Source organism: Oncorhynchus mykiss, chromosome 13 (assembly GCF_057628025.1).
Source record: "Oncorhynchus mykiss isolate SJ-2025 chromosome 13, ASM5762802v1, whole genome shotgun sequence".
Classification (NCBI taxonomy): Eukaryota; Metazoa; Chordata; class Actinopteri; order Salmoniformes; family Salmonidae; genus Oncorhynchus; species Oncorhynchus mykiss.
This window is the reverse complement of record NC_143034.1, coordinates 61,344,334-61,416,422: the sequence shown is the minus strand read 5'-3', so window position 1 is coordinate 61,416,422 and position 72,089 is coordinate 61,344,334. Positions and strand designations below refer to the sequence as shown.

The 72,089-nt window shown below is 43.2% G+C and overlaps 3 protein-coding genes across 6 annotated transcripts in view; 1 reads left to right on the top strand and 2 right to left on the bottom strand.

Moving 5' to 3' along the window:
• Positions 1-226, top strand: part of LOC149978952 (general transcription factor IIF subunit 1-like) — a 14,514-nt gene extending 14,288 nt beyond the window's left edge. For all 4 annotated transcript variants that reach the window (XM_090194452.1, XM_090194451.1, XM_090194449.1 and 1 more), the window contains exon 14: positions 1-226. This exon is cut by the window's left edge and continues 555 nt beyond it. The gene's annotated coding sequence lies outside the window, so the exon portion shown is untranslated.
• Positions 227-972: 746 nt separating this feature from the next.
• LOC110485217 (GDP-L-fucose synthase-like) lies at positions 973-9,003 on the bottom strand. The gene is made up of 11 exons (XM_036941463.2): positions 8,877-9,003; positions 7,832-7,994; positions 7,233-7,347; positions 6,249-6,377; positions 5,875-5,948; positions 4,238-4,371; positions 3,372-3,436; positions 3,097-3,163; positions 2,922-3,001; positions 2,503-2,602; positions 973-2,287 (listed from the first exon to the last, which is right to left on the bottom strand). Exons 2-11 carry the CDS (start codon positions 7,984-7,986, stop codon positions 2,232-2,234), a joined length of 975 nt encoding a protein of 324 aa, XP_036797358.2. The 5' UTR covers positions 7,987-7,994; positions 8,877-9,003; the 3' UTR covers positions 973-2,231.
• A 20,690-nt stretch (positions 9,004-29,693) lies between these two features.
• Positions 29,694-44,126, bottom strand: LOC110486767 (RNA demethylase ALKBH7, mitochondrial). Its single transcript, XM_090197049.1, is given in 5 exon segments — positions 29,694-30,890; positions 40,688-40,729; positions 40,731-40,804; positions 41,058-41,231; positions 43,726-44,126. Coding segments are annotated over 5 exon segments (699 nt in total). The 5' UTR covers positions 44,014-44,126; the 3' UTR covers positions 29,694-30,769.
• Positions 44,127-72,089: the final 27,963 nt, after the last annotated feature.

The following is a 72,089-nucleotide window of genomic DNA, read 5'->3' as shown; positions in this document are numbered from 1 at the left end:
TACAATATATAGGTTTATCAATGAATTACGCAGATGTGACGGTATCAATGAAAACATTCCGTGTAGATCTTGCCTGCTGACTCATCTCCCACCACAACCCACTGGATTCAACAAGACAAGTGTGGGTTATTTTGTACGATTTGCCATATCTCCCCAGGCCTCTATTTCTCATTTTAGAATTGTCTTTTTTGTTTATTTTCATTTGTAATAAAAACCCTGCTGTTGCTGTGGCTGGTCTTGTCATGTTTCTGGTTGGTTTGCATAATTAGAAGCAGAACACTGGACAATGATGTCATACATCTTAAGGCTTTTCAATGAAGACACCCTAATATTCTTTGAGGTTCTGCCAGAGGTCTACTGTGCTATCCAGTTGATTAATTGGAAATCTACTTTGCAGCAACTGTTGTGTATGTACTTACTTGGATAAGAGTAGTGTGCACTTCAATGACAGTACTGTTGGCCTGTACTACTTCATGCCATGGAGAAGTGGTTGTGTAGTAGAGAAACCATGTCAAGCAGAAGTCATTCATCCTTATTCAGCATGACATGACAGGTGTAGGCATATTAATGTTACACCTTCCTCTCCTGAGGAAAATTACTTGATGTGCCAAGTAGAGTCAAATATACTGATGGCACATCTGACCGTTTATTAATGGAGCGATTACTGGCAGATCCCAAATGATCTTGGCTTCCTCTGTGTTATCGTCAATCTTTGTTGACATTTGAAACTCGTTTGACCCCTAAAAACCTGCTTCTTCCTGTCCTGTTTCTACAATGTATTGATTTAATTTTTTTACAGTGAGGTGGAGCGACAGTGATGTCCTAATTCTCAAGATTCTTCAGGAAGTTGACTTTATATTAGTTTCTGATATGTTCATCCCAGATAAATCACAATCTTTTAACACAAACCAGCATTATGATCTGCAGTGTGGCCCGAGGCCAGTGAATGATGAGAAACAGTTGGCTCCAATGTTTAGATCCAGGCTACTTTACTGTAGGCTTATACTTGTTGTTTTGTAGTGAGAAAACATGTCATTCAGCATCACTCTCAACGACTGACACCTCATTCTTACATCAAGAAAAAGTCCATATTTTTGTCAATATTCAATCACAAATAGATCATACACTTCAACTATATATGTTAGATATTAAAATGAAAATAATGTGATGTATTTGAGTGTAAACACATGACCCTGCAGTATTGCTGATAGTAACTGGTAGTCATACTGTAGGGGATCAGGTGGCTGGACCAGTTCAGACACCATCAGGGAAGGACATGTAATGGAGGACATGATCAGGGATTGACCTTAAGGGTTGCCCTATTGCTTGGAGCAAATGAACTGAGCAGTCGGGCAAGTTGAACCTGCTCTGGTTGCCCCATTAGGCAGGGGATTTTTCCAAACTGAATTTCAGTAGCCTAACATAGGGGCTACACTTACATTTTTTTGGTCCTGCTACACAGGAAGTATAACTATTGGTCAGGGTGAGCAGAGCGCCAGACAATACTATATCCTATGGCTCTCGATTGTGAGCTGTGCGTCTAAATCTGAGTCTTCCAGAGCCGGTATGTTTACAACCAGGTTGCAGAAGGGTCTCATTGCGCTGCAAAAGTTACGCATTCAAACTGATTTTTCTACTTCATAGCATGCTAGCAGATACCCATAGACTTCCAGTCATTGTGCTAACACTAGTTTGCATTGGCTCACAAAATGACCTCTAAGTTCCTTCATACTGGACAAAGAGACATAAAAATGGTATCCAGGAGTTCAACAGCCTCTGAGGAAGTAGATAATGGGCCTCATTGCCAAAATCTCAAAGTATCCCTGTGACCATTTTGCTTGTAAACAATTACTTTAAAATGTTCTGTCAAGTGACAGTAATCACCAGGCAACCAACAAACAAACTGCTGTCCAATGGGCAAGAGCCTTTCAAACCTTAATGTCAATCCCTGACATCAACGGTGCAAATAGAGGAGAAAGGATCCAAAATGGTTGCCAGACAGTTCTGGGGAGAACAACAAGGTGGGGTATTGTGAGTCCTGTGTGCCATTACTTCATGCCCACTGATCTGACAGAACTTAACCGGCCACATGGTGAAACCTATCCAGAACTTTCACTAATCAGTTGGCATGAAGACAAGGACACAAGACTTGGAAGGCACAGTAATAGTGTTGGGATGTAGCCCTGATCTTTTTCATTAAACAATATTCATGTCTCGCCCTTCATTGGTCTTCATGTTCGGGCTATGTCGTAATTGTTCACGAACCAATCACAGGTCTTCTTGATACCTGTTGGGGAGGAGAGACACAGTCAGTCATCTATGGATACTGTGCATTTTGGAAGAGTGGTTTAATCACTGTGAACGTTACTTTCATCATAATCATAAAACGACCAATAACCAGATAGGTATCAAATATCATGCTGTAATGGGTCTGTGTTATTTACAAGGCAACTAATTGTTTTCTGGACAGGAAATACAACCCTCAATATTTGGATCTCTGACCTTCAGAGAGCGGCGTGAAGGTGAAGTCAGGGAGGTAGCGTCGCAGCTTGGCGTTGCTGGCCGTCTTCTTCATCTGACCGTCTGACTTGCTGGTGTCGAACTGATGTCATAGGTCAAGGGCCACAGAAGGCAAAGCACAGGGAGATGACATAGTTACAGTGCAACGGATATGGGGGATAGCTAGTCCGAGTGGGCATTTAATGTACTTCATCTGTACGTCTTTCAGTCCAACAGGTGTAATGAACCTTTAGATATGGTTGCTGGTGTTGTACTAAGGATTCTACTAGATTGGTTCTAGACACTAATCTAAGGTCAAATTTGAATAATGGTTAAGGTAAGGAATTGGGGAAGATACGCTGATCCTAGATCTGTGCCTAGGAGCAACTCCTATCAGGCGTACACAGCCTGTGGAAGGATACAACTATTTGACCTTTGAAGTCCAGGGCATCCGCAATCATCTCTACGGCGTCCTTGATGGGGAGCTCCTCCTCCTCCCCCACTGTGAGAAACAAGTGACAAAGGAGCTTGGTTCAGTTACATATGGTACACACACACATTGACTGATCACACACACACACACCATGTTGGACTCACCAGAGAGAATGATGGGGTCAATCTCATCATACTCCCGCAGCACCCAGAGGAACAGACGTGCAACATCCTGAGAAAACACACACAGATTTACACACGCACATATCTGGCACACACACACACACACACACACACAACACAACACACACACACACACACACACACACACACACACACACACACACACACACACACACACACACACACACACACACACACACACACACACACACACACACACACACACACACACACACAGAGTAATTCACTAAACATACCAGAGAGTAGATGAATTGTCTCCTGGGTGTTCCGGAGCCCCACACCTGTAGTGGGGTTCCCTCCTCTGTTAGAAGGAGAGTAGAAAGGAGTATGTGTTTGTATCTGTCTGTCTGTGTGTGTGTACGTCAAATCAAATTGTGTTGGTCACATACACATGGTAAGCAGATGTTAATGCGAGTGTAGCGAAATGCTTGTGCTTCTAGTTCTGACAGAGCAGTAAGTTTTTAAATGTTTTATTTCACCTTTATTTAACCAGGAAGGCTAGTTGAGAACAAGTTCTCATTTGCATCTGCGACATAGCCAAGATAAAGCAAACAAATTCACAACAACTTCCTTATACACACAAATGTAAAGGGATGAATAAGAATATATACATATAAATATATGGATGAGCGATGGCAGTGCGGCATAGGCCAGATGCAGTAGATGGTATAGAAGACAGTATATACATATGAGATGAGCATTGTAGGATATTTAGACATTATTAAAGTGGTGTTATTTAAAGTGACTAGTGATACCTTGATCAAATCCATTTATTAAAGTGGCCAGTGATTTGAGTCTGTATGTAGGCAACAGCCTCTCTATGTTAGTGATGGCTGTTTAACAGTCTGATGGCCTTGAGATAGAAGCTGTTTTTCAGTCTCTCGGTCCCTGCTTTGATGCACCTGTACTGACCTCGCCTTCTGGATGATAGCGGGGTGAACAGGCAGTGGCTCGGGTGGTTGATGTCCTTGATGATCTTTTTGGTCTTCCTGTGACATCTGCTGCTGTACGTGTCCTCTGTGTGTGTGTGTGTGTGTGTGTGTGTGTGTGTGTGTGTGTGTGTGTGTGTGTGTGTGTGTGCAGTATTGTGAGTGTTACTTACTTTTAGCAGCATATGTCTTATGCATGAGCGCTGAGAGCACGTGACCATTTTCAAAGTTGAAGTTGTCATAGGGACCATACACGTTAGTCGGGATTACGGCGGTGTAGCGACGCCCATGCTGCTCAAAGTATCCCCTGTTGTCAATCAAGTCCACACACACACACACACACACACACACACACACACACACACACACACACACACACACACACACACACACACACACACGTTGTGGTTAGAACATTAATGACCAACTCCAGCTATTTTTTAAAACAATATTCTAAGTACACATACAATACAAGGTACAAACCCTTAAGGGTATTATTTTTATTTTTATTTTTTACAAATAGTGTTTTTTTTTTTGACACAATGGCAAAATTCAAGGAGTTGGCAATTCAAGGGGTTAGTCTGATGGATGCATACCGATGTCATCGGCCTTCCCTCTTGCTTCCCAGAACAATAGCAGAGCAATAGAGGTTCCTTGGAAGTTGTGGGAACATATGTTTTTGGTTTCCCATTGGTTCTGGGAACAAACGCCTAAGTTTCCTGACCGGTGAAACTGACTTTTTTTACGTTCTGAGAACATTCATTTTTTGGTTGCAGGGACGTTCTGAGAACGTTTTACAATGATTCCCTGAAAGTTTTCCTGGGAGGTTTTATTAATGTTCTGATAATGAAATTATAGGTTATTTGAATGTAATTAAATAATATTCTGAGAACATGTTTCAATAAGACTTTTAATAACACTGCTAGCTTAGGTTAACTGTTTTGAACACCAAGCACAGATGGGACACATGGCAATTAAATTGCTTATGCATTAATCATGCAAACACATCTCTTTTTTATTGTCACAAGGAGCCTATAAGACTTAAACCTATGATCTTATGTTTCCTATCCATGGACTCAGTCCACTGAGGTTGGCCAGGTTGGCGCTAGCATGCCATGTTTTGTAACTTATACAAAGCTGTGTATTTTAGTCTATTCAAACAGACCCCATTCATAAAGATCAGGTGTGGCCCATTAGTGGGTGCGGCCACTTCCTGAACTCACTTAACAAGATAGAGGATAGAGAGAGTTTTGTTGACACTAAGAACGGAATGTACATGTTCATAAGTAGTATTTTTAGAACGCTCTTGTGGTTTTAATGGAAAGTTGTCTTAATGTTCTGAGAATATTACTAAATAGAACCATGAGGAAATCTGTAGGAAACGTTATGCTGAAGTACTAAAATTCCCACATAAGAACGTTGTTCTTAATGTTCTCTGAACAATTTGGGAACATTACTTTAAATAAAAGCATGAAGAAACCTGTAGGAAACATTATGCTGAAATTCTGAAATTCCCACAGAAGAACGTTGTTTCTTAACTTTCTGAGAGCATAACTTTAAATAGAACCATGAGGAACCTGTAGGAAATGTTATGCTAAAGTACTGAAATTCCCACAGAAGAAACATATGGTTCTCAGAACATTATGTGCTAGCTGGGCTGTGCCATGTAATGAGGGACCTGCACCAGCTACTGAAATGCATCTTTTGTTAAGTTCATCAGGTAATAAATGAGGTGCAGGGGAGGCTGGAGTGGGTCTTTCAAATGTGTGCTAATGTACCTGCACAGGTAACAGATTAGTCACCAGCTCACCTGTTCTGAATATCAATCATTCTTTTGGCATGTGAGTAGCCAAAGTTTGAGTCATGTGGAGGCCCATTGTGGATCTGTGGGAAGGGGAAGAAAGCATGAGTGATCCTACACCATCTTTTATTAAAAATCCCAGTTTGGAGGGCCAGAGATCCCCCAGACATAGAGTAGTTCTACTGACACTGGGCACATACTCGGTCCCAAATGGCACCCTAAACTCTTGACTCCTACCTTTGACCAGGGTCATTAGGTCTCTGGTTAAAAAGAATGTACTATATAGGGAATTGGGTGCCATTTGATGCCACCATAGTATTTTAGTATTAAGGTTAAACACAACATAATCTCATTGATTTGGTCTTACTGGTTGTTCAACTCACCATGCTCTCATCAATAGGGTATGTGGTCTTGTCAGGAAAGATGCAGCTGGACAGACAGGACACCACCTTGGTGACGCCCCTTTCGTGAGACGTCTGCAGCACGTTGTCATTGATGCGAAGGTTGTCCCTCTGTGAAGGCAAGACACTGTGGTCTCAATTCAATAAAACCTGTATTGCGACTCTTACACAATTACTTGTTTTTACACAATAACTTGTTTTTACACAAATGAATTAAAAGAATGCATTTGGAGACAGTGATAAGAAGCTCTCCTGTGAACACTCCTCGCTAACACCCCGTCCGTGACGAGCACGCGCATCCGCTCAGCCTTCGTCTGAGAAACCATCTCTCACTCTCACTCACTCTCAAAGAATGCTAACTTCTATTTTTTCAGTTGTGATATTCACATACTGTTATTACGCTGTAGCCCATCATTGTAAATACACATTTGTTCTTAACTGACTTGCCTAGTTAAATAAAGGTTAAATAAAACATATAAAAATAAACAGATGGATTAATACCCTTTTGGAATTAAGATGAATACATTTGCCAACAAAGTCCCTGTGAAAGTTGTCTTTGACAAGTTGAATTTAATTTCAGCCTAAGTAGTCGCCCGGCCAGGCGAACATGGACATTTATATTCAGGTAATTCAGCAGAAGATCTTTTCCAGAGCTGCTTCCAGTCGGTGCATTCAACCAGTAGCTAGATAAGACAAACCATTTCACGGACTGGCCTTTAGGCAGTTCAGGCAAAATATCAGATGGGCTGGTTCCATCTTCAGCCCATCGGCCTGTCTAAACTGGGGGTTTTGTACACAAATATCATTATTTGGTTAACAATTGGGGTGCCAGGCAAAGAAATGGGCCAGTGAGTTAGAAATGCCCATTCCGATTTTCTGGACCCATCCCTGATTGAACAAATGTAGTTTGGGACATAAATGTATAGCCTAGGTATTAAAACAAACTGGGTAGTTAGGTAAGCTCACCAGAAAGTGTAGGTTCTCCTTCATGTGAAGATATAGTCCTCCCACCTTGGCAGCCAGGTGGATGACATGGGTGGGCCGATACTTCTCAAACACTGCTCTTGTCTGTTGTAGATCTCTGGCAGAACAATTGTCATCATCACCATCCCATTTAATGAAAACACATCAATCTCAAAAAAGTATGCATGCACGAATGTAATTATCTAAACATTTAATGTGGTTCCAACAGGAACTATATAGAAACTCTAAATATATACTGTTTCTATGCATCAATCTACATATCTATAGAATAGATTAGAAAATAATAGAATAGCAGAGAACAGAATATTTTTTCCACTGAGTGAACTTATTTTGTTCCTGTTGGAACCACAAAACCAGCCACAGATGTAAAAGGGTCATAACAGGATTTCTCACAGTGCAACATGACCTATAGCAACATGACCTATAGAAATATGTTATGTAGAACAGACATGCTGGTGTTTCTCGGGCATGTAGAATATGGGAACATGGCATCGGTATATAGGCAAGTCATTTTTATCTGCAACGAACAAAGCCTCAGACCAGCTCTGCTGAGAATATGAGGTTCATGTGACATAACTTACACGAGGTTGGCCTCTTTGGAGCAGAGGAAGGTCCACTGCTCGCCCTCGAGACAGCCGCCTTCTTGTTTCACCACGTGCTCGATGGCCTTCCCGACCAATCCGGATCCGCCCGTGACGAGCACGCGCATCGGCTCAGTCTTCGTCTGCGAATCCATCTCTCACTCTGATCAAAGAATGCGAACTTTAATTTTTCAGTTGTGATATTCACATACTGTTATTACGCTGAAGCCCTAAACAAAGTAGGCTGATATGAATGACAGTGTGATCATGGCCCTATTTTTAGTCTACTTTAGAACGTAATAATGATAATACAAAACTAAGAATAGTTATACATTTAGGCTAATAAGGAATAAATAACATGCTATACATCAAACGCAAGTTTAACTGTATTAACACACTTTTCGTTTCATTTACAATTTCGTTGTAGCCTATTTTGTTAATCATGGAGGCTACTTTCTTGTATTTATGTCCTATCTATATTTATGCACTTTTTTATTTTGAAATAAGATACATTTGCCATATTAAATATTAAGCTCAAGAGTGAATTGCATTGTGATCATGTTCATTTTAGCAAAAGGACAAATAGCTCATGCCAATACCGACAGATACCTTATTTCATTTTAAATTAACGATATGTGTTTATTCGAAATATCGGTTGGTCTCATTAGGCCTATATTACAAACAGTATATTACAACATCAGTTGATCATATAGTCTACACCACTGACATTATTTTAGCAACACAAACAAGAGTAGGCTAAAAGTAGCAAATTGTCGAAAGGAAATGTCTGAGCCTACTATTTTAAATAAAATGTAGCCTAGGCGACATTGTTGAAGTCAAAAGCACCCATTCATTCAACCAAAAGGCCTATAAATAGGACTTACAGGACAAACATTTATAAAGGCAAAACATTTCTAATACTAATCCTTATATAGTTTCTGTGAGCTAATTGAATTATAATCAGTCACATTATTCATTCGGCAAAACCATCGTGTTATTTAGTATGTATCTTATCAAAACACAGGGTAAATGTATGAATTCAAACCTGTAAAATGTTTTGTTAGAATTTTACTCCTCGAATAATGTCGGTATTAGATCCTATTTCTGAACGCTCAAGTACATCAATGAGGTACAGGCTATCTCTCTTGTCTTGCACACTAACCTGTCAATAGGGCAGGCGCAAGGCGGAGTCGCTCTAATAGGCTACCTCTGAGCTACACTCTTAGAGAAAAAGCAGAGAATATGCAGATTACAGAGCTATTTTCACACAGGATATACCATTATGGCTGAATGCTAGAACTGCTATAAAAAAAATCATGCAGCACTGAGTTCGTATTTCAGTGTCCAATGAAACAAAAAGCGCAAACCTAATCCTTCACTACAGGCCAGGGGTCACATGTTTTTGGCGGCTTAGAACTTCTGGAAATGAAGCTTCTCCTCCCAACCATTCTGCTCAAGAACTGACCACCAACTTTTCCCACTTCATGTAAACATCAAAAACTGCTATTGGATAAACTAGATCTACTTGAATATAAAGTTGAACCCACCCTTCCAAAATCAAATCAAATCGTATTTGTCACATGCGCCGAGGTGTAGTAGACATTACAGTAAAATGCTTATTTACAAGCCCTTAACCAACAACGCAGTTAAGAAAAATACCTAAACATTTTTTTTAAAAGTAACAAATAATTAAAGAGCAGTAGTAAAAAACAATAGCGAGGCTATATACAGGGGGTACAGGTACAGAGTCAATGTGTGGGGGCACATTCAAATGAATGCGTTAAAACGATTATTACAATTGTGCCAGCCTTATTCCAAACACGTTCGATAATAGCAACCGGTTGGCTGGTTAAACAAAGTCTAGCAATGCATTTTCAAAAATGTAATATCGAAGTCAAGAAAGTTTGCCAGCAGCCAGAGTCACTTGCAGCAACAAGTGCTTTTGTGTAATTATCTCTAATGAGTGTAATTTGCTCAATAATTGAGAAATAAAGTTGACTTCATTAGAAATAATATATCCCCCTCTTTTATACTACTGGTATGTAATAAAAACACACAAATATCATGATATTATCACAAGGTGCCAGATTACGTTTATACAAAGTTTTTTTCTGTATGTCTAAGCATACATCTTGAGCTGTCTGTATCCTCCTGACTGGTGGTTCTGTTTAATACTCTGTTGCTAGAATTACCATCACTGCCCAACACAATTTTTTTAAATGGAAACATAGGGTTAGGTTGTAAAAAAAACGTAAATATATGACGTTGTTGAAAAATATAAAATATATAACACCTAATATGTGTTTGTTTAATTATTTTTTTTGATTGTTTAAAAAAAGCAAATATATGTTTTTTTTAAACAATCTAACCCCTATTTTAAACAACTTAACCCTAAAAACAAATGGGGAAAAAATAGGTTTAGCTTTTCCATTTTAAAAAATAGTTGGGCAGTGATGGTGATCCCCATGGGATTCGAACCCACAACACAAGCAATGCAAACGCCATGCTCTTATCAACTGAGACACATAATCATATCACATCATTACAAACCACTTAATGCCGCAATGTACTCAATTGCTGTATTGTGCATTGTTTTCTTCATGTTGATGGAAAGCCTACAGGTACATATTGATGAACAGCCTATGTACAATACAGTGTGGTTTGTAATGATGGTCAATTAATACTGCACAAAAAGTGTTTGTGTTTTTATTATTTTTTATTTCACCTTTATTTAACCAGGTAGGCTAGTTGAGAACAAGTTCTCATTTACAACTGCGACCTGGCCAAGATAAAACATAGCAGTGTGAACAGACAACAACACAGAGTTACACATGGAGTAAACAATAAACAAGTCAATAACACAGTAGAAAAATAAAAAAAATAGTCTATATACATTGTGTGCAAAAGGCATGAGGAGGTAGGCGAATAATTACAATTTAGCAGATTAACACTGGAGTGATAAATGATCAGATGAACATGTGCAGGTAGAGATACTGGTGTGCAAAAGAGCAGAAAAGTAAATAAATATAAACAGTTTGGGGATGAGGTAGGTAAATTGGGTGGGCTATTTACCGATGGACTATGTACAGCTGCAGCAATCGGTTAGCTGCTCAGATAGCAGATGTTTGAAGTTGGTGAGGGAGATAAGTCTCCAACTTCAGCGATTTTTGCCATTCGTTCCAGTCACAGGCAGCAGAGAACTGGAAGGAAAGGCAGCCAAATGAGGTGTTGGCTTTAGGGATGATAAGTGAGATACACCTGCTGGAGCGCGTGCTACGGGTGGGTGTTGCCATCGTGACCAGTGAACTGAGATAAGGCGGAGCTTTACCTAGCATCGACTTGTAGATGACCTGGAGCCAGTGGGTCTGGTGACGAATATGTAGCGAGGGCCAGCCGACTAGAGCATACAGGTCGCAGTGGTGGGTGGTATAAGGTGCTTTAGTAACTAAACGGATGGCACTGTGATAAACTGCATCCAGTTTGCTGAGTAGAGTATTGGAAGCTATTTTGTAGATGACATCGCCGAAGTCGAGGATCGGTAGGATAGTCAGTTTTACTAGGGTAAGTTTGGCGGCGTGAGTGCGGAATAGAAAGCCAACTCTAGATTTGATTTTAGATTGGAGATGTTTGATATGAGTCTAGAAGGAGAGTTTACAGTCTAGCCAGACACCTAGGTACTTATAGATGCCCACATATTCTAGGTCAGAACCATCCAGGGTGGTGATGCTAGTCGGGCATGCGGGTGCAGGCAGCGAACTGTTGAAAAGCATGCATTTGGTTTTAATAGCGTTTATGAACAGTTAGAGGCCACGGAAGGAGTGTTGTATGGCATTGAAGCTCGTTTGGAGGTTAGATAGCACAGTGTCCAAGGAAGGGCCAGAAGTATACAGAATGGTGTCGTCTGCGTAGAGGTGGATCAGGGAATCGCCCGCAGCAAGAGCAACATCATTGATATATACAGAGAAAAGAGTCGGCCCGAGAATTGAACCCTGTGGCACCCCCATAGAGACTCCCAGAGGACCGGACAGCATGCCCTCCGATTTGACACACTGAACTCTGTCTGCAAAGTAGTTGGTGAACCAGGCAAGGCAGTCATTAGAAAAACCGAGGCTACTGAGTCTACCGATAAGAATATGGTGATTGACAGAGTCGAAAGCCTTGGCCAGGTCGATGAAGACGGCTGCACAGTACTGTCTTTTATCGATGGAGGTTATGATATCGTTTAGTACCTTGAGCGTGGCTGAGGTGCACCCGTGACTGGCTCGGAAACCAGATTGCACAGCGGAGAAGGTACGGTGGGATTCAAAATGGTCAGTGATCTGTTTGTTGACTTTAGATAGGCAGGGCAGGATGGATATAGGTCTGTAACAGTTTGGGTCCAGGGTGTCTCCCCCTTTGAAGAGGGGGATGACTGCGGCAGCTTTCCAATCCTTGGGGATCTCAGACGATATGAATGAGAGGTTGAACAGGCTGGTAATAGTGGTTGCGACAATGGCGGCGGATAGTTTCAGAAATAGAGGGTCCAGATTGTCAAGCCCAGCTGATTTGTACGGGTCCAGGCTTTTCAGCTCTTTCAGAACATCTGATATCTGGATTTGGGTGAAGGAGAAGCTGGGGAGGCTTGGGCGAGTAGCTGCGGGGGGGGGGGGGGGGGGGGGGCTACTCCGAGGCTGGAGTAGCCAGGAGGAAGGCATGGTCAGCCGTTGAGAAATGCTTGTTGAAGTTTTTGATAATCATGGATTTATCGGTGGTGACCGTGTTACCTAGCCTCAGTTCAGTGGGCAGCTAGGAGGAGGTGCTCTTGTTCTCCATGGACTTTACAGTGTCCCAGAACTTTTTGGAGTTAGAGCTACAGGATGCAAATTTCTGCTTGAAGAAGCTGGTCTTTGCTTTCCTGACTGACTGCGGAGACTATTCGATGCTATTGCACTCCGCCACAGGATGTTTTTGTGCTGGTCGAGGGCAGTCAGGTCTGGAGTGAACCAAGGGCTGTATCTGTTCTTAGTTCTGCATTTTTTGAACGGAGCATGCTTATTTAAGATGGTGAGGAAGTTACTTTTAAAGAATGACCAGGCATCCTCAACTGACGGGATGAGGTCAATATCCTTCCAGGATACCTGGGTCAGGTAGATTAGAAAGGCCTGCTCGCAGAAGTGTTTTAGGGAGCGTTTGGCTATAAATTATTGTTCAGTTTGGTCTCCTAAACGAAGTTCTTATCTCGTTCTTGGTACCACTTAGGACCAAAGCATTACCTCATCCAATGGCATATATCAATTGTCAATTCTAGATACTCCCATCTCAAATACACCCCCTCCTGGACAAGCTCACCGAGACAGTGAGCCTCTTAGGTCATATACTTGATCAAGATAAGGGCAACCTCAGAGGGGACATGTAATAGTTACAGACACATTCCCATATGAAGACAAGCCTGACCTCTCCCCTCTCTGGGGCCCAAGTAACTTTACCACATAAGCACACTTATGAACATTGATAAAACATCTTATTTATCAATGTTACCTAAAGAATTCTGATTCTGCCACAACATTCCCCTCTCAGGAACATTGACCCTTCTGGAGAACCAGAACATTAACTACATACTCAATATTTAAAATAAAATAAAAAAAATTGAATCCCTTCAATGTCAAATACCTTAGCTTGTATGTAAACTTTCTCCCTTCTGAAACTAAGTTTACAACCTTTATTCTACAAGACAAACTTGCACATGTTTAATAACACAGAATAATCCATTTGAGTAAAATAAAAACATAACATAGAAATGCTCCCCTAAGTTACATGAGAACCCGTATCTAAACACAGGCCTCATCACAACATATAGGACAGTCATCCCTCTAAGTCCTCATGCTCAGAGAAGTAGTCAGGAATAGATAATAGGTCAGGGAAATCATTCATATTCCAAATCATAATTAACAACCCAACTATTTATCCAACCAAAATTTAGAATGACATTCCTCAGTGATTCAAATTGGTCTTATCACTCAAAGTAAAAAAAATCAATTTAACACCCATCAATATTGGCAGAATTTACATTCATATTAACATTCAGTATAATTATCCCATAATTCTACTATTAACTTTTAAAATCACGATTATAATACAGATCAGTATCTCAATGCATTCTTACTCTAAATTACTATAATTTTACATGGTGTAGACCTCTACAATCAACCTGATACCACAGAAGTCTAAAACAATTTTATTGGCACAGTTGACCAACCCCCTCTCTCAGGCACTGATTCTTCTGGCGTCCTTTTCGTTCTTCTTCAGATAGCTTTACAGTTCAAAGTGGATGGCCCATTATAATGTCCCAATTTCAATGTCTCATCTTTACCACTCATTATGTCTTGTCCATTCGTCAACCAATATACCAGCAACATAAGAAAAGGTTAGAACAGATCTCCCTCCATGCTCACTCCACGTGGACTCTCACACTCCTGAGAGAAACAGAAAAGAAAAGCAGTTGATAGCTTAGATCTGATACTGTACACCGATTTCTGGCTTGGTTCCTTTCTCCCGGTAGAAGTGGTTCGGAAGGGCCTTATTCAACGCCTTTGTCAGTCTTCTTCCGCCAGTTAGAGGGGGTTTTGAGGTACACACACTATTCGGTCCAATTATCTCTTCCATGCATTTAGATACCGTCTGATGTCACTTTTCATGATACCCTCGAAAGAACAGATCAGAACAACAGTTTAGTTCAGTTCATTAACTACATGATAAATTATAACTTTTACCAATTATTCTTAATATTCATATCTAAACATATTTCAAAGAGAATAACAACACATTCTATTGAAACTATTCTTTCAAATTGGCTTATACTCCCCATCACACTGTCAACTCCATCGTAGAGCCAAGGATCAAGAAGTTAGACCTTTGTCCCCTCGGGTATAGAACAAAACAAACACAATACAATACACTCAACAATACAATACACTCCTTCACATATCACTCAAGGTGTATAAACTTCAATCCAAAACCTCCAAAAAAACAGAATCCTCCCCCATTTTTTACACATATCTCTCCATGAGAGTAATGTAAAAAACAAAACTACTACTAAAAGATAAAACAACATTTCAAATAACCTAATCAAATAAAAAACACTAAACTGAAACAATGCCGCAAAGAAAAATTATTTAACCCATATGGTCATAGGAAAATAGACTTAAAAAGCAGCATACCCTTAGTTAAAAGCAATGCCTTCTCCTTCTTCACATTGGTCCAAATTATAAATATGGCTAAGAACTATAAACTCAATCATATTTATCAATTACACAAATGATCTTGAAATCAAATCAAATCAAATGTATTTATATAGCCCTTCGTACATCAGCTGATATCTCAAAGTGCGAAACAGAAACCCAGCCTAAAACCCCAAACAGCAAGCAATGCAGGTGTAGAAGCACGGTGGCTAGGAAAAAATCCCTAGAAAGGCCAAAACCTAGGAAGAAACCTAGAGAGGAACCAGGCTATGTGGGGTGGCCAGTCCTCTTCTGGCTGTGCCGGGTGGAGATTATAACAGAACATGGCCAAGATGTTCAAATGTTCATAAATGACCAGCATGGTCGAATAATAATAAGGCAGAACAGTTTAAACTGGAGCAGCAGCACGGTCAGGTGGACTGGGGACAGCAAGGAGTCATCATGTCAGGTATTCCTGGGGCATGGTCCTAGGGCTCAGGTCCTCCGAGAGAGAGAAAGAAAGAGAGAATTAGAGAGAGCATATGTGGGATGGCCAGTCCTCATCTGGCTGTGCCGGGTGGAGATTATAACAGAACATGGCCAAGATGTTCAAATGTTCATAAATGACCAGCATGGTCGAATAATAATAAGGCAGAACAGTTGAAACTGGAGCAGCAGCACGGCCAGGTGGACTGGGGACAGCAAGGAGTCATCATGTCAGGTAGTCCTGGGGCATGGTCCTAGGGCTCAGGTCCTCCGAGAGAGAGAGAAAGAAAGAGAGAAGGAGAGAATTAGAGAACGCACACTTAGATTCACACAGGACACCGAATAGGACAGGAGAAGTACTCCAGATATAACAAACTGACCCTAGCCCCCCGACACATAAACTACTGCAGCATAAATACTGGAGGCTGAGACAGGAGGGGTCAGGAGACACTGTGGCCCCATCCAAGGACACCCCCGGACAGGGCCAAACAGGAAGGATATAACCCCACCCACTTTGCCAAAGCACAGCCCCCACACCACTAGAGGGATATCTTCAACCACCAACTTACCATCCTAAGACAAGGCTGAGTATAGCCCACAAAGACCTCCGCCACGGCACAACCCAGGGGGGGGGGGGCGCCAACCCAGACAGGATGACCACATCAGTGAATCAGTTGATTCACTGATGTGGTCATCCTCCTCCAGGGATCCGACCCCTCCAGGGACGGCATGAGAGAGCCCCAGTAAGCCAGTGACTCAGCCCCTGTAATAGGGTTAGAGGCAGAGAATCCCAGTGGAAAGAGGGGAACCGGCCAGGCAGGGACAGCAAGGGCGGTTCGTTGCTCCAGAGCCTTTCCGTTCACCCTCCCACTCCTGGGCCAGACTACACTCAATCATATGACCCACTGAAGAGATGAGTCATCAGTAGAGACTTAAAGGTTGAGACCGAGTTTGCGTCTCTGACATGGGTAGGCAGACCGTTCCATAAAAATGGAGCTCTATAGGAGAAAGCCCTGCCTCCAGCTGTTTGCTTAGAAATTCTAGGGACAATTAGGAGGCCTGCGTCTTGTGACCGTAGCGTACGTGTAGGTATGTACGGCAGGACCAAATCAGAGAGATAGGTAGGTGAAATGTACAGCTGTGTGTCATCCGCATAGCAGTGAAAGTTAACATTATGTTTTCGAATAACATCCCCAAGAGGTAAAATATATAGTGAAAACAATAGTGGTCCTAAAACGGAACCTTGAGGAACACCGAAATGTACAGTTGATTTGTCAGAGGACAAACCATTCACAGAGACAAACTGATATCTTTCCGACAGATAAGATCGCAACCAGGCCAGAACTTGTCCGTGTAGACCAATTTGGGTTACCAATCTCTCCAAGAGAATGTGGTGATCGATGGTATCAAAAGCAGCAGTAAGGTCTAGGAGCACAAGGACAGATGCAGAGCCTCGGTCCGATGCCATTAAAATGTAATTTACCACCTTCACAAGTGCCGTCTCAGTGCTATGATGGGGTCTAAAACCAGACTGAAGCATTTCGTATACATTGTTTGTCTTCAGGAAGGCAGTGAGTTGTTGCGCAACAGCCTTTTCTAAAATGTTTGAGAGGAATGGAAGATTCGATATAGGCCGATAGTTTTTTATATTTTCTGGGTCAAGGTTTGGCTTTTTCAAGAGAGCCTTTATTACTGTCACTTTTAGTGAGTTTGGTACACATCCGGTGGATAGAGAGCCGTTTATTATGTTCAACATAGGAGGGCCAAGCACAGGAAGCAGCTCTTTCAGTAGTTTAGTTGGAATAGGGTCCAGTATGCAGCTTGAAGGTTTAGAGGCCATGATTATTTTTATCATTGTGTCAAGAGATATAGTACTAAAACACTTGAGCGTCTCTCTTGATCCTAGGTCCTGGCAGAGTTGTGCAGACTCAGGACAACTGAGCTTTGAAGGAATACGCAGATTTAAGGAGGAGTCCGTAATTTGCTTTCTAATAATCATAATCTTTTCCTCAAAGAAGTTCATGAATTTATCACTGCTAAAGTGAAAGTCATCCTCTCTTGGGGAATGCTGCTTTTTAGTTAGCTTTGCGACAGTATCAAAAAGGAATTTCGGATTGTTCTTATTTTCCTCAATTAAGTTAGAAAAATAGGATGATCGAGCAGCAGTAAGGTCTCTTTGGTACTGCACAGTACTGTCTTTCCAAGCTAGTCGGAAGACTTCCAGTTTGGTGTGGCGCCATTTCCGTTCCAATTTTCTGGAAGCTTGCTTCAGAGCTCGGGTATTTTCTGTGTACCAGGGAGCTAGTTTCTTATGAGAAATGTTTTTAGTTTTTAGGGGTGCCACTGCATTTAGGTTATTGCGCAAGGTTAAATTGAGTTCCTCAGTTAGGTGGTTAACTGATTTTTGTCCTCTGGTGTCCTTGGGTAGACAGAGGGAATCTGGAAGGACATCAAGGAATCTTTGTGTTGTCTGTGAATTTATAGCACGACTTTTGATGATCCTTGGTTGGGGTCTGAGCAGATTATTTGTTGCAATTGCAAACGTAATAAAATGGTGGTCCGATAGTCCAGGATTATGAGGAAAAACATTAAGATCCACAACATTTATTCCATGGGACAAAACTAGGTCCAGCGTATGACTGTGACAGTGAGTGGGTCCAGAGACATGTTGGACAAAACCCACTGAGTCGATGATGGCTCCGAAAGCCTTTTGGAGTGGGTCTGTGGACTTTTCCATGTGGATATTAAAGTCACCAAAGATTAGAATATTATCCGCTATGACTACAAGGTCCGATAGGAATTCAGGGAACTCAGTGAGGAACGCTGTATATGGCCCAGGAGGCCTGTAAACAGTAGCTATAAAAAGTGATTGAGTAGACTGCATAGATTTCATGACTAGAAGCTCAAAAGACGAAAACGTCATTTTTTTTTTGTAAATTGAAATTTGCTATCGTAAATGTTAGCAACACCTCCGCCTTTGCGGGATGCACGGGGGATATGGTCACTAGTGTAGCCAGGAGGTGAGGCCTCATTTAACACAGTAAATTCATCAGGCTTAAGCCATGTTTCAGTCAGGCCAATCACATCAAGATTATGATCAGTGATTAGTTCATTGACTATAATTGCCTTTGAAGTAATGGATCTAACATTAAGTAGCCCTATTTTGAGATGTGAGGTATCATGTTCTCTTTCAATAATGACAGGAATGGAGGTGGTCTTTATCCTAGTGAGATTGCTAAGGCGAACACCGCCATGTTTAGTTTTGCCCAACCTAGGTCGAGGCACAGACACGGTCTCAATGGTGATAGCTGAGCTGACTACACTGACTGTGCTAGTGGCAGACTCCACTATGCTGGCAGGCTGGCTAACAGCCTGCTGCCTGGCCTGCACCCTATTTCATTGTGGAGCTAGAGTATTACAAATGACCATAAATTCATTGTCCAAATGGCTTTCCAATGAGGGTGATCAAGCCACAGCGGAAGGTCATGATAAAGGTCATAGGTAATACAAAAAATTTCAAACAAGTATTTTTTACTATATCCTGTTAGATCTCTAGGGGCGCTATTTCATTTTTGGATAAAAAACGTTCCCGTTTTAAGCGCGATATTTTGTCACGAAAAGATGCTCGACTATGCATATTCTTGACAGTTTTGGAAAGAAAACACTCTGAAGTTTCAGAATCTGCAAAGATTTTGTCTGTAAGTGCCCCAGAACTCATTCTACAGGCGAAACCATGATGATGCATCAACCAGGAATTAGCAGAATTTCTGAAGCTCTGTTTTCCATTGTCTCCTTATATGGCTGTGATTGCGCAAGGAATGAGCCTACACTTTCTGTCGTTCGCCCAAGGTCTTAGCAGCATTGTGACGTATTTGTAGGCATATCATTGGAAGATTGACCATAAGAGACTACATTTTCCAAGTGTCCGCCTGGTGTCCTGCGTGGAATTCGGTGCGCAATTGCCAGCTGCTAGTACTTTTCCATTTGATATAGGGGAGAAACCATCTGTCCAAGAACGATGTATCAATGAAGAGATATGTGAAAAACACCTTGATGATTGATTCTAAACAACGTTTGCCGTGTTTTCAGTCGATATTATGGAGTTAATTTGGAAAAAAGTTCGCGTTTTGAGGACTGAATTTTCAGATTTTTTTTGGTAGCCAAATGTGATGTATAAAACGGAGCTATTTCTAATACACAAAGAATCTTTTTGGAAAAACTGAGCATCTGCTATCTAACTGAGAGTATCCTCATTGAAAACATCAGAAGTTCTTCAAAGGTAAATGATTTTATTTGAAGGCTTTTATGTTTTTGTTAATGTTGCGTGCTGGATGCTAACGCTAATGCTAACGCTAAATGCTAACGCTAAATGCTAACGCTAGCTAGCTACTTTTACACAAATTATTGTTTTCCTATGGTTGAGAAGCATATTTTGAAAATCTGAGATGACAGTGTTTGTTTACAAAAGGCTAAGCTTGAGAGATGGCATATTTATTTCATTTCATTTGCGATTTTCATGAATAGTTAACGTTGTGTTATGCTAATGAGCTTGCTGACAGATTTACACAATCCTGGATACAGGGGTTTTTTCATAGCTAAACGTGACGCAGAAAACGGAGCGATTTGTCCTAAACAAATAATCTTTCAGGAAAAACTGAACATTTGCTATCTGAGAGTCTCCTCATTGAAAACATCTGAAGTTCTTCAAAGGTAAATGATTTTATTTGAATGCTTTTCTGTTTTTTTGTGTAAATGTTGCCAGCTGAATGCTAATGCTAAATGCTACGTTAGCCATCAATACTGTTACACAAATGCTTGTTTTGCAATGGTTGAGAAGCATATTTTGAAAATCTGAGATGACAGTGTTGTTAACAAAAGGCTAAGCTTGAGAGCTAGCATATTTATTTTATTTCATTTGCAATTTTCATGAATAGTTAACGTTGCGTTATGGTAATGAGCTTGAGTCTGTATTCACGATCCCGGATCCGGGATGGGGAGATCAGAAAGGATATTAGACAAATTACAAAAATAGTCAATTATTTCCTACTTGCTTGTATCTCAGTTTCTCTTTCCTTTATCAAAAGAATTAACAAGTTTAATAAAACTTAGAAAATAAAAATTCATAAAAATTCCATGTGCGTGCATGCCCCTTTGCACTAAAACAAATGGAAAACTCACCAAACCCAAAGGAAATAAAAAACAAATCAAACATAGTATTTTAAAAACACCAACAAATAGTCATACATGTTTTGTGTGTGTGTATATGCAAACCTTAATGAAAAAACTAAAACTTCCAGGCCCTTTTCAATTTGGTAGTTTATGGCCTCAATCTCACTCACTCTCCCCAAGATTATAGTCCCAGGAAACATTTCAAAGAGAGACAATGAAACACCCATTTTCCCAGAAAAAACACTTTGTTAGTATTCATTATACTACATCGATTCAGAAACTCAAAAGTGAACTATAAACCAAACCTAATAATAATTCCACTGTACCTCAAATCATTAATCATACGTTTTAATCAACATCAATGTATATGTATGCTTAAGTGAACATGCTACACTTAGATACAATTATTCGGATATCATTACTATCTAAATGTAATACTTTTTTCCTCTGTCGCAAATGTAGTACATTTCTCAGCATAAGACATTTTTAAATGAATCCCAGGCATTTAATAAAAATGTAGACGTGTTCTCCCATGGTTCCTTCAAGTTACATATTTTAGATAACTTTCATCCGTCCCGAAGACGGAATCCTACTCAAACACATCAGATAATACAATGTTTAATTAAGTTAAATCAACTCCTAAAATCAACAATAAACAGTAAACAAATAAACAAACCCCTTTAATCAGCAATCTAATCATTTCAACCTGTTGATATAAATGTAGTAAAAACTATCCTGATTTTTAACAAATATAAAATCTTTCAAAAGTTGGCGCTGTCTCATCAGCATCAAAATCAAAACAAACTTTTTCCCACCCATATCCACAAAGTTTTCATTCCCCAAAGGTCAATACTGTTCAGCTCGTACATTAATGATCTTCCTTCTGTCTGTACAGCGTCTAAAGTTCCAAAGTATGCAGATAATACAGTGATAAATGCATGCAAATTACAAACAACAAACTACACAAGAACACACTACTATAATGGTTCAGATGACAAACTTGCTCAGAGACTCATGTTTACATCTCAATAAAATAAAACACAGGCAGACGCATGTTCCTCAAAAAACAACAACTGATGCCCCTGAGACAGATGTCTATGTATCAGGGGAAAAGCTCCCGGTGGTATCTGATTTTAAGTACCAAGGCATCTTACTTGATTCCAACCTCTCTTTCAAAAAGCAAATAAAAAAGATAACTCAAATAAGCAAATTCAACCTAGCTAATTTCCCAAAACATATGAAATTAGTTTTGACTATAGAGGTAACAAAACTAGAATTAAAATCTATGATACTCCCCCAATTAACATACTACCTTACTAGTTTGGCCCAAGCTTGCTTTTCAACATTAATACCCATTCAGTCTTCTGCCAACAGGCTCTCAAACTTGATAGGAAACCCAATAGCTATAGAAAGCATAAGCTCCTGAGTTGGAAAAAATCTTATGCAATACACTGACTCCTATCTTGTATTCAATATTCTAAATGACCAGGCTCCCTCTCTACTCAGTACTTTTATTGAACAGAAAACACAAACCTTCTTGCAAACAGCATAAGAAATATATACAGCATAAGAAATGACTGTATATATATTGCCCGCTTTGAGGACAATACAGTGCCACTGACACGGCCTGCAACCAAAACATGCGCCTCTCCTTCACTGCAACTGAGGTGAGTAAAACATTTAAACGTGTTAAGGCTGCAGACGGCATCCCCAGCCGCGCCCTCAGAGCATGCGCAGACCAGCTGGCTGGTGTGTTTACGGACATATTCAATCAATCCCTATCCCAGTCTGCTGTTCCCACATGCTTCAAGAGGGCCCCCATTGTTCCTGTTCCCAAGAAAGCTAAGGTAACTGAGCTAAATGACTACCGCCCCGTAGCACTCACTTCCGTCATCATGAAGTGCTTTGAGAGACTAGTCAAGGACCATATCACCTCCACCCTACCTGACACCCTAGACCCACTCCAATTTGCTTACCGCCCAAATAGGTCAACAGACGATGCAATCTCAACCACACTGCACACTGCCCTAACCCATCTGGACAAGAGGAATACCTATGTGAGAATGCTGTTCATCGACTACAGCTCGGCATTTAACACCATAGTACCCTCCAAGCTCGTCACCAAGCTCGAGACCCTGGGTCTCGACCCCGCCCTGTGCAACTGGGTACTGGACTTCCTGACGGGCAGCCCCCAGGTTGTGAGGGTAGGCAACAACATCTCCACCCCGCTGATCCTCAACACTGGGGCCCCACAAGGGTGCGTTCTGAGCCCTCTCCTGTACTCCCTGTTCACCCACGACTGCGTGGCCACGCAAGCCTCCAACTCAATCATCAAGTTTGCGGACGACACAACAGTGGTAGGCTTGATTACCAACAACGACGAGACGGCCTACAGAGAGGAGGTGAGGGCCCTCGGAGTGTGGTGTCAGGAAAATAACCTCACACGCAACGTCAACAAAACAAAGGAGATGATTGTGGACTTCAGGAAACAGCAGAGGGAACACCCCCCTATCCATATCGATGGAACAGTAGTGGAGAGAGTAGCAAGTTTTAAGTTCCTCGGCATACACATCACAGACAAACTGAATTGGTCCACCCACACAGACAGCATCGTGAAGAAGGCGCAGCAGCACCTCTTCAACCTCAGGAGGCTGAAGAAATTCGGCTTGTCACCAAAAGCACTCACAAACTTCTACAGATGCACAATCGAGAGCATCCTGGCGGGCTGTATCACCGCCTGGTACGGCAACTGCTCCGCCCACAACCGTAAGGCTCTCCAGAGGGTAGTGAGGTCTGCACAACGCATCCCAAGCTTTAAAGATCCCAAGGAGCACTGTGCAAGCGATAATATTGAAATGGAAGGAGTATCAGACCACTGCAACTCTACCAAGACCTGGCCGTCCCTCTAAACTTTCAGCTCATACAAGGAGAAGACTGATCAAAGATGCAGCCAAGAGGCCCATGATCACTCTGGATGAACTGCAGAGATCTACAGCTGAGGTGGGAGACTCTGTCCATAGGACAACAATCAGTCGTATATTGCACAAATCTGGCCTTTATGGAAGAGTGGCAAGAAGAAAGCCATTTCTTAAAGATATCCATAAAAAGTGTTGTTTAAAGTTTGCCAAAAGCCACCTGGGAGACACACCAAACATGTGGAAGAAGGTGCTCTGGTCAGATGAAACCAAAATTGAACTTTTTGGCAACAATGCAAAACGTTATGTTTGACGTAAAAGCAACACAGCTGAACACACCATCCCCACTGTCAAACATGGTGGTGGCAGCATCATGGTTTGGGCCTGCTTTTCTTCAGCAGGGACAGGGAAGATGGTTAAAATTGATGGGAAGATGGATGGAGCCAAATACAGGACCATTCTGGAAGAAAACCTGATGGAGTCTGCAAAAGACCTGAGACTGGGACGGAGATTTGTCTTCCAACAAGACAATGATCCAAAACATAAAGCAAAATCTATAATGGAATGGTTCAAAAATAAACATATCCAGGTGTTAGAATGGCCAAGTCAAAGTCCAGACCTGAATCCAATCGAGAATCTGTGGAAAGAACTGAAAACTGCTGTTCACAAATGCTCTCCATCCAACCTCACTGAGCTCGAGCTGTTTTGCAAGGAGGAATGGGAAAACATTTCAGTCTCTCGATGTGCAAAACTGATAGAGACATACCCCAAGCGACTTACAGCTGTAATCGCAGCAAAAGGTGGCGCTACAAAGTATTAACTTAAGGGGGCTGAATAGTTTTGCACGCCCAATTTTTCAGTTTTTGATTTGTTAAAAAAGTTTGAAATATCCAATAAATGTCGTTCCACTTCATGATTGTGTCCCACTTGTTGTTGATTCTTCACAAAAAAAGACAGTTTTATCTTTATGTTTGAAGCCTGAAATGTGGCAAAAGGTCGCAAAGTTCAAGAGGGCCGAATACTTTCGCAAGGCACTGTATATATATACACAGTACCAGTCAAAAGTTTGGACACCTACTCATTCAAGGTTGAAGAAAAATAATTGTATATTTTCTACATTGTAGAATAATAGTGAAGACATCAAAACTATGAAATAAGAAATATTCAGAGGATAAGTTCAGTAGAGCTAACTGCACCTCCGATTGCAGCCCAAATAAATGCTCACAGAGTTCAAGTAACAGACACGTCAACATCAACTGTTCAGAGGAAACTGCGTGAATCAGACCGTCATGGTCGAATTGCTGAAAAGAAACCATTACTATAGCACAGCAACAATAAGAAGAGACTTGTTTGGGCCAAGAAACAAGAGCAATGGACCGGTGGAAATCTGTCCTTTGGTCTGATGAGTCCAAACTTGAGATTTGTGGTTCCAACTGCTGTGTTTTTGTGAGATGCAGAGTAGGTGAACGGATGATCTCCACATGTGTGGTTCCCACCTAGAAGCATGGAGGAGGTGGTGTGATGGTGTGGGGTTGCTTTGTTGGTGACACTGTCTGTGATTTATTTAGAATTCAAGACACACTTAACCAGCATGGCTACCACAGCATTCTTCAGCGATACGCCATCCCATCTGGTTTGCGTTTAGTGGGACTATCATTTGTTTTTCAACAGGACAATGACCCAACACACCTCCAGGCTGTGTAAGGACTATTTGACCAATAAGGAGAGTGATGGAGTGCTGCATCAGATTACCTGGCCTTCACAATCACCCAACCTCAACCCAGTTGAAATGGTTTGGGATGAGTTGGACCACAGAGTGAAGGAAAAGCAGTCAACAAGCGCTCAGCATATGTGGGAACTCCTTCAAGACTGTTGGGAAAGCATTCCAGGTGAAGCTAATTAAGAGAATTAGAAGTGTGCAAAGCTGTCATCAAAATATAGTTTGATTTGTTTAACACTTATATGGTTACTAAATTATGATTCCATATGTGTTATTTCATAGTATTGATGTTTTTACTATAATTCTACAATGTAGAAAATAGTAAAAATACAGAAAACCCTTGAATGGGTAGGTGTGTTCAAACTTTTGACTGGTACTGTATATCATACATACATACATACATACATATATTTGTTATATTTCTACTTTCACTTTCTAAGCTAGAGAATGCAGATAGCTAGTTCAGCTAAATCAAACACCCAGTTCAAACAGAGAGGGATGCTATGTTAGCTAGCTGGCTATGGCTATCCAACACTGGAACTCCAAGTCAAGGTAAGCTTTTGGTTTTATAAATGTATTGCCACCCGACGATATAATTGCTAAACTGGTTAATGGACTAATGGTTACACCCTAGATCAGCTAGATGCAGGCAAGAGTGTGCAAGGAAGTATTGAATGTGTCACCTTGATTACTCAAATTTCTCTTGACCTGTGAACCTACGAACCTTTCATTCGTAGGCTAGCTTGTACCAACCTTATGATGGGTATAGGGAAAATAATTTAGTCGCGTCATGTAGCAGCCTAAACCTATCGATGTTACATTGACCTGGGTTAATGGAATATGAATGACAGTCATCCAATATGCTTTAATCGAAATAAGGCCACCCTCATGAAAAAAAAAATCGTCCTCCGTCATCTTAAACGGCACCGACTGGCAAAAAAAGCCTCAGTTGAAACCCCAATCTGATCATGGTTCATTTAATATGAGTAGGAGTGTAACAACTCCATCTGATTCACAGGGACTTTGTTCATTTGTTGAGCAGGTCCAAAGCCTGGTAAAATATCTCAGATAACCCTTATGAGTGGTACGCCGCAACCCATTGCACAATACCTCAGAAAACCATAATGAGTGTTACACCGCAAGCCATTACACAATACCTCAGAAAACCATCATGAGTGGTACGCCGCAACCCATTACACAATACCTCTGAAAACCATCTTGAGTGGTACGCCGCAACCCATTACACAATACCTCAGAAAACCATAATGAGTGGTACACCGCAACCCATTACACAATACCTCAGAAAACCATAATGAGTGTTACACCGCAAGCCATTACACAATACCTCAGAAAACCATCATGAGTGGTACGCCGCAACCCATTACACAATACCTCTGAAAACCATCTTGAGTGGTACGCCGCAACCCATTACACAATACCTCAGAAAACCATAATGAGTGCTACGCCGCAACCCATTACCTCAGAAAACCATCAGAGTGGTACGCCGCAAACCATTACCTCAGAAAACCCTCATGAGTGGTACAGCGCAACCCATTACACAATACCTCAGAAAACCATAATGAGTGGTACACCGCAACCCATTACACAATACCTCTGAAAACCATCATGAGTGCTACGCCGCAACCCATTACCTCAGAAAACCATCAGAGTGGTACGCCGCAAACCATTACCTCAGAAAACCCTCATGAGTGGTACAGCGCAACCCATTACCTCAGAAAACCCTCATGAGTGGTACAGCGCAACCCATTACCTCAGATAACCCTCATGAGTGGTACGCCGCAACCCATTACCTCAGAAAACCCTCATGAGTGGTACAGCGCAACCCATTACCTCAGAAAACCCTCATGAGTGGTACAGCGCAACCCATTACCTCAGATAACCCCCCTGAGTGGTACCGCGCAACCCATTACCTCAGATAACCCCCATGAGAGGTACCGCGCAACCCATTACCTCAGATAACCCCCATGCGTGGTACCGCGCAACCCATTACCTCAGATAACCCCATGAGTGGTACCGCGCAACCCATTACCTCAGATAACCCCCATGAGTGGTACCGCGCAACCCATTACCTCAGATAACCCCCATGAGTGGTATCGCGCAACCCATTACCTCAGATAACCCCCATGAGTGGTACAGCGCAACCCATTACCTCAGATAACCCCCATGAGCGGTACGCCGCAACCCATTACCTCAGATAACCCCCATGAGTGGTACCGCGCAACCCATTACCTCAGATAACCCCCATGAGTGGTACCGTGCAACCCATTACCTCAGATAACCCCCATGAGTGGTACCGCGCAACCCATTACCTTAGATAACCCCCGTTAGTGGTCCCGCGCAACCCATTACCTCAGATAACCCCCATGAGTGGTACCGCGCAACCCATTACCTCAGATAACCCCCATGAGTGGTACCGCGCAACCCATTACCTCAGATAACCCCCATGAGTGGTACCCCGCAACCCATTACCTCAGATAACCCTCATGAGTGGTACCCATGAGTGGTACCCCGCAACCCATTACCTCAGATAACCCTCATGAGTGGTACCGCGCAACCCATTACCTCAGATAACCCCCCTGAGTGGTACCGCGCAACCCATTACCTCAGATAACCCCCATGAGAGGTACCGCGCAACCCATTACCTCAGATAACCCCCATGCGTGGTACCGCGCAACCCATTACCTCAGATAACCCCATGAGTGGTACCGCGCAACCCATTACCTCAGATAACCCCCATGAGTGGTACCGCGCAACCCATTACCTCAGATAACCCCCATGAGTGGTACCGCGCAACCCATTACCTCAGATAACCCCCATGAGTGGTACAGCGCAACCCATTACCTCAGATAACCCCCATGAGCGGTACGCCGCAACCCATTACCTCAGATAACCCCCATGAGTGGTACCGCGCAACCCATTACCTCAGATAACCCCCATGAGTGGTACCGTGCAACCCATTACCTCAGATAACCCCCATGAGTGGTACCGCGCAACCCATTACCTTAGATAACCCCCGTTAGTGGTCCCGCGCAACCCATTACCTCAGATAACCCCCATGAGTGGTACCGTGCAACCCATTACCTCAGATAACCCCCATGAGTGGTACCGCGCAACCCATTACCTCAGATAACCCCCATGAGTGGTACCCCGCAACCCATTACCTCAGATAACCCTCATGAGTGGTACCCATGAGTGGTACCCCGCAACCCATTACCTCAGATAACCCTCATGAGTGGTACCGCGCAACCCATTACCTCAGATAACCCCCATGAGTGGTACCGCGCAACCCATTACCTCAGATAACCCCCATGAGTGGTACCCCGCAACCCATTACCTCAGATAACCCTCATGAGTGGTACCCATGAGTGGTACCCCGCAACCCATTACCTCAGATAACCCTCATGAGTGGTACCCCAAAACCCATTACCTCAGATAACCCTCATGAGTGGTACTCCGCAACCCATTACCTCAGATAACCCTCATGAGTGGTACAGCGCAACCCAAAACCCTAGATAACCCTCATGAGTGGTACAGCGCAACCCATTACCTCAGATAACCCTCATGAGTGGTACAGCGCAACCCATTATCTCAGATAACCCTCATGAGTGGTACAGCGCAACCCATTACCTCAGATAACCCCCATGAATGGTACAGCGCAACCCATTACCTCAGATAACCCCCATGAGTGGTACCGCGCAACCCATTACCCCAGATAACCCCCATGAGTGGTACCGCGCAACCCATTACCTCAGATAACCCCCATTAGTGGTACCGCACAACCCATTACCTCAGATAACCCCCATGAGTGGTACCGCGCAACCCATTACCTCAAATAACCCCCATGAGTGGTACCGCGCAAGCCATTACCTCAGATAACCCCCATGAGTGGTACCCCGCAACCCATTACCTCAGATAACCCTCATGAGTGGTACAGCGCAACCCAAAACCTCAGATAACCCTCATGAGTGGTACAGCGCAACCCATTACCTCAGATAACCCTCATGAGTGGTACAGCGCAACCCATTATCTCAGATAACCCTCATGAGTGGTACAGCGCAACCCATTATCTCAGATAACCCTCATGAGTGGTACAGCGCAACCCATTACCTCTGATAACCCCCATGAGTGGTACCGCGCAACCCATTACCTCAGATAACCCCCATGAGTGGCAGACTAACACATTAAACTATATCTTAGCCAACCCGTTAAGGGTGATAGACTAAGTAACAAGGCTCAAGATTCAAAGCCTGGTCATTTCATGTTCATGAATGTTGCATTTTACCTAATGAAACCCACTGCGCGTGGTAACTGTAAAAAGTCTACTGACTGCTAGGATACACATTACGGGCTGTAACTGTAGAAACAACGTAGCTTTATTCACATCAGGGGAATTTAACAAAACAAGGTTGCTATATTCACGTCAGGGGAACCTCCTTATTTCATTTTCGTGTATTGCACTTTCATTCAGTATGAATCACATGATTATGAAGGCATAAATGTAGGAAAGAGAATATTATTTTAAATGTATGGATTGTAGTTCTATCCTTGTGATGTATTACATCATGTTTTTGTGGACCCCAGTAAGAGCAGTAGCTAATGGAGACGCTAATAAAATACTAAATACCACTGACAGATTTTTTTATAAACAATGATGGTAAAACATGGGCTTAAAAATGAAGTTTAGTCATTAATTTAATCAGATTATTATTTTTTAAACAGGACATGGGCATGAGTCCTCTGGTTATAGGTGCTGGGTTGGAGAAGAGTTTCGGACGGTTTCTATACAGATATCCACACATTAAACAATTTGGATGGATGGACAAGGAGTTACAGATAGATATGCCTTCTAAAAAATATTCTAAAAAATGTCACCAGTTCTTTCCCAGGCTCCGCATTGTAGCCTTCTAGAACGCTCATGAGCGACGTCGAAAATAGGGCTATAACTATTTGAAGTATCCATTTACCTATAAGAATTCAAAGCAATTGGTAATTACCTAGTACAGATCTTAGATAGAAAATGCAGGTTCTTCTTCAACTGGTTCTCCTACAACTTATCAACTTGCCTTTCTATGTGGCATTTTTGAAAAGGCTAATAACTCAGATTCATTATATAATATTAATTAGCATAAGAAGTTCATAGATACTTATGACAAGTCTTGTAATGCATTATGACCCTTTGAAATGCATCATACCTGAATGCCTTCCCAACATTTAATTCCGAATCAAATCCTGTACAGGTAGTTTATTATGAAGTGCTCCAATGAAAAATGATAAGGGAAACATCTAAATCATCTTTCCCAACATAGTCTCTCGCAGTGAGAAAGCGTGTACATCAAATTTTAGCACAGTGATGTTCTTGAAGTCTCAGATACCGAGCTCTGGCTACTGCCAGTGAGACTGTCACAGTTGGGTCCCTCTTGGCTCTCATGCTTCAAACAGGAAGGTTCCGGCAGATGACAGAGATGCGGCGATGGCGGGGAACTCTCTGTCCAGAGAAAAGAGACTCATCATCTTTAAGGATCTCATGGGTGAACTTATATCTGGCCTGGTCCCTGGAAGGATGCATGAAAACAATGTCATCAGTCATTCACCACACAAGCACAATGTGTGAAATGCCAGGAGTTATATCAAGTGTTTCAGAGTATGAGTGCCAATTTAGGATCAGTTAGCCTTTAAGATCATACATTTATTCATACATTTTTCCCCTATATTTAACCAGGTAGGCAAGTTGAGAACAAGTTCTCATTTACAACTGCAACCTGGCCAAGATAAAGCAAAGCAGTTTGACACATATAACAGAGTTACACATGGAGTAAAACATACAGTCAATAATACAGTAGAAAAATAAGTCTATATACAATGTGAGTAAATGAGGTGAGATAAGGGAGGTTAAGGCAATAAATAGGCCATGGTGGTGAAGTAAATACAATATAGCAATTAAAACACTGGAATGGTAGATTTAACAGTAGATGAGTGTGCAAAGTAGAAATACTGGGGTGCAAAGGAGCAAAATAAATAAATAAATACAGTAGGGGAAAAGGTTTGGGCTAATTATAAAGTGGGGCAAAAAAGTATTTAGTCAGCCACCTATTGTGGTAGTTCTCCTACTTAAAACGATGAGAGAGGCCTGTAATTTTCATCATAGGTACACTTCAACTATGACAAAATGAGGAAAAGAAATCCAGAAAATCACATTGTAGGATTTTTTATGAATTTATTTGCAAATGATGGTGGAAAATAAGTATTTGGTCACCTACAAACAAGCAAGATTTCTGGCTCTCACAGACCTGTAACTTCTTCTTTAAGAGGCTCCTCTGTCCTCCACTCGTTGTCTGTATTAATGGCATCTGTTTGAACTTGTTATCAGTATAAAAGACACCTGTCCACAACCTCAAAATGTCACACTCCAAACTCCACTATGGCCAAGACCAAAGAGCTGTCAAAGGACACCAGAAACCAAAATTGTAGACCTGCACAAGGCTGGGAAGACTGAATCTGCAATAGGTGAGCAGCTTGGTTTGAAGAAATCAACTGTGCGAGCAATTATTAGGAAATGGAAGACATACAAGACCACTGATAATCTCCCTCGGTCTGGGGCTCCACGCAAGATCTCACCCCGTGAGGTCAAAATTATCACGAGAACGGTGAGCAAAAATCCCAGAACCACACGGGGGGGGGGGGGGGGGCTAGTGAATGACCTGCAGAGAGCTGGGACCAAAGTAACAAAGCCTACCATCAGTAACACACTACGCCGCCAGGGACTCAAATCCTGCAATGCCAGACGTGTCCCACTGCTTAAGCCAGTACATGTCCAGACCCGTCTGAAGTTTGCTAGAGAGCATTTGGACGATCCAGAAGAAGATTGGGAGAATGTCATATGGTCAGATGAAACCAAAATAGAACATTTTGGTAAAAACTCAACTCGTCGTGTTTGGAGGACAAAGAATGATGAGTTACATTCAAAGAACACCATACCTACTGTGAAGCATGGGGGTGTAAACATCATGCTTTGGGGATGTTTCTCTGCAAAGGGACCAGGACGACTGATCCGTGTAAAGGAAAGAATGAATGGGGCCATGTATCGTGAGATTTTGAGTGAAAACCTCCTTCCATCAGCAAGGGCATTGAAGATGAAATGTGGCTGGGTCTTTCAGCATGAAGAATTTCAAGGTCCTGGAGTGGCCTAGCCAGTCTCCAGATCTCAACCCCATAGAAAATCTTTGGAGGGAGTTGAAAGTCCGTGTTGACCAGCAACAGCCCCAAAACATCACTGCTCTATAGGAGATCTGCATGGAGGAATGGGCCAAAATTCCAGCAACAGTGTGTGAAAACCTTGTGAAGACTTACAGAAAACGTTTGACCTCTGTCATTGAGATAAACTTTTGTTATTGACCAAATACTTATTTTCCACCATAATTTGCAAATAAATTCATAAAAAAATCCTACAGTGTGATTTTCTGGATATTTTTTCTCATTTTGTCTGTCATAGTTGAAGTGTACCTATGATGAAAATTACAGGCCTCCCACATCTTTTTAAGTGGGAGAACTTGCACAATTGGTAGCTGACCAAATACTTTTTTGCCCCACTGTAGATGGGCTATGTACAGGTGCAGCGATCTGTGAGCTGCTCTGACAGCTGGTGCTTAAAGCTAGTGAGGGAGATAAGTGTTTACAGTTTCAGAGATTTTTGTAGTTTGTTCCAGTCATTGGCAGCAGAGAACTGGAAGGAGAGGCGGCCAAAGTAGGAATTGGCTTTGGGGTTGACAAGTGAGATATACCTGCTGGAACGCATGCTACGGGTGGGTGAAGCTATGGTGACCAGCGAGCAGAGATAAGGATTTTACCTAGCAGGGTCTTGTAGATGACCTGGAGCCAGTGGGTTTGGCGACGAGTATGAAGCGAGGGCCAGCCAACGAGAGCATACAGGTCGCAGTGGTGGGTAGTATATGGGGCTTTGGTGACAAAACGGATGGCACTGTGATCGACTGCATCCAATTTGTTGAGTAGGGTGTTGGAGGCTATTTTGTAAATAACATCGCCAAACTCGAGGATCGGTAAGACGGTCAGTTTTACGAGGGTATGCTTGGCAGCATGAGTGAAGGATGCTTTGTTATGAAATAGGAAGCCAATTCTAGATTTAACTTTGGATTGGATATGTTTTGTGTAAGTCTGGAAGGAGAGTCTACAGTCTAACCAGACACCTAGGTATTTGTAGTTGTCCACATATTCTAAGTCAGAACCGTCCAGAGTAGTGATGCTGGACAGGCGGGCAGGTGCAGGCAGCGATCGGTTGAAGAGCATGCATTTAGTTTTACTTGTATTTAAGAGCAGTTGAAGGCCACGGAAGGAGAGTTGTATGGCATTGAAGCTCGTCTGGAGGGTTGTAAACACAGTGTCCAAAGAAGGGCCAGACGTATACAGAATGGTGTCGTCTGCGTAGAGGTAGTTCAGACTCACCAGCAGAATCGGCCCAAGAATTGAACCCTGTGGCATCCCCATAGAGACTGCCAGAGACCCGGACAACAGGCCCTCAGATTTGATACACTGAACTCTGTCGGAGAAGTAGTTGGTGAACCAGGCGAGGCAATCATTTGAGAAACCAAGGCTGTTGAGTCTGCCGATGAGGATGAGGTGATTGACAGAGTTGAAAGCCTTTGCCAGGTCAATGAATATGGCTGCACAGTATTGTTTCTTATCGATGGTGGTTAAGATATCGTTTTGATCCTTGAGTGTGGCTGAGGTGCACCCATGACCAGCTCTGAAACCAGATTGCATAACGGAGAAGGTACGGTGGGATTCAAAATGGTCGGTGATCTGTTTGTTAACTTGGCTTTCGAAGACCTTAGAAAGGCAGGGTACGATAGATATAGGTCTGTAGCAGTTTGGGTTAAGAGTGTGTCCCCCTTTGAAGAGGGGGATGATCGCAGCTGCTTTCCAATCTTTAGGAATCTCAGACAACATGATAGAGAGGTTTAAGAGGCTAGTAATTGGGGTTACAACAATTTCGGCAGATAATTTTAGAAAGAAAGGGTCCATATTGTCTAGCCCGGCTGATTTGTGGGGGTCCAGATTTTGCAGCTCTATCAGAACATCAGCTGACTGGATTTGGGAGAAGGAGAAATGGGGAAGGCTTGGGCGAGTTGCTGTGGGGGGTGCAGTGCTGCTGATCGGGGTAGGGGTGGCCAGGTGGAAAGCATGGCCAGCCGTAGAAAAATGGTTATTGAAATTCTTTTTTGAGTTTGTGTTGCAGGAAGAAAATTTGTGCTTGAAAAAGCTAGCCTTGGCTTTTCTAACTGCCTGTGTATATTGGTTTTTAACTTCCCTAAAAAGTTGCATTTCACAGGGGCTGTTCGATGCTAATGCAGAACGCCACAGGATGTTTTTGTGTTGGTTAAGGGCAGTCAGGTCTGGAGAGAACAAAGGGCTATATCTGTTCCTGGTTCTAATTTCTTGAATGGGGCATGCTTATTTAAGATGTTGAGAAAGGCATTTTAAAAACAATAACCAGGCATCCTCTACTGATGGGATGAGGTCGATATCATTCCAGGATACCCGGGCCAGGTCAATGAGAAAGGACTGCTCGCTGAAGCGTTTCAGGGAGAGTTTGATAGTGATGAGTGGAGGTCGTTTGACCGCTGACCCATTACGGATGCAGGCAATGAGGCAGTGATCGCTGAGATCTTGTATTTAGAGGGCAAGTTGGTTAGGATGATATCTATGAGGGTGCCAGTGTTTATGGCTTTGGGGTTGTACCTGGTAGGTTCATTGATAATTTGTGTGAGATTAAGGGCATCAAGCTTAGATTGTAGGATGGCTGGGGTGTTAAGCATGTCACAGTTTAGGTCACCTGGCAGCACGAGGTCTGAAGATAGATGGGGGCAATCAGTTCACATATGGTATCCAGAGCACAGCAGGTGGCAGAGGGTGGTCTATAGCAGGCAGCAATGGTGAGAGACTTGTTTTTAGAGAGGTGGATTTTTAAAAGTAGAAGTTCAAATTGTTTGGGTACAGACCTAGATAGTAGGACAGAACTCTGAAGGCTATCTCTGCAGTAGATTGCAACACCGTCCCCTTTGGCCGTTCTATCTTGTCTGAAAATGTTGTAGTTAGGGATGGAGTTTTCAGAGTTATTGGTGGTCTTTCTAAGCCGGATTCAGACATGGCTAAGACATCCAGGTTGGCAGAGTGTGCTAAAGCAGTGAATAAAACAAACTTAGGGAGGAGTCTTCTAATGTTAACATGCATGAAACCAAGGCTTTTACGGTTTCAGAAGTCATCAAAAGAGAGTGCCTGGGGAATAGGAGTGGAGCTAGGCACTGCAGGGCTAGGCCTCTACATCGCCAGAGGAACAGAGGAGGAACAGGATAAGGGTACGGCTAAAAGCCATGAGAATTGGACGTCTAGGACATCCGGAACAGAGAGTAAAAGGAGCAGGTTTCTGGGGGCGATAAAATAGATTCAAGGTACAGTGCCTTGCGAAAGTATTCGGCCCCCTTGAACTTTGCGACCTTTTGCCGCATTTCAGGCTTCAAACATAAAGATATAAAACTGTATTTTTTGTGAAGAATCAACAACAAGTGGGACACAATCATGAAGTGGAACGACATTTATTGGATATTTCAAACTTTTTTAACAAATCAAAAACTGAAAAATTGGGCGTGCAAAATTATTCAGCCCCTTTACTTTCAGTGCAGCAAACTCTCCAGAAGTTCAGTGAGGATCTCTGAATGATCCAATGTTGACCTAAATGACTAATTATTACAATCCACCTGTGTGTAATCAAGTCTCTGTATAAATGCACCTGCACTGTGATAGTCTCAGAGGTCCGTTAAAAGCGCAGAGAGCATCATGAAGAACAAGGAACACACCAGGCAGGTCCGAGATACTGTTGTGAAGAAGTTTAAAGCTGGATTTGGATACAAAAAGATTTCCCAAGCTTTAAACATCCCAACGAGCACTGTGCAAGCGATAATATTGAAATGGAAGGAGTATCAGACCACTGCAAATCTACCAAGACCTGGCCGTCCCTCTAAACTTTCAGCTCATACAAGGAGAAGACTGATCAGAGATGCAGCCAAGAGGTCCATGATCACTCTGGATGAACTGCAGAGATCTACAGCTGAGGTGGGAGACTCTGTCCATAGGACAACAATCAGTCGTATATTGCACAAATCTGGCCTTTATGGAAGAGTGGCAAGAAGAAAGCCATTTCTTAAAGATATCCATAAAAAGTGTTGTTTAAAGTTTGCCACAAGCCACCTGGGAGACACACCAAACATGTGGAAGAAGGTGCTCGTTATGTTTGGCGTAAAAGCAACACAGCTCATCACCCTGAACACACCATCCCCACTGTCAAACATGGTGGTGGCAACATCATGGTTTGGGCCTGCTTTTCTTCAGCAGGAACAGGGAAGATGGTTAAAATTGATGGGAAGATGGATGGAGCCAAATACAGGACCATTCTGGAAGAAAACCTGATGGAGTTTGCAAAAGACCTGAGACTGGGACAGAGATTTGTCTTCCAACAAGACAATGATCCAAAACATAAAGCAAAATCTACAATGGAATGGTTCAAAAATAAACATATCCAGGTGTTAGAATGGCCAAGTCAAAGTCCAGACCTGAATCCAATTGAGAATCTGTGGAAAGAACTGAAAACTGCTGTTCACAAATGCTCTCCATCCAACCTCACTGAGCTCGAGCTGTTTTGCAAGGAGGAATGGGAAAAAATTTCAGTCTCTCGATGTGCAAAACTGATAGAGACATACCCCAAGCGACTTACAGCTGTAATCGCAGCAAAATGTGGCGCTACAAAGTATTAACTTAAGGGGGCTGAATAATTTTGCACTCCCAATTTTTCAGTTTTTGATTTGTTAAAAAAGTTTGAAATATCCAATAAATGTCGTTCCACTTCATGATTGTGTCCCACTTGTTGATTCTTCACAAAAAAAATACAGTTTTATATCTTTATGTTTGAAGCCTGAAATGTGGCAAAAGGTCGCAAAGTTCAAGGGGGCCGAATACTTTCGCAAGGCACTGTATAGTGTACAGACATGGGTATGGTAGGATCTGAATACAGTGGAGGTAAACCTAGGCATTGAGTGATGATGAAAGAGATATTGTCTCTAGAAACATCATTGAAACCAGGTGATGTCATCGCATGTGTGGGTGTTGGAACTGAAGGGTTGGATAAGGTATAATGAGCAGGGCTAGAGGCTCTACAGTGAAAGAAGCCAATAAACACTAACCAGAACAGCAATGGACAAGGCATATTGACATTAAGGAGAGGCATGCTTAGCCGAGTGATCATAAGGTTCCAGTGAGTAGTGAGGTTGGTTGGGGTCACGGCGATTCAGACAGCTAGCCGAGCGAGTAGCAAGCTGGCAGAGGATGTTTTTAGCCACTCCGTACGTTTCCGTCAGTATATTAGTGGGTTCCGTGTGGTAGAGGGGACCAATCCAATTGTCAAAATAGTTATAGTTATAGTGGCCCAAGAAGGTTGTTCGATAGACCTGTTCAGATAGCAGCCGATATAATGAATATATGGACAAGTGTTGGTCAATTCCAATTTAACTTGAAATTCCAATGAATTCACTCATGCAGTGGATAATTTACTGTACGTTGAATTCAATTTCAATGTCAACAACCAAGTTATGGAATTAAATTGGAATTAGACTGTTTGAATTGGAATTGTAAAAAAAAATTATATTTGGAATTGAATTGGAATTCAATATTTGTACAATTCCCAGTTAATGGAATTAATGTACTTCATATAAAAACAATGGACTTTTTTTTTTATATACCGTTGAAGTCGGAAGTTTACATACACCTTAGCCAAATACATTTAAACTCCGTTTTTCACAATTCCTGACATTTAATTTTAGTAAAAATTCCCTGTCTTAGGTCAGTTAGGATCACCACTTTATTGTAAGAATGTGAAATGTCTGTCATGCGTAGATGTAATAGGTGGCAGGGAAGTCAGGCGCAGGAGAGTCAAATTGAGTGTAAAATGGAGTCTTTTAATAAAGTCCACGGAGTATGCTCCATAACACTAAATGTACATAAACATGGGTACAAGGACCCGACGCACACCTATACAACAATCACACTACACTGACAATAAAACAATCTCTGACAAAGACATGAGGGGAAACAGAGGGTTAAATACACAACAGGTAATGAATGGGATTGAAAACAGGTGTATGGGAAGACAAGACAAAACCAATGGAAAATGAAAAAAGGATCAATGATGGCTAGAAGACCGGTGACGTCGAACGCCGAGCACCGCCCGAACAAGGAGAGGCAACGACTTCGGCAGCAGTCGTGACAATGTCAGAATAATATTAGAGAGAATTATTTATTTCGGCTTTTATTTCTTTCATCACATTCCCAGTGGGTCAGAAGTTTAGATACACTCAATTAGTATTTGGTAGCAATGCCTTTAAATTGTTTAACTTGGGTCAAATGCTTCGGGTAGCCTTCCACAAGCTTCCCACAATAAGTTGGGTGAATTTTGGCCCATTCCTCATGACAGAGCTGGTGTAACTGAGTCAGATGGCCACTCCAAAACATTGACTTTGTTGTCCTTAAGCCATTTTGCCACAACTTTGGAAGTATGCTTGGGGTCATTGTCCATTTGGAAGACCCATTTGCAACCAAGCTTTAACTTCCTGACTGATGTCTTGAGATTTTGCGCCGATATATTCATGTCATTTTCCTACCTCATGATGCCATCTATTTTGTGAAGTGCACCAGTTCCTCCTGCTTTTGTGAAGTGCACCAGTCCCTCCTGCAGCAAAGCATGCCCACAACATGATGCTGCCACCCCTGTGCTTCACTGTTGGGATGGTGTTCTTTGGCTTGTAAGCCTCCACCTTTTTCCTCCAAACATAACAATGGTCATTATGGCCAAACAGTTTTATTTTTGCATCATCAGACCAGAGGACATTTCTCCAAAGAGTACGATATTTGTCCCCTTGTGCAGTTGCAAACCGTAGTCTGGCTTTTTATATGGCGGTTTTGGAGCAGTAGCATCTTCCTTGCTGAGTGGCTTTCAAGTTATGTCAATATAGGACTTGTTTTACTGTGGATATAGATCATTTTGTACCTGTTTCCTCCAGCATCTTCACAGGGTCCTTTCCTGTTGTTCTGGGATTGATTTGCACTTTTCGCACCAAAGTACGTTCATCTCTAGGAGACAACGCGCCTGTGTGGTCCCATGGTGTTTATACTTGCGTACTATTGTTTGTACAGATGAACGTGTCACCTTCAGGTGTTTGTAAATTGCTCCCAAGGATGAACCAGACTTGTGGATGTCTAAATAAATCTGAGGTCTTGGCTGATTTATTTGGATTTTCCCATGATGTCAAGTAAAGAGGTAGTGAGTTTGAAGGTAGGCCTTGAAATGCATCCACAGGTACACCTCCAATTGACTCAAATTATGTCAATTAACCTATCAGAAGCTTCTAAAGCCATGACATAATTTTCTGCAATTTTCTAAGCTGTTTGAAGGCACAGTCAACTTAGTGTATGTAAACTTCTGACCCACTGGAATTGTGATACAGTGAATTACAAGTGAAATAATCTGTCTGTAAACAATTGTTGGAAAAATTACTTGTGTCATGCACAAAGTAGATGTCCTAACCACCTTTCCAAAACTATAGTCTGTTAACAAGAAATTTGTGGAGTGGTTATATGTTTTATTGATTCCAACCTAAGTGTATGTTAACTTCCGATTTCAACTGTAAATCATTTAAACTACCATACCAGTTTCTCTAGGTTGTCTGAACAGTGACATGGCCATGAGGAATTTATTGATCTCTAGTCAAAGACTTACCTGGAATTTGATGTTAAATTAATGGAATATAGAGGGAGAGGGAATTGAAATACTGTAGAATTTAATTTGTGGAATGAACCCCAACATGGACAGGGGAGGACCTGATCCTAGATTTGTACTCCCACTCTGAGATGTTCCATAGTTGATACATACGACCCCAGGTCATCAGACCAGGCGGACCACTGGGCCCTCATAAGGATAGTTATAGGCTATAGGAGGCGTTCAGTCAGAGTGTACAAACATGGAGGTAACGTAGAACAATTAAGTAAACCACTTCATGTTCTTGTTCTCCACAGGAGATACTGTGGGTTTGTTTAGTGCAGGGTATTTACAGTGCAGGGAATTTACTCAGTTGCTCTTTCCCATGTCAAATAAATCCATAGAATTGTTTTGGGTAGTACAAACCTACCTTAGGCCTACCAGGTAGACTCTGATTACAGTGTATGCGCAGGTGGTCGTTTGTAAACAATGAAAGACAGAATGTTGCTATGGCAGGCCTTATTGGGTCCTTACCTGAGTATGTAGAGAGAGCGACGGGGCAGAAACAGGTTCAGCAGGTTCATCCTCCCTCACCAAGCGCATCACACTGTCTGACAACAAACTCAGACCTGCTATAGTGCTGCCACAGAACTGACAGAGAGAGAGGAGAGGAAGGGAAAGAAAGGGTCAGGGAGACAGTGAAAGAGAAAGGCAGGATGAAAGATAAAAAAACAGGGGTGAGGGGGAATGAGAGAATGACTGAGTTTCAAACTGCATTGTAAAAGAACACTTTTGCCAAAAAAGTATTCACATTGTGCCCAGTCAATAATCATGCACACAGAACACCGTGTTCCATATTTATCATGCCTTTCATCTCAGGTTAATATGAGAGCCGTCTACCTACCTTGACACTGTCGATGTGTGGTTTGATGTATCCAGCCTTGTCCAGGTCCAGGACATGCACAGGGCCTAGGAGAGGGCTGCCCTCAGAGAAAGCCACAGCTCGGAGGCGATCCATCACCCCCTCACACACTGCTCCCCACTGAGCACGCTCTGTCTCCCGGTAACCATGAATCGCCTGGTGAGCACAATGTTGAAAGAATTAATTACATTTTTTCATTCAGTTATGGTAGGGGCCTCAAGGGAGTGATCATTGTCAACAGGGGTGGGATTGTGGAGGGGGACTGGGTTCCAGGAGTGAAATTATTTGGATAATTTACATTGATTTCAAGGATTTTTTCAGAGTGATTTTATTTTCCAATTTTCATCCCTGATTGCCAACAAACACTGTTCTGGGCTAGGTTTCCCAAAAGCATTTTAAGGCTAAGTTCATCACTAGAATGTTTGTAGGAGCATCATTAAATCTCAGAGCTGTTCCACAAAACCATTGTCACCTAAAATTTCAATTGAAAACGCGTGTTATTTACCGACTGCCTCAGACCACTCGTAGATCAGCTAAGTGTGTCGTTGGAAGATTTTTTGCCCTTTCGGCATCAAACATAGAATCAAGCTGTTTATCCGTCTTGCTGGGAACGCCGATTACTTCGGAACAAAGTTGACTACAAATACAAAGTTGCCAATTTCTTTGCAGTTGTTTCAAACAAGCAAAGTATAAAAATATGCTTCAAATAAAAACCGAGATAACTGCATTAATAGGCTACAGTAGGATATAGGCTACAGTAGGATATAGGCTAGAAAGGCCAGTGGAGGTCTCTCAGAGGAGGATCATCCTGCTCAGTGAATTTCATAAAAATACAAATAGTGAAACATTAAAAAAAGTGATCCTTTTTAAGATAAAACTATACTAAAAATACCCAACTCACCAAATAATTGATTAAAACCCACTGCACTCTATAGGGTAGCACCATGGTGTAGCCAGAGGACAGCTAGTTTCCGTCCTCCTCTGGGTACATTGACTTCAATACAAAACCTAGGAGGCTCATGGTTCTCACTACCGTCTTTAGACTTACACAGTAATTATGACAACTTCCAGAGGACATCCTTCAACCTATTAGAGCACTTTCAGCATGAACTGACATGTTGTCCACCCAATCAAAGGATCAGAGAATTAATCTTGTACTGAAAGCATAAACTCCAGCTAGCTATCACCACAGTGCATAAAATGTGTTGAGCAGTTGACTCAAGAGAGAGAAAGCAACAGTTGAACAGTTTGGAACAAATACATGAGTTTAAAAATGAAGGAGAAGAGAGAGAGAGAGAGATAGCTATCCTTTGTATTTTTTTCACTTTCACTTAGCTAGCTAGTTTAGCCTACTCAAAACAGCCAGCTCAGACAGAGAGGGATGCTATGTTAGATAGCTGGCTATGGCTATTCAACACTGTATGATTGTAATGGGTTTACTAACGCGTTAGTTCTCGTAGCTATGTTGACTATGACGTTAGCTAATACGGTTACAACGATGTAGGCTGAGTGTAGCGGTTAGCAGTTATGATATGAAGGTTTGGCTTAAGTTTTTTTGCCTGGTCAGACAGCTGATTTGTTGTGCACTGAAGTCCACAAGGAAAAAGGTGAGAGGAGGAGAGAGTATAGAAGTGAGAAGGAATTATACAAAAGCAAAGTGATCACACTGTTTGTATGTGGCTGCGATCAAAGTGAACTGTGATCAGGGGTGTATTCATTAAAACACTTTGTGCACAGACATTTTGAGAAATAAGCTTTTTGTGCTTATGGAACATTTCTGGGAATTTGTATTTCAGCTCATGAAACATGGGACCAACACTTTACATGTTGGGTTTATATTTTTGTTCAGTGTATTTCATGATGTGTAGCATGTGCCAAATCTGTGATTTAGTGCATAAATATTGGGTAAGTACTAGAATTTCCAGCATCAATATTTGCAGGTGATAATATTGTAATGAAACAGGCAGGGAGCAGGTCTCGAACCCTCAACCTTCTGTCCCGAAGTCCAGCGCGCTATCGACTGTGCCACAACATGCTCGTGTGGCAGATTCGATTTCGGCGCTTATAAACCCAGGGTCGTCACAATATTTATCTGGAGCTAATCAGTATTGTGGAATAATTATAAAGTAAAGGTGATATTTGAATGGAGCAAGCTGATTCGAGAGCACCGCAATTTTTTTTATTATCTCAAACAAATCAGTATCAACAACCAACGATGCACTTAGCAAACGTTCTTTCTGCGTGGTGTTTTGGGAAACGTATGTGAAATCTTCGGCCGATGCATCGTTAAAACACGCATAAGCCTAAATTGCATTGCTATTGGGAAACTGCCTGTTCAATCTAAATTAATTAAGATCGATTCAACTTGTAATGTATGATGACGATAATTAATAGTCGAACAATTCAAATATGAAACTTTACATCTAGTATAGTATGGATATTGATGTTATTGCTGCCGCTGTTTTTTTCTCTGCATGTTTATAGGTGAAATATGACTACAAAGCATTTGCATGATGCCAATAGGGAAATTAATCAAAAGAGCTCCTCCGTACCAGCCCCCCGGAGCTGAGGACGTGCAGCAGCTTTATCTAGCTAACGTGAGTTGGGCACTTCTTTGTAGTCAACAATCAAGGTCTATTTACAACTTTACATCGTCCCAGTGGTCGAACTCGTATCGTTTCTTTCTCAGCCCAAGCTCGAGTTCTTTCATGAGAGCACCCTCCTCTTCCTCACTTATGAATTCCGCCCTCACCTCCACCTGACCGCGAAGCCTCTGGAACAGCTCTCCGGTCGAACCGCAGACCAGTTGGTCATCTCTGAACTGCAGGCCGCTGTTCGTAGCAGCCCCGGAGCAACTCGCTGCCGAACTTAGACATGACGTGGGAGTGTACAGAGGCCGTTTATGAATACGTCTGGCAAATGTAATCAGAAGTCTCATGCTTCAGTAAATACAATTATTTATGTAGACTGTCAGATTTGCTAAATTAAGCTATGCTTTGTTGTCTGATGGCACAGAAGTCAAGTCACGAAGGAGGGCGACATTTTGAAAACGCACTGCATTGTGGGAGTTGTATTGTCACACTTTTCATTAAATAAATAAAGCCTGCCTAGGCCTAAAATAACAAGCTATTAACCTTTTCACTGAAATTACAACAAGATTCTGTGTTATCCATGTCAAATGTATAAAGGCTACGTAAATAAGGAATGTATGTAAGTCTTTTTAAATCAAATAGATTGTCTTACAAGAATGGTACTTAATAACCTTTCTGATCTCCCCATCCCGGATCCGGGATCGTGAATACAGACTCAAGCTCATTACCATAACGCAACGTTAACTATTCATGAAAATCGCAAATGAAATGAAATAAATATACCATCTCTCAAGCTTAGCCTTTTGTAAACAACACTGTCATCTCAGATTTTCAAAATATGCTTCTCAACCATAGGAAAACAATCATTTGTGTAAAAGTAGCTAGCTAGCGTAGCATTTAGCGTTAGCATTAGCGTTAGCATCCAGCACGCAACATTTCAACAAAAACATAAAAGCCTTCAAATAAAATAATTTACCTTTGAATAACTTCGGATGTTTTCAATGAGGAGACTCTCAGTTAGATAGCAAATGCTCAGTTTTTCCAAAAAGATTCTTTGTGTATTAGAAATAGCTCCATTTTGTACATCACATTTGGCTACCAAAAAAAAACGAAAATTCAGTCCTCAAAACGCGAACTTTTTTCCAAATTAACTCCATAATATCGACTGAAAACATGGCAAACGTTGTTTAGAATCAATCCTCAAGGTGTTTTTCACATATCTCTTCGATGATATATCGTTCGTGGAAGCATGGTTTCTCCTCTCAATCAAATGGAAAAATACTTGCACCTGGCTTTGCGCACCAATTTCGATGCAGGACACCAGGCGGACACTTGGAAAATGTAGTCTCTTATGGTCAATCTTCCAATGATATGCCTACAAATACGTCACAATGCTGCCGACATCTTGGGGAAACGTCAGAAGGTCAAAGCTTATTCCTGTCGCATTCACAGCCATATAAGGAGACATTAGAAAACAGAGCTTCAGAAATTCTGCTAATTTCCTGTTTGACGTTTCATCTTGGTTTCGCCTAGAATGAGTTCTGGGGCACTTACAGACAAAATCTTTGCAGATTCTGAAACTTCAGAGTGTTTTCTTATGCATAGTCAAGCATCTTTTCATGACAAAATATCGCGCTTAAAACGGGAACGTTTTTTATCCAAAAATGAAATAGCGCCCCTAGAGATGCAACAGGTTTTAACTAGGCCTAATGCTGTCAGCTCTTTTATTGTTTTTTAGGTGTTTTTTTTCTCTAGCCTATGCCTATGCTATCTTTGTAGGTCATGCCATAGCTATACAGTTAGAGGCAATGTAAATAAGTCATTACTTTCCATATCTATATATGGCTCTGGGTCGTGCTAACTTTGTGAAGCATGACCTACCCTCATAAAATCCCAACGTCTCTTACATGGTTGACTTCCCCATCTTGCACAATGGGGTGGTGATGATATGGGTGTGGAAGACTGATATGAGTTGTGGCGTTTAACACTCTACAAAGCTAACTCAGCATAGGCAGGTACATGTATGCAGACACTTTAGAACACTGTTTTTTTGACTAATTGCCTCTGTACAAACACATGAAAATGATTGACTAGGTAAACTAGTCTCCTTTTATGCAACACAATAAATAGAAAGGTTAAACAGGTTCTCTGGTGGGCCTCAAACAAACTATAGCCAACCATGAATAGTTCCTGTTTGATGCATCCACCTGCCATTACACAACAGAGGACACAATTATAGCCTAGTCAGGTGGGGTTTTGTTGAGGACAGTCATGCAGTTTACTTCAACCCTCCCAACCGTCCCTTTGAGTGACTAGGACCTTCAACCGTGTGAATCAAGGATACTTGAATGTCGGGACAATCCTTGTCTGGCAGGGAAACTTTATTGTTATAGTAAAAAAAATGTTTTGTTCATTATTTGAGCATAAAAATCAAATGTAGATGTATTTTATAAAGGAAAACATTTGTTTTTGGAATTTAATTATTAATTTCTATGCCCGGAAATGCCCTTGTCCGGATCAAAGGATCTCAATTTCAAACTCTCCAAAAAGTGTTTACAAAACAGGCAATTATGGATATTAACTGAAATATTATTGTAATGCTCAATGAGTGTATATGTGTGGAGTCAGGCGCAGAGAGCAAAAGGATGCGGGAAAAACACGCTTTAATATCCAGAATAAATCACAGAAACAAAATAGAAAACAATAATGTGAAAAAATAAAGGACAGCGAGAAATCCGAAATACAAACACAAACCACTCATACAGTGCCTTGCGAAAGTTTTCGGCCTCCTTGAACTTTGCGACCTTTTGCCACATTTCAGGCTTCAAACATAAAGATATAAAACTTTATTTTTTTGTGAAGAATCAACAACAAGTGGGACACAATCATGAAGTGGAACGACATTTATTGGATATTTCAAACTTTTTTAACAAATCAAAAACTGAAAAATTGGGCGTGCAAAATTATTCAGCCCCTTTACTTTCAGTGCAGCAAACTCTCTCCAGAAGTTCAGTGAGGATCTCTGAATGATCCAATGTTGACCTAAATGACTAATGATGATAAATACAATCCACCTGTGTGTAATCAAGTCTCCGTATAAATGCACCTGCACTGTGATAGTCTCAGAGGTCCGTTAAAAGCGCAGAGAGCATCATGAAGAACAAGGAAAACACCAGGCAGGTCCGAGATACTGTTGTGAAGAAGTTTAAAGCTGGATTTGGATACAAAAATATTTCCCAAGCTTTAAACATCCCAAGGAGCACTGTGCAAGCGATAATATTGAAATGGAAGGAGTATCCGACCACTGCAAATCTACCAAGACCTGGCCGTCCCTCTAAACTTTCAGCTCATACAAGGAGAAGACTGATCAGAGATGCAGCCAAGAGGCCCATGATCACTCTGGATGAACTGCAGAGCTCTACAGCTGAGGTGGGAGACTCTGTCAATAGGACAACAATCAGTCGTATATTGCACAAAATCTGGCCTTTATGGAAGAGTGGCAAGAAGAAAGCCATTTCTTAAAGATATCCATAAAAAGTGTCGTTTAAAGTTTGCCACAAGCCACCTGGGAGACACACCAAACATGTGGAAGAAGGTGCTCTGGTCAGATGAAACCAAAATTGAACTTTTTGGCAACAATGCAAAACGTTATGTTTGGCGTAAAAGCAACACAGCTCATCACCCTGAACACACCATCTCCACTGTCAAACATGGTGGTGGCAGCATCATGGTTTGGGCCTGCTTTTCTTCAGCAGGGACAGGGAATATGGTTAAAATTGATGGGAAGATGGATGGAGCCAAATACAGGACCATTCTGGAAGAAAACCTGATGGAGTCTGCAAAAGACCTGAGACAGGGACAGAGATTTGTCTTCCAACAAGACAATGATCCAAAACATAAAGCAAGATCTACAATGGAATGGTTCAAAAATAAACATTACCAGGTGTTAGAATGGCCAAGTCAAAGTCCAGACCTGAATCCAATCAAGAATCTGTAGAAAGAACTGAAAACTGCTGTTCACAAATGCTCTCCATCCAACCTCACTGAGCTCGAGCTGTTTTGCATGGGAATGGGAAAAAAGTTCAGTCTCTCGATGTGCAAAACTGATAGAGACATACCCCAAGCGACTTACAGCTGTAATCGCAGCAAAAGGTGGCGCTACAAAGTATTAACTTAAGGGGGCTGAATAATTTTGCACGCCCAATTTTTCAGTTTTTGATTCGTTAAAAAAGTTTGAAATATCCAATAAATGTTGTTCCACTTCATGATTGTGTCCCACTTGTTGTTGATTCTTCACAAAAAAATACAGTTTTATATCTTTATGTTTGAAGCCTGAAATGTGGCAAAAGGTCGCAAAGTTCAAGGGGGCCGAATACTTTCGCAAGGCACTGTACATACGAACAAGCCCACACAAACAGAAGCGGGCTGAACGAACTATATATAACCCCACCCTAATAACCAAACAAGAAACAGGTGAAACCAATTAGACAAAACCAAACGAACACAGAACAAACGATCGTGGCAGCTAGAAGACCGGCGACGACGACCGCCGAGTGCCACCCGAACAAGAAGGGGAGTCACCTTCGGTAATATTCCTAACAGTACCCCCCCCCCCCCCCCCCCCCCCCCGATGCGCAGCTCGCCGGGGACGACCCGGGGGCCGAGGCACCAGGCGATCCGGATGGAGGCGATGGAACTCTCTCAACATAGATGGATCCAGAATATCCCCCACCGGGACCCAGCACCTCTCCTCCGGACCGTACCCCTCCCAGTCAACGAGGTACTGCAAGCCCCTCACCCGGCGTCTCGAGTCCAGAATTGCTCGTATCGTGTACGCCGGGGACCCCTCGATGTCCAGAGGGGGTGGAGGGACCTCCGGAACCTCACCTTCCTGCATGAGCCCAGCTACCACCGGCCTGAGAAGAGACACATGAAACGAGGGGTTAATGCGATAATACGAAGGAAGTAATAATCGATAACAAACCTAGTTTATTCTCCTCAGGACTTTAAATGGCCCTACACACTGCGGAACCAGCTTCCAGCAGGGCAAGCGGAGGGGCAGTTTTCGGGTCGAGAGCCAGACTCAAACACGGGGGCCTCACTGCGGTGACGGTCAGCACTCTTCTTCTGCCACTCGCTTGGCGTAATGACTCCTGGACGGCCCTCCAGGTCTCCTTAGAGCGCTGCACCCACTCCTCCACCGCAGGAGCCTCAGTCTGGCTCTGATGCCATGGTGCCAGGACCGGCTGGTACCCCAACACAAACTCAAATGGTGACATGTTGGTAGAGGAGTGGTTTAGTGATTTCTGGGCCATTTCTGCCCAGGGGATGTATCTCACCCACTCCCCTGGCCGGTCCTGGCAATACGACCGCAGAAACATACCCACCTCCTGGTTCACTCTCTCCACCTGCCCATTACTCTCCTGGTGATACCCTGAGGTCAGGCTGACCGAGACCCCCAGACGTTCCATAAATGCCCTCCACACACGGAAGGTAAACTGGGGACCCCGATCAGCAACTATATCCTCGGGCACCCCGTAGTGCCGGAAGACATGGGTGAAAAGGGCTTCCGCAGTCTGCAGGGCCGTAGGGAGACCGGGCAATGGGATAAGACGGCAGGACTTAGAGAACCGATCCACAACGACCAGGATCGTTGTGTTCCCCTGAGAGGGGGGAAGGTCAGTAAGAAATCCACCGATAGATGGGTCCACGGCCGTTGTGGAACGGGGAGGGGTTGTAATTTCCCTCGTGGCAGGTGCCTAGGAGCCTTACTCAGGGCGCACACCGAACAGGAGGAGACATAGAATCGCACATCCCTCACCAAGGTGGGCCACCAGTACTTCCTCCTAAGACCTCGCACTGTCCTAGAAATACCTGGGTGACCCGACGAGGGTAGACTATGAGCCCATCGAATCAATTGATCACGAACAGCGAGCGGCACGTACCTACGACCCTCCGGACACTGTGGAGGCGCAGGTTCCTCCCTTAGCGCCCGCTCGATGTCTGCGTCCACCTCCCATACTACTGGTGCTACCAGCTTGGCCGCCGGAATGATGGGAGTAGGATCGATGGACCGGTCCTCAGTGTCATAGAGTCGGGACAGTGCGTCGGCCTTAGTGTTGAGGGAACCTGGTCGATACGATATAGTAAAACAACATCTAGTGAAATACATGGCCCACCTTGCCTGACGAGGATTCAGTCTCCTAGCTGATCGGATATACTCCAGGTTACGGTGGTCAGTCCAGATAAGGAAAGGGTGCTTAGCCCCCTCAAGCCAGTGTCTCCACACCTTCAGGGCCTTAACCATAGCCAACAATTCCCTGTCCCCACATCATAATTCCGCTCCGCCGGCCCGAGTTTCTTCGAAAAAAAGGCACAGGGACGGAGCTTCGGTGGCGCACCCGAGCACTGTGAGAGCACCGCTCCAACCCCAGCCTCGGATGCGTCCACCTCTACTATGAACGCCAAAGAAGGGTCCGGATGAGCCAACACCGGCGCCTCAGTGAACAGCGCCTTCAACCTACGGAAAGCTCCGTCCGCCTCTGCTGACCACTGCAAATGCACCGGACCCCCCTTCAGCAGTGAGGTAATAGGAGCTGCTACCTGACCAAAACCCTGGATAAATCTCCGGTAGTAATTGGCAAACCCTAAGAACCGCTGCACCTCCTTTACCGTGGTCGGAGTCGGCCAATTACGCACGGCCTTGACGCGGTCACCCTCCATTACCACCCCCGAGCTGGAAATGCGATAACCACCATCCTTTTTCTTCACAAAAAATAAACTCCAGGAGACGGGTGACATGGAGGGCCGAATGTACTCCTGTCCCAGAGCTTCCGTGACATATGTCTCCATAGCCAATGTCTCCTCCTGGAATAAAGGATACACATGACTCCTGGGGAGTGCAGCGTTTACCTGGAGGTTTATCACGCAATCCCCCTGTCGATGGGGTGGTAATTGGGTCGCCTTCTTTTTACTGAAAGCGATAGCCAAATCGGCATACTCAGCGGGAATGCGCATGGTGGAAACCTGGTCTGGACTCTCCACCGTTGTCGTACCGATGGAAACCCCTACACACCTGCCTGAACACTCATCAGACCACCCCTGGAGAGTTCCCTGTTTCCACGAAATCGTTGGATTGTGAATAGCCAGCCAGGGAATCCCCAGCACCACCGGAAACGCAGGTGAATCGATAAGGAACAGACTAATTCGCTCCTTATGATTCCCCTGCGTAATCATCTCCAAAGGAATTGTGGCTTCCCTGACCAGCCCTGACACTAATGGTTGACTATCTAAAGAGTGCACGGGAAAAGGGGGGTCTACTTTTACTAACGGAATCCTCAACCTCTGAGCGAGTCCGCGATCTATGAAGTTCCCAGCTGCGCCTGAATCTACTAGCGCCTTATGCTGGAGAGAGGGAAAAAATTTAAGGATGAACAAATGAATAAAAACGTGTGACCAACAGGAAACTCTGGGAGAGTGTGGTGCTTACTCACCTGGGGTGACCGAGGAGTGTTCTGCCTGCCTTCTCGATTCCCAGATGAACTCCTCCAGCACCGACCTGAAGTGTGCCCTCTCCGGCCACAACTGGTACAGGAGGAGCCTCCTCCTCCGATCTCCCTAGACGCGGCCCCTCCTAGCTCCATCGGGATAGGAGCGGGAGGGTCAGGAAGTGGAACTAACAGGACCCTTTCAGAACGTCCGTGAGCAGCTAGCAGATGGTCTAACCGGATCGACAGGTCTATCAGTTCATCCAGGCTAAGCGTAGTGTCCCGACAAGCCAGCTCCCTGCGGACGTCCTCTCTCAGGCTACACCTGTAATGGTCTATCAGGGCCCTGTCGTTCCACCCTGCTCCAGCGGCCAAGGTCCGGAAATCAAGTCCTGCGCGCTCCTCGTCCCCTGCCTGAGATGGAACAACCTCTCACCCGCCGCTCGGCCCTCTGGAGGGTGATCGAACACGGCCCGGAAATGGCGGGTGATCTCCGGGTAGTTGCCCCTCGCTGAGTCGGGCCCGTTCCAGACAGCGTTCCCGTTCCGTTCCCGTCCCACTCCAGGGCTCTGCCCGTAAGGCAAGTGACGAGGACACTCACGCTCTCCTCGTCCGAGGGAGCCGGCCGAACGGTGGCCAGGTAGAGGTCTAGTTGAAGCAGGAATCCCTGGCACCCCGCCGCTGCTCCATCGTACTCCCTCGGAGGCGTAATGCGCAGGCCGCTGGAACCAGATCCCGCTGGGGGAGATGGTAGAGTTGCTGGTGGGAGGGTAGGTGGGGTAGTAGGGAGACCACTCCTCTCCCAACGATCCATCCTCTCCATCATTTGATCCATCGCTGATCCGATGCGATGGAGGATGGACGTGTGATGAAGGACTCTCTCCTCCATCGTGGGAAGAGGGGTGGTCGCTGCTCCTGCTGACTCCATATTAAGGTGCGGGCTTCTGTAACACTCAATGAGTGTATAGGTGTGGAGTCAGGTGCAGAGAGCAAAAGGATGCGGGAAAAACACGCTTTAATGTCCAGAATAAATCACAGGAACAAAATAGAAAACAATAATGTGAAAAAATAAAGGACAGCGAGAAACCCGAAATACAAACACAAACCACTCTAACACATACATACGAACAAGCCCGCAGAAACAGAAGCGGGCTGAACAAACTATATATAACCCCACCCTAATAACCAAACAAGAAACAGGTGAAACCAATTAGACAAAACCAAACAAACACAGAACAAAGGATCGGTGGCAGCTAGAAGACCTGCGACAACGACCGCCGAGCGCCACCCGAAAAAGAAAGGGAGTCACCATCGGTAATATTCGTGACAATTATCTAATGTAGTTTCTTGCAATAGCCCTCTATAACATTTAATAATGTTTCTCTCAAAACTGTGATTCCTAAAAAGGTGTGTCAGGAGACTAGATGAACTCCGTCAGATTTGTCTAAAATGAATCAGAAGTGAGCAGGGTCAGCTATACCATAAGGACCCCTTCTTCATGTCCTCATTACTTGTAGTGCAACAAGATCACTCATGGTCTGTAAAGTTCTCTACTTTTGATAGATTTAAACAAGCAATATTGTAATAACCATGGTCACAACCATAAACTGTCAACCTCATCTACCTGATAGACTATGAATTTTGGTTCAAATATGTTTATTTTATAATAGCTACTGTGTATACCACTTGAATGAAGAAGAATGTCAACTGTAAAACATCAACTCCATAACATTTCTGTCTAATGTCAACTACATCAGAGTGCTGAAAGTTCAAATAGAATGATTAATGTTTTTATTGGGGATTTTCATATGAATAATTTTTCAGATTTTATAATGTGTAATTAAACTAACAAGTATTGTAGTTAACTAACAACTCAAAGTTACAGTGTAATAACATGCAACTGGTAGTAATTTTGGTCTTTCATTACAGAGGTGTAACAACGAATGCTTGTTTAAAAATAATAATACATGTTACCTTTATTTAACTAGGCAAGTCAGTTAAGAACAAATGTTTATTTACAATGACGGCCTACCCCGGCCAAACTCTAAACCGGACGACGCTGGGCCAGTTGTGTGCCGCCCAGGGGACTCCCAATCACAGCCTGTTGTGATACAGCCTGGAATTGAACAAGGGTCTGTAGTGATGCCTCTAGCACTGAGATGAGGTGCCTTAGACCGCTGCGCCACTGACATGTTACCATGCTTGTTACAAATGGGCAGGTTTCCACTAAATTCACTAACTTAACTGTGACAAAGGTTGCGATCCCTTGTGGAAGCACTGGGTGTCTGAGAGATTATAGCCCATGCTCAATAGGCTCTAATTACTTAACCATGATTTTGCACTATTTAAAATATATCTCCACTCAACATTGTTGCTAGCACTTGGCCCCAAAAGCGTACCATCTGGGTTAACTTGGTTGAGCTCACGGAAACAGATGTAGTACGAGTGTCATCTCAGATGAGGAATAAGACACTATTTCTACATGTAATGTTTGCCTACGTACAATGTAATTACTAGTTGTTACACAGGATTTAGCTAGTTAAAAGGAAGTGTATCTTGAGAGGTACTTACTTGTAATTAATGTGTACTTATACAGTACATTACCCATTCTGACAACCTGGCCTCATTTGAAAGCTTCTGGAAGCGCCATCCGAGTGGGAGAATAAACTAGTATGCTATAGAGTACATGTAATATTCACATAAGTACAATGTAATTACTAGGTGTTACACAGGATTTGGCTGAAGGGTACTAACTTGTAATTACGGTGTACCAATAGCCAGTGGTAGAAAAAGTACCCAAGTATCATACTTGAGTCAAAGTAAAGATACCTTAATAGAAAATGACAGAAGTAAATGTGAAAGTCATTCATTAAAATATTCTAAAAATCTAATTGTGCCGAATGCAACAGTGAAATGCTTACTTACGAGCCCTTAACCAACAATGCAGTTCAAGAAATAGAGTTGAGAAAAAATGTACTAAATAAACTACAGTAATTTTTTTTATAAAAGTAACACAATAAAATAACAATGACGAGGCTATATACAGGGGGTACCGGTATCAAGTCAATGTGCGGGGTACAGGTTAGTCGAGGTAATTTGTACATGTAGGTAGGGGTAACGTGACTATGCATAGATAATAAACAGCGAGTAGCAATAGTGTAAAAAAAACGGGTGGCCATTTGAGGGTAGAAGCTGTTAAGGACTCTTTTGGACCTAGACTTGGAGCTCCGGTACCGGTTGATGTGTGGTAGCAGAGAGAACAGTCTAAGATTTGAGTGATTTTTTTGGGCCTTCCTCTGACACCGCCTCTGATACCACCTAGTATATACCTGTAGGTCCAGGACCTACAGGGCCATACACATTACCCTTTGTAGTGCTTTATGGTCAGATGCCAAGCAGGTGCCATGCCAGGCGGTGATGCAACCGGTCAGGATGCTCTCAATAGTGCAGCTGTAGAACCTTTTGAGGATCTGGGGACCCATGACAAATCTTTTCAGTCTCCTGAATGGGAAAAGGTGTTGTCGTACCCTCTTCACAACTGTCTTGGTGTGTTTGGACCATGATAGTTTGTTGGTGATGTGGACACTCTCAACCTGCTCCACTACAACCCTGTCAATGTGAAAAGTATTTGGTTTTTAAATATACTGAAGTATCAGAAGTAAGTCGATAAAATGCTATTGTTTTTGTTGTCCCTAACTTATGCCTGCCCATACCATAACCCCACTGCCACCATAGGACACTCTGTTCACAACATTGACATAAGCTCGCCCACACGACACCACACGCTGTCTTCCATCTGCCCGGTATGGGTGGCTGGTCTCAGATGATCCCTCAGGTGAAAAAGCCGGATGTGGAGGTCCTGGGCTGGCGTGGTTACACGTGGTCTGTGGTTGTGAGGCAGAGTGGACTTTCTGCCAAATTCTGTAAAACTACTTTGGTGGTGGCTGTGTAATATCAAAAGTAAGTCGATAAAATGCTATTGTTTTTGTTGTCCGTAGCTTATGCCTGCCCATACCATAACCCCACTGCCACCATAGGATGCTCTGTTCACAACATTGACATAAGCAAAGTTGGAGGGAGAAACCAAACAAAAGGTGTCACATGAAGGGTTAGCCAAGAAAACAGACAGGTGTCCATTTTAACCAGGTTAAAATGTGTTGTTTGAAACGGTTGTCAGGCCTCTGCTTCATACTGCTTACGCAGCTGGTTCAGCAAGATACACAGTTACAAAATGTTCAGTTAGATCAGTTAAGAGTTCAACCAAAACAATGTCAATGTCACCCACGCATCCCCAGGTGGGGTAGTCTAGAAACCCGACCCTAGGCAACAGTGACTAGGGTCTGGTTTCAATGATTGACTCTTTTGGCAGTAGAGTACAGAGCAGTACAGTATAGTTTAATTCAGTAGAGTATAGTACAGTGCAGTAGAGTTTAATTCAGTAGAGTACATTGGAGTAAGGTAGGGTACAATAAAGTACACTATGCTTTACATTTCTTTACTTAACTCTACTCCACTACTCTACTATGCTCTACTGTATTGTACTATACTTTGGTATACTCTCCTTTTGTTTACTGTACTGTGTACCTACTGTAATGTAATATACTCTGCAGTGCTCTACTGTATTGTGATGTACTGTGCTGTCCAATCTTGTGAAACATACAGTAGATGTGTATGAATGGTTCAGATTTGGTCCGGACTGCACCAAAAGAAGACGGATGGTCCGGCCAGGACCAAAAAGAGACGTCCAAAAGACGACGCCGTTGGTAAATTCTTAGTGGGATGTCACTGCCTACGTAGATAAAAGATCAAAAATAAATTCTGGGGACTCTCCCAACACGATGCAGACATTCCAGAACATCGCTATTCAAAACCAATGTTTTCAGGCAAAACCAATGTTTTCAGGCAAAACCTTTGCAGTGGTTTTAGTTAAGGTAGTTCATGGAAACTAGCCATTTGCGAAATGCACTCATTAAAAATAAGCTGTGTGATCTCCATCTTGTTAGCGAAAATGTTGTATTTTATTCAAGCGCATAAAGAAGTGTCGTCGGTAGTGACATAGTTACTCTATGAAAAGAGTCCATAATTGAAACCAGGCTCTAGTCACTCTGTTCCCAAGGGTTGTGTTTTCCAGACTACCCGTGTGGTACCGATCAAGAATCTCCTCAGGGCCGCCCATCAAAATTAGCCTACATTTAGGCAATTGTTTATATGTGTACTTCACTAAAATGTTGGGGGTAAAAATCACAGTATAATGCTTGTTTGAATGTCAACCCCAATACATGTTCATTTCATCATCACCAATCAACTGCATTAGGCTAACGCCTAAAAATGACTTTAACTACCACCCGTCATTTTATATGGCTAGCTAAACCAGGTTATCAGAACGGGAGTAAGGCTAGCAGACACTTTTTCTCAACCCAAAAAGGACAACTTTGAAATATTATGTAGTGAAAACAGCCAACAATCCAACTGAGATTTTAGTATCCACATTGTGGGCCTCTTCACATAAATCATGACGGATTTGACAAAGATTGAATTTTTTCATTTCTGCTTCCTTGTTTCTAATGTAATGAGAGACTGGTAGGGGCCCACTGGCGGGATTTACTAGTCTCAGAAACCCAGACATAGGAGCAAGAGCACGAGGTCTTGGGAGGCTGTCAGATTCTCGTAGACAAAAGGTGAAGACATTTTTCTGGGGCAGGTTTCGACCTGAAACCGGTTCAGCAAGGTGTAAGGCTACAGAAGGTTCAGATTGAAAATGTAGTCTTTGTGATGTGGTGTAGGTGGTCTGTGTGTGTTGTGGTGTAGGTCTGTGTGTGTGGTGGTGTAGGTGGTCTGTGTGTGCTGTGGTGTAGGTCTGTGTGTGGTGTAGGTGGTCTGTGTGTGGGGTGTAGGTGGTCCTTGTCATGTGGTGAAGGTCTGTGTGTGTTGTGGTGTAGGCCTGTGTGTGTGGTGGTGTGGGTCTGTGTGTGTTGTGGTGTAGGTCTGTGTGTGATGTGGTGCAGTTTGTCTGTGTGTGTGATGTGGTCTGTGTGTGTTGTGGTGTAGGTGGTCTGTGTGTGTGGTGCAGGTGTTCTGTGTGTGTTGCAGGTGGTCTGTGTGTGTTGTGTTGTAGGTGGTCTGTGTGTGTGTTGTGGGGTAGGTGGTCTGTGTGTGTGTGGTGCAGGTGGTCTTTGTGTGTGGTGGTGTGGGTCTTTGTGTGTTGTGGTGTAGGTCTGTGTGTGATATGGTGTAGGTGGTCTGTGTGTTTGTTGTGGTGTAGGTGGTCTGTGTGTTTGTTGTGGTGTAGGTGGTCTGTGTGTGATGTGGTGTAGGTGGTCTGTGTGTGATGTGTTGTAGGTAGTCGTTGTTATGTGGTGTAGGTGGTTTGTGTGTGTGTTGTGGTGTAGGTCTGTGTGTGTTGTGGTGTAGGTCTGTGTGTGATGTTGTGTAGGTGGTCTGTGTGTGTTGTGGTGTAGGTGGTCTGTGTGATGTGGTGTAGGTGGTCGTTGTGATGTGGTGTAGGTGGTCTGTGTGTGTGTTGTGGTGTAGGTATGTGTGTGTTGTGGCGTATGTCTGTGTGTGTTGTGGTGAAGGTCTGTGTGTGTGGTGTAGGGGTCTGTGTGTGTTGTGGTGTAGGCCTTTGTGTGTTGTGGTGTAGGTCTGTGTGTGGTGTAGGTGGTCTGTGTGTGTTGTGGTGTAGGTCTGTGTGTTTTGTGGTGTAGGTTTGTGTGTGGTGTGGTGTAGGTCTGTGTGTGTGGTGTAGGTGGTCTGTGTGTGTTGTGGTGTAGGTCTGTGTGTGGTGTAGGTGGTCTGTGTGTGGGGTGTAGGTGGTCCTTGTCATGTGGTGAAGGTCTGTGTGTGTTGTGGTGTAGGCCTGTGTGTGTGGTGGTGTGGGTATGTGTGTGTTGTGGTGTAGGTCTGTGTGTGATGTGGTGTAGTTGGTCTGTGTGTGTGATGTGGTGTAGGTGGTCTGTGTGTGTTGTGGTGTAGGTGGTCTGTGTGTGTGGTGCAGGTGGTCTTTGTGTGTGGTGGTGTGGGTCTGTGTGTGTTGTGGTGTAGGTGGTCTGTGTCTTTGTTGTGGTGTAGGTGGTCTGTGTGTGATGTGGTGTAGGTGGTCTGTGTGTAATGTGGAGTAGGTGGTCTGTGTGTGTGTTGTGGTGTAGGTGGTCTGTGTGTGATGTGGTGTAGGTAGTCGTTGTGATGTGGAGTAGGTGGTCTGTGTGTGTGTTGTGGTGTAGGTGGTCTGTGTGTGATGTGGTGTAGGTGGTCTGTGTGTGTTGTGGTGTAGGTTGTCTATGTGTGTTGTGGTGTCGGTGGTCTGTGTGTGATGTGGTGTAGGTCTGTGTTTGTGATGTAGGTGGTCTGTGTGATGTGGTGTAGGTCTGTGGGTGTTGTGGGTAGGTGGTCTGTGTGTGTGGTGTAAGTGGCCTGTGTGTGTGTTGTGGTGTAGGTATGTGTGTGTTGTGGTGTAGGTCTGTGTGTGTTGTGGTGTAGGTGGTCTGTGTGTGTGGTGTAGGTGGTCTTTGTGATGTGGTGTGTTATGGTTTAGGTGGTCTGTGTGTGTGTTTTTGTGTAGCTCTGTGTGTGTTGTGGTGTAGGGGTCTGTGTGTGTTGTGATGTAGGTCTGTGTGTGTGGTGTAGGTTGTCTGTGTGATGTGGTGTAGGTGGTCGTTGTGATGTGGTGTAGGTGGTCTGTGTGTGTGTTGTGGTGTAGGTATGTGTGTTGTGGTGTAGGTCTGTGTGTGTTGTGGTGTAGGTGGTCTGTGTGTGTGGTGTAGGTGGTCTTTGTCATGTGGTGTGTTGTGGTTTAGGTGGTCTGTGTGTGTGTTTTTGTGTAGCTCTGTGTGTGTTGTGGTGTAGGTGTCTGTGTGTGTTGTGATGTAGGTCTGTGTGTGTGGTGTAGGTCTGTGTGTGTGGCGTATATCTGTGTGTGTTGTGGTGTAGGTCTGTGTGTGTGGTGTAGGGGTCTGTGTGTGTTATGGTGTAGGCCTGTGTGTGTTGTGGTGTAGGTCTGTGTGTGGTGTAGGTGTTCGTGGTCTGTGTGTGTGGTGTAGGTGGTCTTTGTGATGTGGTGTAGGTGGTCTGTGTGTGTTGTGGTGTAGGTGGTCTGTGTGTGTGTTGTGGTGTAGGTCTGTGTGTGTTGTGGTGTAGGTGGTCTGTGTGTGTGGTGTAAGTGGTCTGTGTGTGTTGTGGTGTAGGTATGTGTGTGTTGTGGTGTATGTCTCTGTGTGTTTTGGTGTAGGTGGTCTGTGTGTGTGGTGTAAGTGGTCTGTGTGTGTGTTGTGGTGTAGGTATGTGTGTGTTGTGGTGTAGGTCTGTGTGCGTGGTGTAGGTGGTCTGTGTGATGTGGTGTAGGTGGTCGTTGTGATGTGGTGTAGGTGGTCTGTGTGTGTGTTGTGGTGTAGGTCTGTGTGTTGTGGTGAAGGTGGTCTGTGTGTGTTGTGGTGTAAGTCTGTGGGTGTTGTGGGTAGGTGGTCTGTGTGTGTGGTGTAGGTCTGTGTGTGTTGTGGTTTAGGTGGTCTGTGTGTGTGTTTTTGTGTAGCACTGTGTGTGTTGTGGTGTAGGGGTCTGTGTGTGTTGTGATGTAGGTCTGTGTGTGTGGTGTTGATGGTCTGTGTGTGTTGTGGTGTAGGCCTGTGTGTGTTGTGGTGTAGGTCTGTGTGTGTGGTGTTGATGGTCTGTGTGTGTTGTGGTGTAGGCCTGTGTGTGTTGTGGTGTAGGTCTGTGTGTGGTGTAGGTGGTCTGTGTGTGTTGTGGTGTAGGTCTGTGTGTGGTGTAGGTGGTCTGTGTGTGTTGTGGTGTAGGTCTGTGTGTGTTATGGTGTTCGTGGTCTGTGTGTTGGTGTAGGTGGTCTTTGTGATGTGGTGTAGGTGGTCTGTGTGTGTGGTGTAAGTGGTCTGTGTGTGTTGTGGTGTAGGTATGTGTGTGTTGTGGTGTAGGTCTGTGTGTGTTGTGGTGTAGGTGGTCTGTGTGTGTGGTGTAAGTGGTCTGTGTGTGTGTTGTTGTGTAGGTATGTGTGTGTTGTGGTGTACGTCTGTGTGTGTGGTGTAGGTGGTCTGTGTGATGTGGTGTAGGTGGTTGTTGTGATGTGGTGTAGGTGGTCTGTGTGTGTGTTGTGGTGTAGGTATGTGTGTGTGTGTTGTGTAGGTGGTCTGTGTGTGTGGTGGTGTAGGTCTGTGTGTGTTGTGGTGTAGGTCTGTGTGTGTTGTGTTGTTCGTGGTCTGTGTGTGATGTGGTGTTCGTGGTCTGTGTGTGATGTGGTGTAGGTCTGTGATGTGGTGTAGGTGGTCTATGTGTGTTGTGGTGTTGGTGGCCTGTGTGTGTTGTGGTGTAGGTCTGTGTGTGTGGTGTAGGTCTGTGTGTGTGGTGTAGGTATGTGTGTGTGGTGTAGGTCTGTGTGTGTGGTGTAGGTCTGTGTGTGTGGTGTAGGTGGTCTGTGTGTGTTGTGGTGTAGGTGGTCTGTGTGATGTGGTGTGGTGTAGGTCGTCCGTGTGTCGTGTAGGTGGTCTGTGTGTGCTATGGTGTAGGTTTGTGTGTGTTGTGCAGGTGGTCTGTGTGTGTTGTGGTGTAGGTGGTCTGTGTGTGTCGTGGTGTAGGTGGTCTGTGTGTGTTGTGGTACAGGTGGTCTGTGTGTGTTGTGTTGCAGGTGGTCTGTGTGTGTTGTGGTGCAGGTGGTCTGTGTGTGTTGTGGTGCAGGTGGTCTGTGTGTGTTGTGGTGTAGGTGTGTTGTGGTGTAGGTGGTGTAGGTGTGTTGTGGTGTAGGTGGTGTGCGTGTGTGGTGTAGGTGGTCTGCGTTTGTGGTGTAGGTAGTCTGTGTGTGTTGTGGTGTAGGTGGTCTGTGTGGTGTGGTGTAGGGATGTGTGTGGTGTAGGTATGTGTGTGTTGTGGTGTAGGTCTGTGTGTGTGGTGTAGGTGGTCTGTGTGATGTTTTGTAGGTGGTCATTGTGATGTGGTGTAGGTGGCCTGTGTGTGTTGTGGTGTAGGTGGTCTGTGTAGGTGGTCTGTGTGTGTTGTGGTGTAGGTCTGTGTGTGTTGTGGTGCAGGTGGTCTGTGTGTGTGTTGTGGTGTAGGTGGTCTGTGTGTGTGTTGTGGTGTAGGTGGTCTGTGTGTGTTGTGGTGTAGGTGTGTTGTGGTGTAGGTGGCCTGTGTGTGTTGTGGTGTAGGTGGTCTGTGTAGGTGGTCTGTGTGTGTTGTGGTGTAGGTCTGTGTGTGTTGTGGTGCAGGTGGTCTGTGTGTGTGTTGTGGTGTAGGTGGTCTGTGTGTGTGTTGTGGTGTAGGTGGTCTGTGTGTGTTGTGGTGTAGGTGTGTTGTGGTGTAGGTGGTCTGTGTGTGTTGTGGTGGAGGTGGTCTGTGTGTGTGGTGGAGGTTGCCTTTGATGTGGTGTAGGTGGTCTGTGTGTGTGGTGGTGTAGGTGGTGTGTGTGGTGTAGGGGTCTGTGTGTGTTATGGTGTAGGCCTGTGTGTGTTGTGGTGTAGGTCTGTGTGTGGTGTAGGTGTTCGTGGTCTGTGTGTGTGGTGTAGGTGGTCTTTGTGATGTGGTGTAGGTGGTCTGTGTGTGTTGTGGTGTAGGTGGTCTGTGTGTGTGTTGTGGTGTAGGTCTGTGTGTGTTGTGGTGTAGGTGGTCTGTGTGTGTGGTGTAAGTGGTCTGTGTGTGTTGTGGTGTAGGTATGTGTGTGTTGTGGTGTATGTCTCTGTGTGTTTTGGTGTAGGTGGTCTGTGTGTGTGGTGTAAGTGGTCTGTGTGTGTGTTGTGGTGTAGGTATGTGTGTGTTGTGGTGTAGGTCTGTGTGCGTGGTGTAGGTGGTCTGTGTGATGTGGTGTAGGTGGTCGTTGTGATGTGGTGTAGGTGGTCTGTGTGTGTGTTGTGGTGTAGGTCTGTGTGTTGTGGTGAAGGTGGTCTGTGTGTGTTGTGGTGTAAGTCTGTGGGTGTTGTGGGTAGGTGGTCTGTGTGTGTGGTGTAGGTCTGTGTGTGTTGTGGTTTAGGTGGTCTGTGTGTGTGTTTTTGTGTAGCACTGTGTGTGTTGTGGTGTAGGGGTCTGTGTGTGTTGTGATGTAGGTCTGTGTGTGTGGTGTTGATGGTCTGTGTGTGTTGTGGTGTAGGCCTGTGTGTGTTGTGGTGTAGGTCTGTGTGTGTGGTGTTGATGGTCTGTGTGTGTTGTGGTGTAGGCCTGTGTGTGTTGTGGTGTAGGTCTGTGTGTGGTGTAGGTGGTCTGTGTGTGTTGTGGTGTAGGTCTGTGTGTGGTGTAGGTGGTCTGTGTGTGTTGTGGTGTAGGTCTGTGTGTGTTATGGTGTTCGTGGTCTGTGTGTTGGTGTAGGTGGTCTTTGTGATGTGGTGTAGGTGGTCTGTGTGTGTGGTGTAAGTGGTCTGTGTGTGTTGTGGTGTAGGTATGTGTGTGTTGTGGTGTAGGTCTGTGTGTGTTGTGGTGTAGGTGGTCTGTGTGTGTGGTGTAAGTGGTCTGTGTGTGTGTTGTTGTGTAGGTATGTGTGTGTTGTGGTGTACGTCTGTGTGTGTGGTGTAGGTGGTCTGTGTGATGTGGTGTAGGTGGTTGTTGTGATGTGGTGTAGGTGGTCTGTGTGTGTGTTGTGGTGTAGGTATGTGTGTGTGTGTTGTGTAGGTGGTCTGTGTGTGTGGTGGTGTAGGTCTGTGTGTGTTGTGGTGTAGGTCTGTGTGTGTTGTGTTGTTCGTGGTCTGTGTGTGATGTGGTGTTCGTGGTCTGTGTGTGATGTGGTGTAGGTCTGTGATGTGGTGTAGGTGGTCTATGTGTGTTGTGGTGTTGGTGGCCTGTGTGTGTTGTGGTGTAGGTCTGTGTGTGTGGTGTAGGTCTGTGTGTGTGGTGTAGGTATGTGTGTGTGGTGTAGGTCTGTGTGTGTGGTGTAGGTCTGTGTGTGTGGTGTAGGTGGTCTGTGTGTGTTGTGGTGTAGGTGGTCTGTGTGATGTGGTGTGGTGTAGGTCGTCCGTGTGTCGTGTAGGTGGTCTGTGTGTGCTATGGTGTAGGTTTGTGTGTGTTGTGCAGGTGGTCTGTGTGTGTTGTGGTGTAGGTGGTCTGTGTGTGTCGTGGTGTAGGTGGTCTGTGTGTGTTGTGGTACAGGTGGTCTGTGTGTGTTGTGTTGCAGGTGGTCTGTGTGTGTTGTGGTGCAGGTGGTCTGTGTGTGTTGTGGTGCAGGTGGTCTGTGTGTGTTGTGGTGTAGGTGTGTTGTGGTGTAGGTGGTGTAGGTGTGTTGTGGTGTAGGTGGTGTGCGTGTGTGGTGTAGGTGGTCTGCGTTTGTGGTGTAGGTAGTCTGTGTGTGTTGTGGTGTAGGTGGTCTGTGTGGTGTGGTGTAGGGATGTGTGTGGTGTAGGTATGTGTGTGTTGTGGTGTAGGTCTGTGTGTGTGGTGTAGGTGGTCTGTGTGATGTTTTGTAGGTGGTCATTGTGATGTGGTGTAGGTGGCCTGTGTGTGTTGTGGTGTAGGTGGTCTGTGTAGGTGGTCTGTGTGTGTTGTGGTGTAGGTCTGTGTGTGTTGTGGTGCAGGTGGTCTGTGTGTGTGTTGTGGTGTAGGTGGTCTGTGTGTGTGTTGTGGTGTAGGTGGTCTGTGTGTGTTGTGGTGTAGGTGTGTTGTGGTGTAGGTGGCCTGTGTGTGTTGTGGTGTAGGTGGTCTGTGTAGGTGGTCTGTGTGTGTTGTGGTGTAGGTCTGTGTGTGTTGTGGTGCAGGTGGTCTGTGTGTGTGTTGTGGTGTAGGTGGTCTGTGTGTGTGTTGTGGTGTAGGTGGTCTGTGTGTGTTGTGGTGTAGGTGTGTTGTGGTGTAGGTGGTCTGTGTGTGTTGTGGTGGAGGTGGTCTGTGTGTGTGGTGGAGGTTGCCTTTGATGTGGTGTAGGTGGTCTGTGTGTGTGGTGGTGTAGGTGGTGTGTGTGTATGTGGTCTGTGTGTGTGGTGGTGTAGGTGGTCTGTGTGTGTGTTGTGGTCTGTGTGTGTGTGTGTGTGTTGTGGTGTGTGTTTTCCCCCCCATTCTGTTTGTTCAGTATATTTGACAGTGTACGTTACATTTTGTTCGATACAGTATGTTACATTTTGTTCGATACAGTATGTTACATTTTGTTCTATACAGTATGTTACATTTTGTTCTATACAGTATGTTACATTTTGTTCGATACAGTATGTTACATTTTGTTCGATACAGTATGTTACATTTTGTTCGATACAGTATGTTACATTTTGTTCTATACAGTATGTTACATTTTGTTCGATACAGTATGTTACATTTTGTTCGATACAGTATGTTACATTTTGTTCGATACAGTATGTTACATTTTGTTCTATACAGTATGTTACATTTTGTTCGATACAGTATGTTACATTTTGTTCTATATAGTATGTTACATTTTGTTCTATACAGTATGTTACATTTTGTTCTCTACAGTATGTTACATTTTGTTCGATACAGTATGTTACATTTTGTTCGATACAGTATGTTACATTTTGTTCTATACAGTATGTTACATTTTGTTCTATACAGTATGTTACATTTTGTTCTATACAGTATGTTACATTTTGTTCGATACAGTACGTTACATTTTGTTCGATACAGTATGTTACATTTTGTTCGATACAGTATGTTACATTTTGTTCGATACAGTACGTTACATTTTGTTCGATACAGTATGTTACATTTTGTTCGATACAGTATGTTACATTTTGTTCGATACAGTACGTTACATTTTGTTCTATACAGTATGTTACATTTTGTTCGATACAGTACGTTACATTTTGTTCTATACAGTACGTCACTTTTTGTTCTATACAGTATGTTACATTTTGTTCGATACATTATGTTACATTTTGTTCGATACAGTACGTTACATTTTATTCGATACAGTATGTTACATTTTGTTCGATACAGTATGTTACATTTTGTTCTATACAGTATGTTACATTTTGTTCGATACAGTATGTTACATTTTGTTCGATACAGTATGTTACATTTTGTTCGATACAGTATGTTACATTTTGTTCGATACAGTATGTTACATTTTGTTCGATACAGTACGTTACATTTTGTTCGATACAGTATGTTACATTTTGTTCGATACAGTACGTTACATTTAGTTCTATACAGTATGTTACATTTTGTTCGATACAGTACGTTACATTTTGTTCTATACAGTACGTTACTTTTTGTTCTATACAGTATGTTACATTTTGTTCGATACAGTATGTTACATTTTATTCGATACAGTACGTTACATTTTGTTCGATACAGTATGTTACATTTTGTTCGATACAGTAATGTTACATTTTGTTCGATACAGTACGTTACATTTTGTTCTATACAGTATGTTACATTTTGTTCGATACAGTACGTTACATTTTGTTCTATACAGTACGTTACTTTTTGTTCTATACAGTATGTTACATTTTGTTCGATACAGTATGTTACATTTTGTTCGATACAGTACGTTACATTTTGTTCGATACAGTATGTTACATTTTGTTCTATACAGTATGTTACATTTTGTTCGATACAGTACGTTACATTTTGTTCGATACAGTACGTTACATTTTGTTCGATACAGTACGTTACATTTTGTTCGATACAGTATGTTACATTTTGTTCTATACAGTATGTTACATTTTGTTCGATACAGTATGTTACATTTTGTTCGATACAGTATGTTACATTTTGTTCGATACAGTACGTTACATTTTGTTCTATACAGTATGTTACATTTTGTTCGATACAGTACGTTACATTTTGTTCTATACAGTACGTTACTTTTTGTTCTATACAGTATGTTACATTTTGTTCGATACAGTATGTTACATTTTGTTCGATACATTATGTTACATTTTGTTCGATACAGTACGTTACATTTTGTTCGATACAGTATGTTACATTTTGTTCGATACAGTATGTTACATTTTGTTCTATACAGTATGTTACATTTTGTTCGATACAGTATGTTACATTTTGTTCGATACAGTATGTTACATTTTGTTCGATACAGTATGTTACATTTTGTTCTATACAGTATGTTATATTTTGTTCGATACATTATGTTACATTTTGTTCGATACAGTATGTTACATTTTGTTCGATACAGTATGTTACATTTTGTTCTATACAGTATGTTACATTTTGTTCTATACAGTATGTTACATTTTGTTCGATACAGTATGTTACATTTTGTTCTATACAGTATGTTACATTTTGTTCTATACAGTATGTTACATTTAGTTCTATACAGTATGTTACATTTTGTTCTATACAGTATGTTACATTTTGTTCTATACAGTATGTTACATTTTGTTCGATACATTATGTTACATTTTGTTCTATACAGTATGTTACATTTTGTTCTATACAGTATGTTACATTTTGTTCTATACAGTATGTTACATTTTGTTCTATACAGTATGTTACATTTTGTTCTATACAGTATGTTACATTTTGTTCTATACAGTATGTTACATTTTGTTCTATACAGTATGTTACATTTTGTTCGATACATTATGTTACATTTTGTTCTATACAGTATGTTACATTTTGTTCGATACATTATGTTACATTTTGTTCGATACAGTATGTTACATTTTGTTCTATACAGTATGTTACATTTTGTTCGATACAGTACGTTACATTTTGTTCTATACAGTATGTTACATTTTGTTCTATACAGTATGTTACATTTTGTTCTATACAGTATGTTACATTTTGTTCTATACAGTACGTTACATTTTGTTCTATACAATATGTTACATTTTGTTCTATACAGTATGTTACATTTTGTTCGATACAGTACGTTACATTTTGTTCTATACAGTATGTTACATTTTGTTCTATACAGTATGTTACATTTTGTTCGATACAGTATGTTACATTTTGTTCTATACAGTATGTTACATTTTGTTCTATACAGTATGTTACATTTTGTTCGATACATTATGTTACATTTTGTTCTCTACAGTATGTTACATTTTGTTCTATACAGTATGTTACATTTTGTTCGATACAGTATGTTCCGTTTAGTCTATGTTATATATAGGCCTGTTAGTCAATAAAAAAATGTGTTTATTATTATTATTTGTATGTTAGTTGATTAGTCTGTAAATGTTTAACTCCATCCCTGTGTAGGTATATTTACATTATAAACAGCCTTGAGGTGGCAATAGGCTATATATCCCTCCTTTGTGTTTTGGGAAGAGCCAACAGTGGCAGTCTTGGTAGATTCAGCGAGCTTTCCCCTGCTCAGATGTTGCATGCATCAACCAATGCTTACATACAACGTCATCGCCCGTGTCATCGACTGACTGAATGCTTGAACATATGATGTGGTTAGCTGATAGGTAAATACACCTATCCAGGCCTTATAAGATCTGGCACGAGTCAGCAACGCCTAGGCAGAGGAATGTGTCTGCTATGCATGATGACGTCATATCTCTACAACAAGAGGGAGGCCGACACATTGACAGTATTATTCATAGACACTAAGTGGCAGTATAGTATCATAGTTCATGCTTGCTTCAATGAGAACCTTTCCTTCTCTAGGCTCTGCTCTCTAGGCCCTTTACTCTTGTCTATGTTTACCAATGACCTGCCACTGGCATTTAACAAAGCATGTGTGTCCATGTATGCTGATGAGTCAATCATATACACTATGCGTCAGCAATCACAGCTAATGAAGTCACTGAAACCCTTAGCAAAGAGTTGCAGTCTGTTTTGGAATGGGTGGCCAGTAATAAACTAGTCCTGAACATCTCTAAAACTAAGAGCATTGTATTTGGTATAAATCTTTCCTTAAGTTCTAGACAGCTGAATCTGGTAATGAATGTTGTGGCTGTTGAACAAGTGAAGGAGACTAAATTACGTGGTGTTACCTTAGATTATAAACTGTCATGGTCAAAATATATAGATCCAATGGTTGTAAAGATGGAGAGAAGTCTGTCTGTAATAAAGAGATACTCTGCTTTTTTGACACCACACTCCAGGAAGCAGGTTCTGCAGGAATATAGTTTTATCTTATATCATGGTAACATACCTAAATGACTATCACCCCATAGCATTCACTTCTGTCATCATGAAGTGCTTTGAGAGACTAGTCAAGGATCCACCCTACCTGATACCCTAGAGCCACTTCAATTTGGGTGCCACCCAAATAGGTCCACAGACGATGCAATCGCCATCCCACTGCACACTGCCCTATCCCATCTGGACAAGAGGAATACCTATATAAGAATGCTGTTCATTGACTACAGCTCAGCATTCAAAACCATAGTACCCTCCAAGCTCATCATTAAGCTTGAGGCAATTGGGTCCTGGACATCTTGACGGGCCGCACACAGGTGGTGAAGGTAGGAAACAATATCTTCACTTTGCTGATCCTCAACACTGGGGCTCCACAAGGGTGTGTGCTCAGCCCCCTCCTGTACTCCCTGTTCACCCATGACTGCATGGCCATGCACACCTCCAACTCAATCATTAAGTTTGCAAATGACACAACAGAGTAGGCTTAATTACCAACAATGACGAGACAGTCTATAGGGAGGAGGTGAGGGCATGAAAACAGTGTTGTGTCATGAAAACATCCTCTCACTCAACGTCAACAAAACAAAGGAGATGATCGTGGACATCAGAAAACAGCAGAGGGAGCACCCCCATATCCACATCGACGGGACAGCAGTGGAGAAGGTGGAGAGTTTTAAGTTCCTCGGCGTACACATCAAGGACAAGCTGAAATGGTCCACCCACACAGACAGTGTGGTGAAGAAGGCGCAGCAGCGCCTCTTCAACCTCAGGAGGCTGAAGAAATGTGGCTTGTCACCTATAACCCTCACAAACCTTTACAGATGCACAATGGAGAGCATCCTGTCGGGCTGTATCACCACCTGGTACGGCAACTGCACCACCCATAACCGCAGGACTCTACAGAGGGTGGTGCGCAAACTTCCCACCCTCCTGGAAACCTACACCACCCGATGTCACAGGAAGGCCAAAAAGATCATCAAGGACAACAACCACCCGAGCCACTGCCTGTTCACCCCGCTATCATCCAGAAGGCGAGGTCAGCACAGGTGCATCAAAGCTGGGACTGAGAGACTGAAAAACAGCTTCTATCTCAAGGCCATCAGACTGTTAAACAACCATCACTAACACAGTGAGGCTGCTGCCTACATACAGACTCAAATCACTGGCCACTTTAATAAATGGATCACTAGTCATTTTAATAATGCCACTTTAATAATGTTTACATATCTTGCATTACTCATCTCATATGTATATACTGGATTTAACACCATCTATTGAATCTTGCCAATGCCGCTCTGTCATTGCTCATCCATATATGAATATGTATTCTGTATTCTTATTCCTTTCCTTTACTTAAATGTGTGTGTGTATTAGGTAGTTGTTGTGGAATTGTTAGATTACATGTTAGATATTGCTGCACGGTCGGAAGTAGAAGCACAAGCTTTTCGCTTCACTCTCAATAACATCTGCTAACCATGTGTATGTGATTTGATGATTTGATTTATTGTCCAGTCATATGGTCCAGTGCTGCAAAGAAAGACCTAGTTAGGCTGCAGCTGGCCCAGAACAGAGTCGCACATCTTGTTCTTCATTATAGTCAGATGGCTAATATTAATACTATGCATGCCAGTCTCTCTTGGCTAAGAGTTGCACTGACACACACACTTACCCCACCAGACATGCTACCAGGGGTCCTTTCACAGTCCCCAGATCCAGAACAAATTCAAGGAAATGTACAGTATTTTACAGAGCCATGAGTGCATGGAACTCACTTCCATATTCAACCCACACCCACACCCACACCCACACACACACACACACACACAATTGGAGTGACACCCGTGTAATGTCTATAGCCCACACTGACTGGCTCTTCCTATCGATTAGGCCTCACGTCTGTAATGAATGTAGTCACTGCCAATTGTGAAAGTCGGCCAGTAGTAGGAGTGGTGGTTTGGCTGAGTTAAGGCACTGCTAATCCACATACTCAGTTGTACCAGACAGCTCTGCTACTGCTGCTGCTACACTTCTACAATGGGACAACTCAGTCTGCTGACTATGCTACGGCTATCATGGCTCAGAAACACACACACACAAAGAGAGACATGGAGGTAGGGAGGAATAGAGAGGAAGGGGAGAGGCAGGGAGGAGAGAAAGAGAGAGAGAGAAAGGGGTAAGTCATCCAGTGTGTTCCTCACTGACTGCCTTCCATGCCTCATCACCTCCTTCACTGAGTCCTCCACATGCTGCTCTCATTGGCTGCTCTCCAGCTTAGCTCCTCCTCCTGAGCCTTTTCTCAATGGGGTCTCTGTGATTGCCAGTTGTGGGGTGGCACTGCATGCAGAGGCAGATGGGTACAGGAAGTAGTCTAGGTGTTGTGACAGAATGCTGAGTAACTAGTATTACACTATTGATTGTAACATATACATGAAGTTCATCCAGGATGTTCAACTCCCGGTCTCAAGGACCACTGTGTCTTCTGCTTCCCTGGCATCCCTGGCTTTAGACTCAGCCACTGGTTTAGTAGCTGGAAACCAGGTGTGTGTGTATGGCTACGGACATGAATTAATGTAAATATCAGGGAGATATGAAAACCAGCAGACACTGCAGCCCAGAAGGACCAGAATTGAATGACCCTGATGTGAGAGAAGAGAGGAGGAAGAGAGGAATAGGAACTAATAGTAGAGATAAACATGTGAGTGTGGTTGAGAGGGAGGAGAGAAGAAAGAGTAAAAGAGAGAAGGATATAGAATAAGAAGTGCCTATAGGAGAAAGAGAAATCCAGTAAAATTGAGAAAATGGTGGGGTAGAGAATTGGGGTTGAGGAAACAGGGAAGGTGAGAAATGTAGAGGTATTTTGGGAGACAGAGGAAATAAACTTATGGGGGAGAGAGGTGGGGTACGGACAATAGGGGATGATGAGAAAGGAGGTGAGGGGTGAGGGAAAGAGAGAGAGGTGGGGCTGGGAAAAGAGAGGATGGGGAGAAAGGAGGGGGGAGTGCTCTCTGCAGATATTCTGGTGACTTCATCCTCACCAGTAAACCATGTTGGTATACTTACACCAGGAACAGATTTGACAGCTTCTCTCTCTCTCTCTCTCTCTCTCTCTCTCTCTACGTCTCCTCCATCCCCATCACACCACTCCCATCTCCCTCTTTACAGGCTTTACTCTCATCTTCCAAAACAAGTCATTTTTTACCCCTTTTTTTAAAGAAAATGTCCTCAAGGAAAAGAGAATGTGATGTGAATCTAATGGAGATACATTCTATCTGGCAAAGATAGCTTCCCCTTAGAGAAGTACATGCTTGGCTCTTATTGTTGCATTGCACTGTACGGTACTGTATGTACTGTAAGCCAATAAAACACCATTGAATTAGATTGAAACTGTTACAGAGAATTTCGTGCTCCTCTGGTAGAAGACTGTGAGCAATAGGAGCCTATTTATGAGCGGGTTAATAATTCCAGCTGTTTAAAAATGTATTGTGCTTACATCAGCATCGCTTCGGCCTGCCTGTGTGTACTGCAGCGCCTAGACAGGCACAGCACACACACACACACACACACACACACACACACACACACACACACACACACACACACACACACACACACACACACACACACACACACACACACATAGGGGACTGAGGAATTAGCAGCCCTCTATTTGTGAGCATTCTGTGAGTCACAGTTTTAAGCATCATTAACATAGACTGCTCATCAACCTGATCACATGAACACACACACACACACACACACACACACAGCCCAATACTAACACACCTGATTTAAGGGGTTGACAATTGGTTGATTAGTTGAATCAGGTGTGCATTGGGCTGTAACAAAAGCATGCATACCTAGTGGGTTCCCGGGACACTGCATTGGACAAAGATGACCGTTTTGGCAACATTGCTATTTCTGGCCTTTGTAGCCTGTCTGTCTACTCACTGCAGTAA

Bases quoted from the DNA above. Each gene is read 5' to 3' on its own strand.
- LOC110485217 (XM_036941463.2), bottom strand. From the start codon at position 7,986: ATGGATTCGCAGACGAAGACTGAGCCGATGCGCGTGCTCGTCACGGGC. The intron at 3,437-4,237 runs GTAAGTAACACT...TCCTTCTAACAG, and splicing joins TAAGACATATGCTGCTAAAA to AGGAGGGAACCCCACTACAG. The intron at 3,002-3,096 runs GTGAGTCCAACA...TGTTTCTCACAG, and splicing joins TGACCCCATCATTCTCTCTG to TGGGGGAGGAGGAGGAGCTC.